Source organism: Haliotis asinina, chromosome 1 (assembly GCF_037392515.1).
Source record: "Haliotis asinina isolate JCU_RB_2024 chromosome 1, JCU_Hal_asi_v2, whole genome shotgun sequence".
Classification (NCBI taxonomy): domain Eukaryota; kingdom Metazoa; phylum Mollusca; class Gastropoda; order Lepetellida; family Haliotidae; genus Haliotis; species Haliotis asinina.
In genome coordinates this window covers 28,548,532-28,620,620 of record NC_090280.1, presented here as the reverse complement: position 1 = coordinate 28,620,620, position 72,089 = coordinate 28,548,532, and the positions used below count along the sequence as shown (strand labels likewise).

The following is a 72,089-nucleotide window of genomic DNA, read 5'->3' as shown; positions in this document are numbered from 1 at the left end:
GGGTCGTTATTTGTGGATGAGTTTAATATTTCTTGTCGTGGTAAAAATATGCATACTAATGAACGGCAACTACAGTTGTGTTTAACCCCCTGGATGCCGAGTTTTTTTCAGGCGCACATTTTCGAAAGGTTTGAAAAGTGAACGTTGTGCGAGAATTGCGCTCGCGTGGTACTGGATCTGCGTACGGCTATACAATTGCACAGAAATGTAGAATATTTAATTTCCTATCCGTTGGTATAAATATAACTGCGGCTACCTCAGGGGTTTGGGAAATTGACAGTGCTAAAGTTGTCCAAAACTTTTGTGTGTGTTGAAAAACAGTAAATTTCTCCGTTTTTTATCGTGCACCCATAAAAGCACTCTGCTACGATTTTTTTTAATTTGGCATCTTAACGGAAAGTGTGAGCGAGGAAAATACAGCGTGATATCTGAACGACATAAGTGTATATGAAATGGATGCATGTACTAACGCATAACGTCATACTCACAAAATCAAAAATGACCTGCAATAAATGTCAAAAATCGATTTTCTTCTGTGACGTCAAACGTCGACAGAGAGGTCATGCACGTATAAAGATATGGGGGCATAACTCAGCTATGGTTTACATTAGGTCAATGTAACTCCGATCACATGGAGATAATTTGCTGTGGATACCGACAGTATATTTTCGTTATGTTTTATTCACAGTGAACCAAACTATTCCAATACAAATTTCCCCGATGTGAGATGATACCTTTTGGTAGTTTCACAATTTGTAAGAAAAGGTGCCAGTGTACTACATCAAAAAGCAGGTAATAGTGATTTGGATTTCCCTATCCGATACATATTTTAGTTCTTAGATTTCCATATTCTCCTGTTTGTGTAGATGTATTTTTATTAATTTTCCATCATTATTAACGGAGTAACAGCCACATTTTCAAATGTAATGAAATAACTGAAAATAATGCGACATTTTAGTTGACGTCACGGCATGTTTTGTGCATTTTGTGACGTCGGAAAAAGACGACTCTGGTTGCTGATTAGTATATATCTAACCTAATTTCCACTCAATGTGTAAAAGATCTCGGCTTCTGTGTCAGAATTCAACACTTTTTAGCCAAAATATATAATGAATGGTTTTATCACTGAAATGGTGTCCTGAATATATCAACAATTACACGGTTTTACTACATATCCTATTGTGAGCAACACGCACACCTGCCTAGCATCAATTTAGCGTAAATGAAGATTTCACAACACCTGAGTATTCATTCGGTATTCATTTAGGAAATAGACTTTTCTTCTTATGATTATGAAATTAGTTCCCTTCATAAGTATACAATGAAAGGTACAAAGAGATCGCTTTTCCAGTACAGAAGTATTAAAATATGGACGTAAGGCTTGTCCAAATTAAGACATGACCTGGTTTACATTTTTTTAACAATTTTCATACAAAAATATTGTTTGAGTTAGATATTCTGCCATCAGATATATTTTAATCAAATTTGAATTGACTTTATTATCGAAAAAAAATGATAATGAATCATTAAACGTTTTTGACAAGCTCGCACCTGGTCATTTAATATTCATAATTGTTTTGTCTATAAAAACGACACAAACCAATACAATGAACAAGACATTTCCTTTAAATACTAGTATGTGTGCCCCTACATTTCATAAAATAAAATCATTTTCATTAATAGTATCCGTTTTACTTATAAGTTGGAAATAAATCGCTGTTTTTCAACCTGTTCATATGAAAATGCAATATTTGTCAGAACGTATTGAACATTGCACATCACGGGACCTAAAGCACATGTTGCAGTAATGGCTACATGGGATCTTCCAACACTTGTGTAGAGGCTTAAAATGTGGTATAGTACACTTACTGAGTCAATTTCCCATGTAAATATTATTCAAACAATCAAAAGCTTTCAAAGAATAAAAACGCATACCTTATATCCACACATGATATGGTGTTGAACATGGATATATGTATATACTGAAATCAATTTCATGAAAAAATATACATCACAATACTAAAAGTGCAATCGGAATGGTATAGGTATTGTGTTTACTCTTGTTCAACCGACCTTCACCTCAAAGAAATTGCCTAATATGTGCAACAATGTTGTGTGACATCACTACCGAAGACCGATTTCTTTCAAAATGGCGGAAGGATACACAGGATTTTGCGAGGACTTTTTGGTTGATTCAGGGATCTTTTGTACATAAATGTGAGATGTAAGTAATCAGAATTATTCTGACTATCTGTGTATTGTTATATGTTATTATCGTTTTCATTGTAAATGACGGAAGAAGCCAGAAATGCCGATAATTACCGTTGTCATTCTGCATGATTTTGCGTCAGTCATGGCGTCACGCTGCACTAACAATTTTGACAGTTTCTTATGAATTACCAAGTGCTTTCATTGTATCTATTTTCAATTTGCTTTTTCTTGCTACGATACTCTTCCCCTGAATATACTAAGCGTGTTGAGCCATTGTTAGCAACGATTATGTTGGAAAATTTCCGAAAATGCTACGCAGTGTAAAATTGGAATTTTTCTTTGTTTACATTTCAGTCAAGCGCTGTCTTTCGAGCACAGCGTTCGTTTTCATACCAAGTATATTTTGTTTCGTTTTGTCTAGACACGTGGTATTACCACTTGTAATTTGATTCTAAGATGCTTGGGGAATTCAATGATGCATTTGTCGCAGCTAACTATGAAGTATACATGATGTAATAGGCGTCTCAATACCGGCCTTCTCGAAACGTGATTTTGTAAACACTATCCAATATGGCGGAAAGCGCACTTCGGCGTTTGTGTAAGTGTATTTTCGAAAACATCCCAACCGATTCTGGGTACATCGGTGACGTTTCAGAATTATCATTTCTGGTTACATGAAAACTTGATATCAGTGATCATTAATATGCAGTTTTTGAAATTCATTACTCCCAGTAATTATCCGATTTTCACATTTCAAAACATACTGCAAATAACGCTGTGAATCTCGATTTTGTACAGTTTGAAAGTTGACGACATTTACGATGAAGTCTATTTTTAAAGGCGATTTTAAGCACTTTAGCTTGGTCTGAGATAATAGTGGATGGTATCAAGAAACTGGGAATTCTCCGCAGAATTCACAACTGTGAAGTATTTTTATACGCGTGGTATATTTAGAATTTTATTGGACTTCCAAGTTGAGGTATGTAGAAGAAGGATATATATGTCCCTGTGGCATCCAGGGGGTTAAAGAAAATAGATAAATGGTGTCTTGAAAATGGCTTCAGATTTTCTAAATGAAAATCAAGTTGTATACACTTCTGTCGTACATACAAACCCCATAAGGACCCAGAACTATTTCTCAGTGGTACCCCTATCAAAACGGTCAATGAGGCCAAGTTTTTGGGACTTATTTTCGATTCACATTTGACAGTTTTGCCGCATATTAAATCCCTAAAAGCCAAATACTTAAAGGCACTCGATTTATTAAAGGTTCTTTCTAATTCAAAATGGGGAGGGGATCAGACTACCCTCCTTCCTTCGAAGTTGGTTAGGCCACAAATTGACCTAACATTAACTACATTTAAAAAATCAGAAACTAATGAATTACAATATAAACAAGAATATATTCAACTGAAACATGAACATAGCAATTATAAATCCTTATTTACAGATGGGTCCAAGGGCGGTGGCGCAGTGGCTTGTGCCACTGTTATTGGATCCAGAACAATATCGTCTAGATTACCAGATTACTAGATTACCATAGTTCTATCTTTACAGCTGAGGCTAACGCCATATTAACGGCTCTGAAATATATTCAAAGACACCCTAAACATAAACAGTATGTAATCTTTTCCGACTCTCTTTCTTGCCTTCGGGCTATTAAAAATTGCCTTATAAACATCCACTTTTAAAGAAATTATTGAATTATATAATATCCTTCTACTGGCCAATACGACATCGTCTTTTGTTGGTTACCCAGCCACGCAGACATTTCTGGTAACGCAACGGCCGATCTTGCTGCTAAGGCAGCACTCAACAAATCTGTGACACCACTTCTTATGCCATACTCTGATTATATAGCCCCGATTAGATCTTATAAATTACATGAAACAAAACCGTATAATGGTTACACTTACTTGGGATGTCAGTCCAGATTTGAACAGGGTATTTTACGACGATGTCGTATTGACCATACAAGATATACTCATGCATACCTTTTAAGAGGTGAGGATCCTCCGGTTTGTATCCCTTGTGATGAGAGAGTCACGGTCAAGCATAAAGGATATTTTTAACACAGTCAGTGCTCATTGAAATATTGGTTTTATAAAGGATATTGATTTCTTGGTTAAATTATGAAAAATATGTTCTGTAAATAGATGTATTTTAATGATTGGTAGTTTAGATTAGTAACTTGAATTGTTGGTGGCTGTACCCTTAAAGGGGGTTGAAGTATTGTACAGTTATTGTCCTCCTGAGAAGGTACAGAGGTCCCAAAACATTCGATGTAAATTTAAGTATACCACTTTTTTTAAGTATTCTTGTTTTAATTTTGGCTAGCATTCTGTACACTCGCCAGCGGTTGAAGGGATGGTGTAAATCTAGTTAGGGTCCATGCAGGTAGCAAAGGTACTGTAAGTTCCCATGGTCTCTAGTATGGTGATCTACCTTCAGTTGGTGGCGATCTATAGCCTGTTTTTATGTTGTATTGTCTAAATGGTAATATTAGTTTTAACTTTTCATGCTAGTTTTAGTTCAAATTGTCATATTCTAGTTGTTTTACTGTCCTTCGTTGACAGATTTTAACAATAAGCATATATTTCATTTTAATGTTCTCTTAAGTGTATTATTACGTATGAAATTAATTGTTCTTGTCACAGCATGGCTGAAATATTGTCGGTGTGACGATAAATTTTAACTCACTCACTCACTGTTGTACTTTTCTGCCTCGCGTTCAGTTTGCCCTATTGTTACGCGTTGCGGTTACTCCACTGTTACATGTTGCACTTCGTTCCATTTTGGATATTTCAGAGGTCGATGCACAGACGTGTCTGTCGGTGGCAATCTATGCGTACTTATATCCTTATACTTATGCAAACAACTATAATGACAATCTTTTGCAATTCCGTATTGCTTTACGCCGGATGCAACACGTTTCCACCAGAGTCAAGTCAGCTTGTAAACAATTACGAAAACATAAACCGCAAACGAGCGTTATATCTGATCCAACCTAGCCTCATATGAAGACAAGCAAAACTCTCGGAGGACGTGCCATAACGAGAATTTCTTATCAGAAACCTTTTCCCCCACCTATGTCTGTGTGTGTGCGTGCGAGTGTGTATATGTGTGTGTGAGAGAGAATGAGATAGAGAACACCCATAACTGCAATTAGATCAAGGTCCACGTCACCCAAACGTAACCCACACACACACACACACACAGAGAGAGAGAGAGAGAGAGAGAGAGAGAGAGTAACACTGTGTATGAACACTGCGTCAGTGTCATAAATATGTCTTGATGTGGATTTCTACTATCTAACGTCCTGCATAATCAAACATTTTGCAATTTAATAACCACACTTCATAATCCGAACCTTCAAAAGGATATATTAAGTACTACGTGGCAGATAGTATGTCCTAGGTATTAGATAGTTAGTCCTACGTAAGAGATATTAAGTCCTACGAAGGAGATAGTGACACCAAAAAACTTTTTCACCGTGACCCTAATACTATTCCGTAGCTTTCTGTATGATGTTTTATTATGTCATCGGGAACGCAATATGTGTTGGTTACAATATAGGTGGGTTACAAACAAAATAACCTTCATGACGCTGGCCTCAAAGATCGCAAATGATTCACTGAATATTTATCTAGTTAAACTGAAAAGCCATAATATTCATGAATACACATGTATAACCTTCATTTTCAAAGCATCAAAGCATTGCATTGTGCAACAAACATATCAACTTCTATTGAAAATAACTACAGAAGAATCTATATTTCTCATCATATGGCCTTTTTATCGTAAAATAGTTGAAATGCAAACACGTAAAAAGGAGACTGCCGGATAAGAAATCACAGTATCTCATGAATTTTTACTTTACACAGCCATTTATATCTCTAAAATAGCACCGATATGTATCTGATTTCCTTCCAAACTGATATCCAGTGCTGATGCGATTGAAAAACAAATGTGACAAAAAAGACGACAGTCGTAAAACTGATATTTAATCGTAGTTAGCTACGATCCTTTCCTGTTCAACCACATCGACTTGATTCTTTCATGTAGCTTTGTGACCAGCAGGATGATGAAGTGGTCTTCAGCTGATCATTTGAACATGTTTCTAACTTTAATAACGTGCCTAATGTTTCATGTAGCTACTTATCAACTGCCGACTTATAGTGGTTCGGTAGTCTTCAAGGACATAGGCATCAAATTGTGCCAAATCAAATGCGTTGAAAATGGCTTCTGTCGATCTATTGAATACACTATTTCGACACTCACGTGTCACCTATCAGAAACGGATCACGATACGATTACAAATGAGACACAATACTTCATTGGATCTAAAGACTTGGAAGACGTAAGTTTATGTGAGCTTGATCAACGTTGTATTTCCTCATGTGGCCCTTCGGGCGCATGATCTCTAAGCGTTTACAACATATGTACATCGCGTCAACAATGATATCTCGCCAGAATTTATTTTTCCTTTACATGAAGGGTAGGTATCAGGGAATACATGTCATCCTTCCAAAAGCTACTAAGCATGATATCATCGGATGCATGAAAACATTGACTGATTGCGAAATGAAGTTCAGAGATGCCAAAATTAAGATATCACAGTCCGTCAAAAAGTAGCCATTTAGAATTTGATCTGTTGACTTCATTACTTCTGCTGAGTCTTCAACTTGCATCTCCTTTCCATGTGCACCATCCGTCATCTCATCACATCAGACGGAACTTGTTTGGGCCCTTCTCTCACATCGGCTTTACATGTTTCCTGATGTGACCCATTGCATCTCCAAAGATTTCTTGTGAGAATTTATTATTCCTTTACGTAAAAGGTAGCCCACCAGAGAATGCATGCTATCCATTCAGCAGCCATTTACACATTGTATTATCGGATGTGACATATCCATGGAATAATGAGGCTGTCATACTTTCTTAATCTTCCCCAAATTAATATATTTGGAAGATTCGTTACCACTTCTTGGAGAACTGTGGTATTGTGCAGGTACAAGGTTAAACACATTGAAAGTCAAACTGCTTGAGCAACTTTTGCAGGTGGATTGGTATGCATCAGAAAGTATGCTCTTGAGAGTGGCTGGAAAAGCTTGCCATGCCAGGCTCAGAAATTACCAAGTTATAAGAACCACAATGCATGGTTTTAAGCTAAAGCTGTTGCAGAACGTAAACTTGTTACATCATGATATGATACAAGTTTCACTGCTGGCTGCTGCCAAAATCTATCATTTGGCTATCAAATCTGTTAGTTGAATAATCACAGGAGGCTTACCTGTTGTTGAAATCTATGCTAATGTTCTCACGTTTCACAGAATTGGAATATGCATATTCTTCCATTTCTCACGCAAAGTTAGGCAGTCCTACATATCAAGTGTACAGTTGTTCCAAAACCCTTAAAAGCGAACTTAATATGTTAAATCAGTTGTTGTGTCACAGAACTTACTACAATGGACATATTAAATCATGCCATCTCCGAGGCCTGGATGTCACCTGTGGTGAAGGTGTGCCCGCAAAATGCATCAGCATTATAATCCTTGATAATACCTCTGTTGTTTGAAATACAGGGTGGAGTTCTTCATTTGCGCTAACAACATCTCCCTAAATTAGCCCACAACGGACTTTTAGATTACACAGGAAAGAACAGATGTGCGTCGCACGTAGGAGATAATAAGTCCTACGATGGAGGTACCAACTCCTACGCAGATGATCATATGGTCTGCGTAGGCGATATTGACAGCCACCAAAAAAGTTTTTCATCGTGGCCCTACTACGTTCCATAGTTATGTCAGTACGCTGCGAGGAAATGTTCACTTTTTCTCAAAAAGACTTGAAAAAGATATAAAACTGCGTCCGTTTAGACGTTAATGGTTGGGCATGATGCAGTGGAATCGTCCATTATCATCATTCTCTGTATCTGCATAACGGGAGTTCGAGCATCTGAATTAGCAGGTGTAAACATGTTGTCTATACATACAAAGATGTGGATAGTACAATAAGATCAAGACGATCGAACATGCTTCTGTTTTAGGTCCGAGCTGGCTCCTGTCAATTGAAGACTTGCCAAAACATGAGGTGTCTGAAGACTCGAACTGGCAAAACTGAGTGTGTGAAAGGTATCCACATTAGTCCTGAAGATCAATTCACGGGTCACTAGTTAAAGTATAGAGCTACTCTGTTTTTAGTTTTGCGGTCAATTTTGTTTTCAATTTTTTCCGTAAAGAATCGCAAAATGGAAATCAGAATGGCTGTGTCTTCATTCTAGCACGACTGATAAGTGTAAAGTAGTATTACCCCCTCGAAATTGCTTGGAATCCCGTTCAGGTTCAGGGTTGTGATGAACAAAATAACACATTTTCAAAAACATAAATGTTATATTTCAAGAACCGGTATGCTTGTATCTGAAACAAGTATCATAAATATATCACAAAAATACAGTATATTCTGTGAACAAGTAGAATTATTTGATATTTCTCCAGGGACTTGCTAATCTCCACTAATGTATGACAATTCAAAGAGTGAAATCGCGAAGCTTCGTCGCCGCTAACACTATTCATGGAAGTAATTGTTGGTAACCACACTACTCTTCCCAATATGGAAAAGACCTGACAATTATGTGGATAGCGTGGACAGTAGAAGAGAAAGTACTGGGGATTACGGGCGAAACGGAAGTGGACAAGCTAGGACGTGTATTGTTGATGCTATGTCCGCTAGATTTAACTTGGTTTGAAGCATCCACCCCTACAGTTGGGATGAATGGTTGTCCTTGATATGAGTCAAAACGAAATTCTTAAATTGGAAATAGATAATGCTTCAAAGGTTTTGGAATCTACCCCCTTTATGACAGTGAACATCAGCTGACATGATCACATATGGTGAAAGTGTAACGATGCTTAGTGTAGTCGTTAAATGCATATGAGCTTATGGTCGTTTCTTTTTCGCAAGTGAGTGGGTTTCGTTTTCCGATGTTTTCAGCAACACACCACCAATATCAGGACAGGGGACACAAGAAATGGGCTTCACGCATTGTATCCAAGTGGGGAATCGAACGCTCTAACCACTGGACTACCTCACCACTCCTCATTTCGGTATACATTTGGACTTGGGGGTAGACTGGTGATAAAAGTGCTCGTTCGTTACGCCAAAGACCATATATGGATAGAATGTGTGAAGGCAATTTTTGATGTTCCCCAACGTGATGTTCCTGAAATTTTGCTAGTACTGGTGTATAACTAAACTCACTCACTCATTCTAAATTTCATTCATGTTTCTTTGGAACTATAATCGAGTCGTTGAAGATGGAAATGTATGTTTTAACACATACGCTACACATTTTCCAGGATATTCATTTTTAGATCCTATCTAATGAGCGTATGTCTTTCTTCAGAGAAACCTTCCAGGAATCAGACACCAATGTATACCGAATTAAACACCACTCTCATCCATGCCTGCATGGTTGGAGATTTGGCCCGAGTCAAGTCCATTTTATCTGATGACAGGACAAATATCAACACAAGGGGGAAGGACAACATGACGCCGGTAATGCATGCAGCAAAGGGGGGACACACAGAAGTGTTTGACCTACTTGTCCGTGAAGGTGCAAACCTGTCTTTCGTGGATGATGACGATGGGAACATTCTTCATTTAGCTTCTATTGGGGGAAGTGTTGAAATAGTACAGTATGTCCTCGCACAGAATATCGTGGGCATCAACAGTCGAGACACGGACAGTCAAACGCCAGTAATGAAAGCAGCTATATACACAGGAAAAGCCGTGTTTGATTTACTTCTGAAAGCAAAAGCAGATCTGTCTCTGATTAATGCCTATCATGAAACAATCCTTCACATGGCATGTGAAGGGGGCAATATTGAAATAATCAAGTACATCCTGAATCAGGACATTGTGGACATTGACAGTCAAGACATCAACGGTCAGACACCAGCAATGATCCCAGCCAGTAATGGAAATATGGATGTTCTGGAAATTCTCGTAGAAGCAGGAGCAGATCTGTCCCTTGAACGTGAAGACGGAGAAACCATCCTTCACGTGGCTTGTGAATGGGAACATATTGAAATAATAGAGTACCTCCTGACACACAGTCATGTGGATATCAACAGCCGCGATGGGGACGACTGCACACCAGCAATGATGGCAGCACGTGAGGGAAATGAGGACATTTTTTTCTTACTTGTTGCGCATGGGGCTGATTTAACAGTTAGGAACGATGCTGGTGATAACATTCTAAATCTGGCTTGTGATGGAGACAATATACATATCGTGAAGTATGTGTCCAAACAACACATTGTTGCCAGGCCGTACAGGGAGGACGATCCATGCTGAATGCAGTTTTTGTTACACGTAAAGAAATCTTTGATAATGGGGAAAGGAGCTGATCTCTCACCAACGGATGCCAAAGGTGTCAAATGGGTTCTTATTATACCTGCTCAGACAATCTGGAAGTTTCCCCATAAATTGTCGTAATTTAATCGCTTTCATTAAAGTCAAATTTAACATATATACTAAAGGATGTCCATTCTGTTTTTAATTATTCTACTTCAGTACATTCGTGTTACAGACTTTTACAATCTACATACGATAACGCGGGTCGTTCTACCTGTCATGTCGGCAAAACAGTGAGTGAGTGAGTTAATACCTAACGTCACATCGGCAATATTTCAGCCATATCGTGACGAGAACATGTAACACTGAAATGGATGATATATATTTCTTAAATAAACCTGTCAGCAAAGGACAGTAAAACAACCAGAATATCACAGTTACGATTTAAAACTAGTCTTGAAAGTTAAAACTAAGATCACTATTAGGACAACACAATATAAAACACGGGCTATATATCACCAACGACAGAAGGTAGATCACCATGCTAGGGACCATGGGGACTTACAGTACATTTGCTTCCTGCATGGACACTAGCTGGATTTACATCATCCCTTCAGCCGTTAGCAATTCAGAAAATCTAGCCATAAATTAAAAGGACACGCATTCTACGATTAGAAACAGTGGAATATTTTGATGTACTTTAAATGTTTTTGGACTTACGTACCCTCTCAGGAGGACAATAATTTTACAGTGCTTTAACCTCCCTCGAGGATACAGCCACTAACACTTTAAGTTACTAATTCAAACTTCCAAGAATAAAATATTTATCTATTTACAATTCATTTAGCAAATCTAAGTCTTTTAAAAATGCAAGAATTAAATGGGAGCTAACATTATTAAAAAGATCCTTCAAAGTTTGTGAATTAAAATATTTATCCCTTGTGATGGAATATTCAACACAGTCAAGCAGGACATGCTTGACTGTGATTCTTTCATCACAAGGGATACAAAACGGAGGATCTTCACCTTTTAATAGATAACCGTGAGTATACCTCGTATGGCCAATGCGACATCGTCGCATAATGACCTCCTCAAATCTTGACTGACAACCCAAGTAAGTATAACCGATATAAGGTTTTATTTCATGTAATTTATTTATACCTACTTGAGTGTCCCACTTCTTCTGCATCAGATCACGGATATAAGATCTTATTGTAGCTTTATAATCTGAGTATGGAATAAGAAGTGGTGTCACAGATTTGTTGAGTGCTGCCTTGACAGCAAGATCAGCCATTGTGTTACCAGAAATGCCAACGTGACTAGGCAACCAACAAAAGACGATGTCGCACTGGCCAGTAGCAAGATTATTGTACAGTTCAATAATTTCTATTAAAAGTGGATGTTTACAAGAAATATTTTTAATAGCCTGAAGGCAAGAAAGAGAGTCGGAATAGATTATATACTGTTTATGTTTAGGGTGTCTTTGTATGTATTTGAGAGCCGTTAGTATGGCGTTAGCTTCTGCTGTAAAAATAGAGCTATTATTTGGTAATCTAAAAGATATTGTTCTGCATCCAATGACAGTAGCGCAGGCCACTGCTCCACCATCCTTGGACCCATCTGTAAATATGGGTTTATAATTGCTATATTTATGTTTCAATTGATTATATTCTTGTTTATACTGTAATTCATTAGTTTCTGATTTTTTAAATGTAGTTAATGTTAGGTCAACTTGTGGCCTAACCATCTGCCAAGGAGGAGAAGAAAGAAGACGGGAGGGAGCTATATTTTCCAGCTCAATGCCGGCTGAAGAAAGAAAGGGTTTAATTCTGAGCCCAAGAGGTGGAGCAAGAGAAGACTTCTTGTCGTACAAATCCTCATACAGTGGATTGAACACACAGTTATATGCAGGGTTAGATTCATTAGAGTGTAATTTAGTAATGTATTGTAAGGACAATTTAATACGGCGTTGTGTAAGAGAAAGTTCATCAGCCTCAACGTAGAGACTGTCAACAGGTGAGGTTCTGAAGGACCCAAGACAAAGTCTTAGACCTTGGTGGTGGATAGAATCAAGAAGTTTCAGGTTGCTTTTACAGGCTCCACCATATACGATGGAGCCATAATCAAGTTTAGACCGTACTAATGATCTGTATAAGTGGAGGAGGGTAGCTTGATCCCCTCCCCACTTTGAATTTGAAACAACTTTTAACAAATCTAGTGCCTTCAGGCATTTAGCTTTAAGGGATTTAATATGCGGTAAGAATGTTAAATGAGAGTCGAAAATTAAACCCAGGAACTTGGCCTCCTTTACAACTTTGATAGGGGTGCCATTTAAAGATAATTCTGGGTCCTTATGCGGCTTATATTTTCTACAAAAATGTATACAATTAGTTTTTGATTTAGAAAATTTAAAGCCGTTTTCAAGACACCATTTCTTTATTTTATTTAAACACAACTGTAATTGCCGTTCAATAGTATGCATATTTTTACCACGACAAGAAATATTAAAATCATCCACAAAAAGTGATCCGTCAATCGAATCGTTTAAAACCTTGGATAAACTGTTGATCTTAATACTAAATAAAGTGACAGACAAAATACTGCCTTGTGGAACACCCTGATCCTGATTATAATGGTCAGACAGGGTAGAACCCACTCGGACTTGAAATTGTCTGTCATTTAAAAACTGTGATATAAAAAGAGGCAAACGGCCTCTCAACCCAAAGTCATGTAAATCCTTCAAAATACCATGCTTCCATGTCGTGTCATAAGCTTTCTCGAGATCAAAGAAAATCGACATAGCATGTTGTTTATTGACTATAGCATTTTTAACGAAGGATTCTAAACGTACCAGATGATCAATAGTACTTCTATTCTTCCGAAAACCACATTGAATATTTGTAATGAGGTTATTGGTTTCCAGATACCAAATTAATCTGTTATTTACCATTCGCCCCATGGTTTTACAGACACAGCTGGTTAAAGATATCGGTCTGTAATTGGAAGGATCAGTAGGATCCTTACCAGGTTTGGGTATTGGGACCACAATGGCATTACGCCATGAAGGAGGAAAGTTTCCAGATGTCCATATTTTGTCAAATGTATCCAAAAGTGTAACCAGACATGGTTCAGGTAAGTGTTTCAGCAGCTGATAATGAATATTGTCATCACCCGCTGCTGTGTCATGAGCTTGCTCAAGAGCAGTATATAGCTCATGTAATGAATACACTTCATTATAGTCTTCACCGTTATCTGATTCAAATTTAAGTTTTATCTTCTCCTGTTGTTTCTGGTATCTCTGAAACTCAGGGACGTAATTTTCTGATGAAGAATTTTTGGCAAGAGTTTCGCCAATTTTATTTGCAATTTGACATTTGTCAGTAATTAGATTATCACCATCTTTGAGATGGTGAACGGCAGATTTTGAACCTTTGCCTTTAATTCTTTGAACCATGTTCCATACTTTGGACATTGGCGTGCGCGAATTAATTTTGGAGATATAGTTCCTCCAAGATTGTCGCTTACTTTGTTTAAAGGTACGACGCGCCTTTGCATTCAGTATTTTAAATCTGTTTAAATTATGGACAGTTGGGTGATGGCGGAAATATTTCTCTGCCTTTTTCCTTGCTTTTCTAGCACTTTTACTGTCGTAAACCATGGCTTTCGTACATGTGGAGTTGTAGAGGATCTTGGTATGCAGTCATCAGCAATTACGTTTAAAACGTCAGAAAATACCTGAATAGGATCAGCAATATCACTGAAACATTCAGGTCTTAGTTGAGATGTGCATTGAGTTTGAAATGAGGACCAATCCGCTTTGGAAAAATTCCATCTTGTATAAGATGAAGAATCAGTCGGAGAAGATGCAGATAATATCGTTGGAAAATGATCACTTCCACAGAGATCGTTGTGAACGGACCAATCAAATTCATTAAGTAGATTAGAGTCTGCTAGAGACAAATCTAGGGAAGAGTAGGTGCCTGTTGCAGGATGTAGATAAGTGCTTGAATCATCATTAAAAATGCACAGGTCATTATTTGAGATGAAATCTTCCAGTATTTTACCTTTAGTGTTAGTATTTGTACCACCCCAGAGTGGATTGTGACCATTAAGATCACCCATTATAATGCAAGGTTTCGGAAGTTGATCATAGAGAGCTTGCAGATCAGTCAGGTGAAGTGTTGAAGAAGGCGGAATATAGAGTGAGCATAATGTAAGGACAACATGAAGTGTGAGTCTCACTGCAACTGCTTGGAGATTAGTTGTAAGTGGTATATGGCTGTGGATAACATTCTGCTTAACAAGGATTGAGGACCCACCAGTGGCCCTTTCACCCGAAGGTGAGAAATAATGATAGGCATCGTACTGACGTAAATGGAAAGTATCTGTCTGTTTCAGATGAGTTTCCTGCAGACAGAACGATGATGGTGCCAGATCTTGGACTAATAGATGTAACTCATTATAATTAGTCTTCAGTCCTCTACAGTTCCACTGTACTATATGTTTGGAATACATTATCTTTTTGGTGGATTGATTGGGGATCTACCCCTCACTTTCTTGGAGGGAGACAAGCTCTGTGCCCTGTGGTGGATGTTTTCTGACACATCCATGTCCTCGAGTGAACCATATATATTGAAGAATTTTATGCGATTATCTGAACCCTTGGGTGGTCTACCAGTCTTTTTCCCATTATCTGTTCTCGGTTTGACAGTACTTTTAGACTTTGAATTTGTTTCAGAAGGAGTCTGTTCTGTAGATTGTGACAATCGTTGTTCTTCAGACTGAACTGTAGAAAGCACACGGGCGTTCACATTTGTTTCTGAAGTCTGAGTAGATTGTTCAGGCGTGGAAAGTTTCGGGTAATCGGTTTTAACCCAAGTCAGGTCTGTTTGACACACAATCGATGAAGTTGAAACTTTAGGCATGGTTTCAGAAGGTACTCTGACCACTGATGCATACGTTGCATTAGGTATGGTTGATTCCACAATCTTTTTAGCATCAGCAAAGCTAACGTTTTGAGTGAATTTTACTTTGTTTATTTCCATTTGCTTTTGCCATATTTTACATTCTTTGGAAAACGATGAATGATTGCCTGAACAATTCGTGCATTTTTTGAAAGTGCTAGTGCAGTCTTCCGTTACATGAGATGTCTCGCTACAATGAGCGCATGTCACTGGCTGTGTGCAGGTGTTAACTCCATGACCATATTTTTGGCATCGAAAACACCTCAACGGATTTGGGATGTAGACTGCAACTGCAATATTACAGTATCCCACTTTAACAGACTTGGGGAGAGTTGGAGATGAGAATGAGAAGAGGTAAGTGTTTGTGTTCATCAATTCGTTGTTTTTCCGGGTAGTAAATCGTCGGACATATGTCACACCTTGATCTTTCATTTCAGACGCAATGTCCAGCTCCGACATGTCAGCTAACAAATGGTCTCTGTCTCTTATGATGCCTTTAGAAGTCTTCAAGGTTCTATGGGCAGTGACTGAAACAGGAATGCTAGCCAAAGTTTGCAGTGTCAATAGGTTGGAGGCCTGCTGTTTTCGATGACATTCAATCAGTAGGGAGCCTGAACGCAAGCGCTTGATGTTCTTAACGTCACCCGCAACGCCATATATCCCCTTAGAAATAATGAAAGGATTCAACTTGAGTGGAGTCTTGTAAACAGTGTCAAGAACAAGGAAACGTGGCCAATTGTCTGGTACAGTGGATTCATTCTCTTCATTGTCGTTGTCAAGTTGTCGCTTGGTCTTTTTGGAGGGAGTTTGGTAAGCCATAGTGAGCTTATAATTGTTTCATCATCCGAGCTCCCCACCCACCACGGAGTATCACAAGGACAATGCTAAAAACAAACGGATCTCCAGTTTGCAGCACCAAGGATACCCGGATGATATACTCCAGCAGAAAAATTAAAAGTGTAATCATTCCACCAGATTGACCCATGAGCCACCGCCTTCTGGGCATACGACTCTAGGCAAAAACATGAAAGTGTATAGTTGAAATGAAGAAGATCCAAAAATTCGCCAAGACTTAAAAAGATACAATTTCCAATTTTTTAACATTTCATATTGTAATGCTCAGGGCTTGGCGTGACCAGCCGATTGGTTGAACCGGGCCCATTCAACCACCCGTCTAGGTGAAGTCAGGGCCAAAGTGGTGTGTTAGGCAATAGGAACACGGTTGCAGGCCCCTATTGACCTCAACCACCAGGATCCCCTCCTCCACCGACACAGGGCCGCAACCCACGGCAAACGGGTTGGTGGACCAAATATCCCCCCGGGTCCACAACGGGGGTGTCGGCGAGCTCTTAGCGTTACCCAGCACCCACCACGAGGAGGTGGCTCGCCACGGGTGCCTCGGCAAAACAGCAAGATACTACTAGATGATCACATGTATATGTAAACTATCTCGTAAGTATTAAAATGTGACTATCCTTGACAAAACAAGCAAAAACTACGAATGATGCTGGTGATAATATTTTAGATATGGCTTGTGGAGGAGGAAATTTACTCATACTGAAGAATGTTTCCACGCGACGATGGAGGGGGATGGACGATGTTGAGGGGACGTACAGGGAGGACGATCTATGTTGAATGCATTGTTGAGGGGCCGTACAGAGAGGACGATCTATGTTGAATGCAGTGTTGAGGGGCCGTACAGAGAGGACGATCTATGTTGAATGCATTGTTGAGGGGACGTACAGGGAGGACGATCTATGTTGAATGCATTGTTGAGGGGCCGTACAGGGAGGACGATCCATGTTGAATGCAGTGTTGAGGGGCCGTACAGAGAGGACGATCTATGTTGAATGCATTGTTGAGGGGCCGTACAGGGAGGACGATCCATGTTGAATGCAGTGTTGAGGGGCCGTGCAGAGAGGACGATCTATGTTGATTGCAGTGTTGAGGGGCCGTACAGGGAGGACGATCCATGTTGAATGCAGTGTTGAGGGGCCGTACAGGGAGGACGATCCATGTTGAATGCATTGTTGAGGGGCCGTACAGGGAGGACGATCCATGTTGAATGCACTCTGTGTCATATGTGAACAAATGCTTAAGACAAAAACATTTTTAAACATTTGTTCTGATCAGGCTATTTTGAACTTAATGACCTTCAAATAAAATAGGAAGCACTTCAGGATTTATCCCAGAAACAGACATCTCAGAATGGTCCCAACTGTGCTAACAGCATGGATGTTCGGCATTTATTACCTACGTAACAAGAGTTGTATGGCCCAGCTGTATTAGCGTCAGGGAATTGTAAATTCTAGATATTCCATGATGATTGTGATTCTTCATCAAAGGTTGGGTGAGTGAGTGCGTGAGTGAGTGAGTGAGTGAGTGAGTGCGTGAGTAAGACATAGGCACCGTGTTAGCCATATCGTGACTAAATCAAGTCGAGTGATTTAAAGTAAACTATTAATACCTGTCAACGAAGGACAGAAAACAACTAGACTATCACAGATATAAATTCAAAACTAGTGATTAAATCTAAAGTGACTTAACTATTGAAAACGAAGCAATATAAAACCATGCTATGGGTCGATGTATTCCCGGTGTGGCCCTCGAACACTTAGGTGTTCCCACACTGACCCCTTTTAATCTAATCAGCTTAATTAGCAAGTGTGTTAGGCTAATTAAAGGGCGGGTGGGGGGGGGGATGCTTTGAAAGGGCTCTGATGAAAAAAAAACAAACGGTACGTTTACACTATTCATGGCTTCACATTTACATATTAGTACACATCAATACATCCTCACCACAAGAAGGACACAACAAGTCATATCCATTCAGAGCCATGGAAGTCTACTAGCAAAATACAGAAAGGATAAACACACGCAACTAACTAACAAGTTGTCCCAGAGTGGTCCCTACATTCACATCTTCTCAACGACTTGTCACGTAGTGGCCCCAGAATGTGATTGTTACGTAATAGACAGAGGGGACACTCTGGCAATATACCTATGAGTCGTCACTGACCAAATGAGCATTGTCGCACTAGGGACCAATGGGACATACAGTGTATTTACACAATATCGTCAGTCGCTGGTGATTAGCCATAATTCAAATCACAAAATACCAGATTTTAATACTGCAGCCACTAACAAGTTTGGAAGGCAAAACTGTACGAACATGCGAGCAGTGTGTTTTGGATTCAGGATACTCCAAAATGACAGAATTCTTTACAAAAAAAGACAATTAAAAAAGGAAAAAATAAGTAATAAATGTTAACCTAAATGTTTGTCATTTTCTTTGCACAAATATGAGTGACTTAGTTTCCATTTTTTCTGACTACGTTAACATCACGTCACTGTGCAACGTAATCTCAACACGTGACAACAACGTTGCAAATGCACGGTGTGGAAAAGTTATACTTTGGGCGCCTCAACGTTTCTTATCGCTCGGCTTCAGAAAACACGACTAAATTAGCCTGGATTTCTGCTTTGTCTCTTCTGTAATGTTCACTAGTGAGAAACTATTAACGGTAAAAAATGAGTTAAGCCCCCCAATTTGTTAGTCTCATTACAGTTTTATTTATTGAAATTGCAAATCATGGAATGGTACAATAGGAAGGTGAAACATTTGTGCATACGGTTAACTGAATGAAAGGAAATGGTTTTGAGCAATAATTGACTTACAAATCATCAAAAGCATTTACCCATGAAACAGTAATGCAACATGCTAACATTGAAGTTAAACCCAGTTTTGGACAGTGAAGAAGTGCATTGACTAAACAAGCCTTTAGATATGCTGTTGTAGAATGTTCTGTCATTCTCTCTGTAACGTGTTCACCCAGAGTCTCAGGATGAAGATCTAGACGTAAACATGACTTAAGTAATATGCCAAGAATGTTGAATGGGATTACGTGACCTTGCATGCCAGTCCGTATGTGTGATGTTCTTGATCATTACCAACTCTTTTCGGGCATTATCATGCAAAGATGGGCATGATCATCCCTAAGATATGAAGGTAGGACCCGCTTGTTGTATTAGAGCAGTGATTACAGGTAGGTTTTAACCGATCAGACAGCATGTGTGAAATGTAGAGCACATTCATGTCACATACTTTTCATGTTGTTCCTGAAGGTGGTTGTGTTTGGGTGAGTTTATCAATGTTATCAGACAGAGTGAGTGAGTTAATATTTAACGTCACATCGGCAATATCTCAGCCATGTCGTGACGAGGACATTTAATACTGAAATGTAATATAGGTCTACTATAAAAACCTGTCAACGAAGGACAATAAAACAACTAGAATATCACAAATTGAATTAATACTAGCGTGGAAAGTTGAAACTAATAACACTATTCGGACAATACAATATAAAATCAGGCTATAGATTGCCAACAACTGAAGACAGATCACCATACTAGGGACCATGGGCATTTACAGTACCTTTGCTACCTGCATGGACCCAAAGTGGATTTACATCATGCCCTCAGTTTAGACACATCTAGCCAAAAATTAAAAATACACATATACTGCGACTAAGAACAGTGGGAAGTTTTAATTTACATCGAATGTTGTGGGACTTACGCTACAGGAGGACAATGATTTTATAATACTTCAACCCCCTTTGAGGGTACAGCCACTAAAAATTCAAGCTACTAATCTAAACTACCAATCATTAACATACTTCTATTTACAGAACATATTATTCAAAATTCAACCAAAAAATCAATATCATTTTTTTAAAAACAATAATTAAATGAGAACTAAAGTTGGTAAAACGATCCTTAATTGTTTTAACAGTAAATTACTTATCCCTTGTGATGCAGAATTCAACACAGTCAAGCAAAAACAGCAGCAAGATCGGACATTGCGTTACCAGATGCCTACATGACTGGGTAACCAACAGAAGACGATGTCGTACTGGTCAGTAGCAAGATCATTATACAATTCAATAATTTCAATTAAAAGTGGATCTTTACAAGATATACTTTCAATAGGCTGAAGGCAAGAAAGAGAGTCGGAACAGATTATATACTGTTTATGTTTAGGGTGTCTTTGAATGTATTTAAGAGCTGTTAATATGGCGTTAGCTTCAGCTGTGAAAATAGAGCTGCTATCCGGTAGCTTAGAAGATATTGTTATGGATCCGATGACAGCGGCACAAGCCACTGCGCCACCATCCTTGGATCCATCTGTAAAGAAAGGTTTGTAATTGCTATATTTATGTTTTAATTGATGATATTCTTGTTTATATTGTAAGTCATTTGTTTCTGATTTTATAAATGATGTTAATGTTAGCTCAACTTGTGGCCTAACCAACTGCCAAGGAGGAGAAGAAAGAACACGGGAAGGCGATATACGTTCAGCTCAAGGCCGGCAGAAGAAATAAATGGTTTAATCTAGTGTCTTCGGGGATTTAGCTTTAAGGGTTTAATGTGTGGTAAGAATGTTAAATGAGAGAGGAAAATTAAATTTGGCCTCCTTTACAACTTTCATAGGGTGCCATTTACAGATAACTTTGGGTCCTTATGAGTGTTACCAGTATGTAATTTCTGTATATTTTTGTTATTAATTAAGTAATAATTATCATTTGTTCACAACACTAAGTGTTTTGAATAATAATTATGATGGGTCACATTTCGTTTTAATAGCTAGTCAACACTTTTAGGATTCTTGTTTTCTGGAATTTATCTGTTTTAGTTTTCTATGTGTTTACTTCCGGGAGACTTATATGAATGCATCCGTCAACGCCTGAATCTACATTATCTGCTGTCACACCGATCGCTGTGGTTACATTCTGCATTGCTTTTCTCTCTCACACCAAGACTTTGGTGAGTTTGTTATTATATATATATCTTATGACCCAGTGACTTAGATTTTGTCTCTTTTGAATTGTATTTGTAATCAGCATTATGAAATTGACTTGCGACTTTGTATACCTTGCTCTCGTTGCATAATAATACAGTTTGAACGTTTATGACTTGTCTTTGTTCTGTTTTGCTGGTTCACAAGGGGATTTCTTACATCGTTTGTCATGGTAAATTCTTAACTGTAACACATTTGGGGGCTCGCCTGGGATAGAATTCATTTGACATTTGAGACCATTTGTGAAAATATATTCCAAATTTCTGCAATTTTGCAACAAGTTAAATTGTGGAACCAGCAAAATGGTCTTTGAACTTGAGAAGTTTACATTGTCCCCTGACTCTGAGACAAATAGTCAGTTGAGGAAATCAGATTTATTGCAAATTTCTTCACATCTCAAACTTGATGCCAAACCTGCAATGAGTGAGTGAGTGAGTTAATATTTATCGTCACATCGGCAGTATCTCAGCCATATCGTGACGAGAACAATTCAAAAAGACATGATATATGTCAATAATACTTGAAACAATCTAAAATCTGTTGACAAAGAACAGCAAAATCACTAGTATATCACAGACATTCATTTAAATCTAGTAATGATATCTAAAACAGTTTAATTACTGAGAACACTACAATATAAAAACGGGCTATAGATTGCCAACAACCGAAGGTAGATCACCATACTAGGGACCATGGGGACTTACAGTACTTTTGCTACCTGCATGGACCCTAGCTGGATTTACATCATCCCTTCAGCCGTTAGCAATTTCGTCATATCTAGCCATATATTAAAACTACACGTATGCTACGAGTAAAACAGTGGAGAGCTTTAATTTACTTCGAATGTTATGGGGCTTACGTACCCTCTCGGGAGGACAATAATTTTACTGTACTTTAACCCCCCTTGAGGATACTGCCACTAACAATGTCAGTTACTAATTGAAACTTCCAGTCGTAAAATATTTATCTATTTACAGCTCAGACAACAAATCTAACTCTTTTAAAAAAGCAATAATTAAATGAGAACTATGATTCATAAAAAGATCCTGCAAAGTTCGTGATGTAAAATATTTATCCCTTGTGATGGAATACTCAACACAGTCAAGCAAGAGATGCTTGACTGTGATTCGTTCATCACAAGGGATACAAAACGGAGGATCTTCACCTTTCAATAGGTATTGATGTGTATACCTGGTGTGGCCAATACGGCATCGTCGGATGATGACCTCCTCAAATCTGGACTGACAACCCAAATAGGTGTAACCAACATAGGGTTTTACCGCATGTAATTTATTGATACCTACGTGAGTGTCCCACCTCTTCTGCATGATATCCCGGATATAAGATCTGATAACAGCTTTATAATCAGAGTGTAGGGGATAAGAAGTGGTGTCACAGATTTGTTGAGTGCTACCTTCGCAGCACGATCGGCCATTGTGTTCCCATTAATACCAACGTGGCTGGGTAACCAACAAAAGACGATGTCGCATTGGCCAGTAGCAAGTTCATTATGCAATTCAATAATTTCTATTAAAAGTGGATGTTTACATGATACGTTTTTAATCGCCTCAAGGCAAGAAAGAGAGAATAGATTATATATTGTTGATGTTTAGGGTGTCTTTGAATATATTTAAGAGCCGTCAATATGGCGTTTGCTTCAGCCGTGAAAATTGAACTGCTATCGGGTAATCTAGAAGATATTGTTTTAGATCCAATGACAGTAGCACAAGCCACTGCGCCACCGTCCTTGGATCCGTCTGTAAATAAGGATTTGTAATTGCAATATTTGTTTTTTAGTTGTTTATATTCTTGTTTATATTGTAATTCATTAGTTTCTGATTTTTTAAATGTAGTCAGTGTAAGGTCTACTTGTGGCCTAACCAACTGCCAAGGAGGAGAGGAAATCAGACGGGAGGGAGCTATGTTGTCTAGCGCTATGCCAGCAGCAGAAAGGAAAGGTTTCACTCTTAGTCCAAGAGGCGGAACAAGGCAAGACTTCTTGTTATACAAATCCTCATACAGAGGTTTAAAGACACAGTTAAATGCAGGGTTTGACTCGTTGGAATATAATTTGGTTATATACTGTAAAGATAATTTTATACGGCGTTGTTTAAGAGATGGTTCATCAGCCTCAACGTACAGGCTGTCGACGGGTGAAGTTCGAAATGAGCCAAGACAAAGTCTTAGACCTTGATTGTGAACAGAATCTAAAAGTTTTAGGTTGCTTTTGCAGGCTCCGCCATAGACGATGCAGCCGTAATCAAGTTTTGAACGTATCAATGATCGATAAAGTTGCAGGAGAGTAGCTTGATCCCCTCCCCACTTAGAATTAGAAATGACTTTCAACAAGTCAAGGGCCTTCAGGCATTTAGTTTTAAGGGACTTAATATGCGGTAAAAAGGTTAAATGCGAGTCAAAAACTATACCAAAGAACTTAGCTTCCTTTACCACTTTGATGGGAGTGCCATTGAGAAATAGTTCAGGGTCCTTATGCAGTTTATATCTTCTACAAAAATGTATACAATTAGTTTTCGATTTAGAAAGTTTAAAACCGTTTTCAAGACACCACTTGTTAATTTTGTTTAAACACAACTGCAGTTGTCTTTCAATAGTACGCATATTTTTACCGCGACAAGAAATATTAAAATCATCAACAAAAAGTGATCCATCAATCGAATCATTTAAAACCTTAGATAAACTGTTGATTTTAATGCTAAATAAAGTGACAGATAAAATACTGCCTTGTGGGACACCCTGATCCTGATTATAATGATCAGACAGGGTAGAGCCCACTCGGACTTGAAATTGTCTGTCATTTAAAAAGTTGGAAATAAATTGAGGCAATCGGCCTCGCAGTCCAAAGTCATGCAAATCTTTCAAAATGCCATATTTCCATGTAGTGTCATAGGCTTTTTCTAAATCAAAAAATATAGAGACTGCATGTTGTTTATTAATTATAGCGTTTTTGACAAATGATTCTAAACGCACTAAGTGATCAATGGTACTTCTGTTTTTACGAAAACCACACTGAATATCTGTTATGAGGTTATTGGTCTCTAAGTACCAAACTAGTCTATTGTTTATCATTCGTTCCATGGTTTTGCAAACACAGCTTGTGAGAGAAATTGGTCGATAATTTGAAGGATCAGTATGATCACGTCCAGGTTTAGGGATTGGGACTACAATAGCATCTCGCCACGAAGACGGAAATTTTCCCGAAGTCCAAATGTCATCAAATATATTTAAAAGGGTTTCTAAGCAAGATTCTGGTAAGTGTTTCAGGAGTTGATAATGTATATGATCAGCTCCTGTAGCAGTATCATGAGCTTGTTCAAGAGCAGTATGAAGCTCATGAATAGAGAATATTTCATTATAATCTGCACCATTATTTGAACTGAAATTTATAGCTTTCTTTTCTTGCTGACTTTTATATTTCTGAAATTCAGGCACATAATTTGAAGAAGAGGAGTGTTTGGCGAGGGTTTCACCTAGTTTATTTGCGATATCGGATTTGTTTGTCAGTAGCTGATCACCATCTTGAAGGTGTTGAATGCTGGATTTAGTGCCCTTACCCTTGATTTTCTGAATCATGTTCCATACTTTTGATATCGGCGTACGTGCATTGATCTTTGATACATACGTTCGCCAAGAATGGCGTTTACTTTGCTTAAAAGTACGTCGAGCTTTAGCATTAAGAATTTTATATTTGTTCAAATTGTGGACCATAGGATGGCGGCGGAAATAATGTTCAGCTTTTTTCCGTGCCTTCCGAGCCTGTTTGCAATCATCGTTGAACCACGGTTTTCTAATATGTGGAGTTGCGGAGGACTTGGCTATACACTCATTGGCTATGATGTTCACCTCATCAGTAAAACACTTTATAGCGTCAGCAACATCAGTGAAAACTTCAGGTTTAAGTTTGTCAGCACAGAGAGCTTCATATAAAGGCCAGTTAGCCTTCTTAAAATTCCATCTGGATGACGGAGGAACATCAGAAGGGGTTACAGATGTTAGAACTGTAGGAAAGTGATCACTTCCACAAAGGTCGTCATGGACGGACCATTCAAATTCATTCAGGAGGATTGAGTCAGTGACAGATAAATCAAGACTAGAATAAGTACCATTCCCAGGATGTAGATAAGTGTGAGAGCCATCGTTATAGATGCATAAATCATTATTTGAAATGAACTCTTCAAGTAACCTTCCTTTATTGCTTGTATGCACACTACCCCATAGTGGGTTATGACCATTGAGATCACCCATAATGATGCAGGGCTTTGGAAGTTGGTCGTAAAGTGCTTGAAGATCAGTTAATTGAAGCAACGATGTTGGGGGAATGTAAAGAGAGCACAAAGTAAAAACAATGTGCAACGTTATTCTAACTGCTACAGCCTGAAGATTGGTATGAAGTAAAACAGGGCTATGAATCACACCCTGTCGAACTAAAATTGAAGATCCACCAGTAGCTTTAGTCCCTGGTGGGGAGAAGGAATTGTAGGTACTGTACTGACGTAAATCAAAGTTATCAGTTTCTTTAAGGTAAGTCTCCTGCAGACATATTGCTGATGGCTTATAATCTTGTATCAATAAATGCAAATCATTGAGATTGGTCCTAAAACCTCTGCAATTCCACTGAATAATTGAACTAGAAACGCTCATGTTAAAGGTGGTTGTACAGGGGATCTGTGTTTCCCTTTATAGGCGACTTACTGGTGGTGCGCCGATGAGGGAGAGGAGATACATCCATGTCCTCTAAGGTTTGAAAACGATTCTGTATCCGTACAGGGTCACGCTGACCCTTTGGAATACGATCAGAACGATTAGAATGGTCAGATTTTTTGGTTGTCGTTTTCAAATCAGACGATGGTTTCGGTACCGACTGCAGGTTCACTGTTGAAGTCATCGGCGAGTGTGAGACAACTGTAGATGGATCATCCGTTTGAGATGAAGCACTAGATGACTGTCGAGGAGATGTAGTGAGGATCGGAGCAGAGGATTCCATCCATGTATAATCAGTTTGACAACATACGGACTGATATGAAACCGATCTAGAAGTTGGAATTGAGACTGACGCAGCAGCTGCATAAGATGGGCCTGGTTTTTCAAGAGCTAGTACAAGTTTCCTTGCTTCTAGGAAAGAGACATTTCGTTCATGTTTTATTTTCGAAATTTTTGACTGGAGTTCCCATGTAGGGCATGTTCTGGACGACGAAGGATGATTTCCAGAGCAGTTTACACACGCTGGAGGTTTATCACAGAGTTTGCCATCTTCACAGGTGCCTCCACATCGATGACAAGCAGCCGAACTACGGCATGATTTAGAACCATGGCCATATTTCTGACATCTGTAGCACCTCAGGGGATTTGGGATGTAAGTATTAACCCTTAAGTGGCAATAACCAGCCTTCAATGATTCCGGACGTGTTGGAAGACCAAATGTAAATAGGTAGGTATTGGTCTTTACGATGTCATTTTCTCTTTTGTAAGTGAACCGCTTAACAGCAGTTACACCTTGTGAGCGTAATTCTGAAATGATGTCACTCTCATCCATATCTGAAAGGCAACGTCCCACATCACGGACAATGCCTTTACAACTATTGAGTGTTCTGTGAGGGGACACCTCCACAGGAACTTTAGCCAGTGATTTGGTTGAAAGAAGTATTTGTGACTGGCTTTTCTTTTTACACTCGATCAGAAGAGATCCAGAACGTAGCTTCTTGATTTCTTTGACATCGCCAGCTAAACCTTCTATACCTTTAGAAATGGCAAAAGGATTCAATTTTAGTGGACCATCATTTGGTGCTGACATGACCAAAAAGCGTGACCAATGATCAGGATTTGGGAGAACGTCTTGAATTTCATCCTCAGAAGATACTGAATCATCAGATTCATACGAACGTTTTTTCAGTGGGGGTGCCATGGTGGTATTGAATATGATTCACCCTCCTAGCTCCCCACCCACCACGGAGTGTCAACGAGGACAATGCCTACTGTATGCGGGTCTCCAGCACACGGCACCAAGGATACTAGGAGAGTATACTCAAGCAGGAAAATATCCCAAAAAGATAAATCCTACCAGATTGGCCCATGAGCCATCGCCTTCTGGGCATGTAAGACTCTAGGCAAATTTATTTGTGACATATTTCTACTCAAGTAAAGTTTGACAAATAAAAAGAGTCGAAGCCTAAAAGTAACAATACAGTTCATTCAGAATATAAGTTTTTTTGTGCAATTACAAGTAATGCACAGGGCTCGACATGACCAGCCGATTGGTTGAACCGGGCCCATTCAACCACCCGTCTAGGCGAAGTCAGGGCCAAAGTGGTGTATTGAGCAACAGGAACACGGTTGCAGGTCCCTATTGCCCTCAACCACCAGGATCCCCTCCTCCGCCGACACAGGGCCGCAACCCACGGCAAACGGGTTGGTGGACCAAATATCCCCCCGGGTCCACAACGGGGGTGTCGACGAGCTCTTAGCGTTACTCAGCACCCACCACGAGGAGGTGGCTCGCCACGGGTGCCAAACCTGCAATGAGGAAATTTCACATTTTGAAAATTGTTTTGAACCACTATATTGATGAAGGAATTTTTGAAGATGATGTTTTGGAAATGGTGCCAGAGGAATGTTACAGACCAGTTAGAAATGAAAAAATTAGAAATGGAAATGAAAAAGTTTGAGATGGAGAAGGAAATAGAAAGGGAAAGGGTAAGGGACAGAAAGGAATTAGAATAGGAGAAATTAGAAATTGACCAAGAAATTGCTTTTAAAAAACTTGAAAACCCTTCTCAGACCTCAGATTCTTCCACTTTTGACATTGCAAGGCATGCTAGACTTGGACTCTCTTTTAATGAGAAAGAAGTTGACAAATATTTTCTACATTTTGTGAAAGTTGCTGCAAATCTAAGTGGTCTAGGGAGTCATGGACTATGCTATTGCAAACTGTTCTGAAATTCTTATCCCCTCCCCACTTTGAGTTGGAAAAAACTTTCAATAAGTCAAGAGCCTTCAGGCATTTAGTTTTAAGGAACTTATATGGAATATGAGGCAGAAATGTTAAGTGGGAATCAAAGATTAGGCCCAAGAACTTGGCCTCCTTAACAACTCTTACTGATAAGTCTAAAATTGCAAATAAAAACGATGAAACTCTTGCCAACTCCTGATTTTCCGAGATATCAGAAACAACATGAAAAGACAAAACTTAATTTCAAATCAAATAACGGTGAAGATCACAATGAAGTGTTGTCATTACATGAGCTACATGCTGCTCTTGAGCAAACTCATGACACTGCAACTGGTGATGATAATATCAATTACCAGTTTCTGAAACACTTACCTGAACCATGTCTGATGACACTTTTAGATATATTTGATCAAATATGGACACCTGGGGAATTTCTTCCTTCATGGCGTAATGTCATTGTAATCCCAATACCAAAACCAAATCCCAATACCAAAGATCATACAGATCCATCAAACTACAGACCGATATCTCTAACTAGTTGTGTCTGTAAAACCATGGAACGTATGGTGAATAATAGTTTAACTTGGTATCTTGAAACCAATAACCTAATAACCAATATTCAGTGTGGTTTAAGGAAACATCGTAGTACCATTGATCATTTAGTACGTTTAGAATCCTTCGTTAAAAATGCTATAGTAAATAAACAACATATCAATTTTCTTTGACCTTGAGAAAGCTTATGATACGACCTGGAAGCATGACATTTTGAAGGATTTGCATGACTTTGGTTTCAGAGGCTGTTTCCCTCGTTTTATATCAGAGTTTTTAAAAGACAGGCAATTTCAAGTTCGAGTGGGTTCTACCCTGTCTGATCATTACAATCAGGATCAAGGTGTCCCTCAAGACAGTATTTTGTCTGTCACACATTTTAGAATCAAGATAAATAGTTTATCAAAGGTTTTAAATGATTCAATTGATGGATAATTACTTGTGGATGATTTCATTATATCCTGTCGTGGTAAAAATATGCATACTATTGAACGGCAACTGCAGTTGTGTTTAAACAAAATAAATAAATGGTGTCTTGAAAACGGCTTTATATTTTCTAAATCCAAAACTAATTGTATACATTTTTGTAGAAAATATAAGCCTCATGTTACGGTTAAGAATTTCAGAACAGTTTGCAATAGCATAGTCCATGACTCCCTAGGCCACTTAGATTTGCAGCAACTTTCACAAAATGTAGAAAATATATATATATATGTATGTATAAGGACCCAGAACTGTCCTTAGATAGTACTCCCATCAGAGTTGTTAAGGAGGCCAAGTTCTTGGGCCTAATCTTTGATTCCCACTTAACATTTCTGCCTCATATTAAGTTCCTTAAAACTAAATGCCTGAAGGCTCTTGACTTATTGAAAGTTTTTTCCAACTCAAAGTGGGGAGGGGATCAAGCGACCCTCTTACACCTATATCAATCACTCGTCCGTTCAAAACTGGATTATGGCTCCATCGTATATGGCGGAGCCTGCAAAAGCAACCTTAAACTTCTTCATTCTGTCCACCACCAAGGCTTAAGACTTTGTCTTGGGTCCTTCAGAACTTCACCTATTGACAATCTCTACGTTGAGGCTGATGAACCATCTCTTGAGCAGCGCCATATAAAGTTAGCTTTACAAGTACATTACTAAGTTATACTTATAACTGCGTTTTCAATCCCCTTCACGAGGATTTATGCAAGAAATCCTCGCTTGTCCCGCCTCTAGGACACAGAATTAAACCCTTTCTTTCTTCGGCCGGCATTGAGCTGGAAAACATAGCTCCCTCCCGTCTTCTTTCTTCTCCTCCTTGGGAGTTGGTCAGGCCCCAAGTGGACCTAACATTGACCACATATAAAAAAATCAGAAACAAATGAATTACAATACAAACAAGAATATCATCAATTAAAACATAAATATAGCAATTATAAATCCTTATTTACAGATGTGTCCAAGGACGGTGGCGCAGTGGCTTGTGCCACTGTCATTGGATCCAGAACAATATCTTCTAGATTACCAGACAACAGTTCTAGTTTTACAGCTGAAGCTAACGCAATAGTAACTGCTCTTAAATATATTCAAAGACACCCTAAACATAAACAGTATCTAATCTATTCTGACTTTCTTTCTTGCCTTCAGGCTATTACAAATATTTATTGAAAACAATCCACTCTTAATAGAAATTGTTGAATTGTATAATAATCTTCTGTTGGTTACCAAGCCATGTAGGAATCTCTGGTAACACATTGGCTGACCTTACTGCTAAAGCAGCACTCAACAAATCTGTGACACCACTTCTTATTCCCTACAGTGATTACAAAGCCACCATTAGACCTTATATCCGTGATCTGATACAAAAGAGGTGGGACACCCAGTTGGGTGTAAGTAAATTACATGAGATAAAACCCTACATTGGTTATACCCAGTCAGTCCAGATTTGAAGAGGTCATACTACGACGATGTCGTATTGGTCATACAAGGTATACACATGCATACCTGTTGAAAGGTGGAGATCCTCCGTTTTGCATCCCTTGTGATGAGAGAACCACGGTCAAGCATATCCTGCTTGATTGTGTTGAATTCTCCATCATAAGGGTTAAATATTTTAATGTATAAACACTTACGGATCTATTTAACACAGTAAATACTCATTTAATTATTGGATTTTTAAAAGAAAGTGATTTCCTTGTTGAATTATAATTGATATGTTCTGTAGATAGTATTTTAAGGGATGGTAGTATAGATTAGGAACATTGATCAGTGGTGGCTGTACCCTCAAAGGGGTTGAAGTATTGTAAAATTATTGTCCCCCTGAGAGGGTACGTAAGTCCAAAAAGTTTCAAAGTAAATTTATACTCTCCAGGATTTTTAAGCATAGTATATGTGTTCTTTTAATTTTGGCTAAAAATTTTTACACTCGCCAGCAGCTGAGGGGATGGTGTAAATCCAGCTAGGGCCATGCAGGTAGCAAAGGTACTGTAAGTCCCCATGGTCCCTAGTATGGTGATCTACCTTCAGTTGATGGCGATCTATAGCCCGTATTTTATATTGTGTATTGTCCAAATAGTGGTATTTGTTTTAACTCTCCACACTAGTTTTAATTATAACTGTGATATTCTAGTTGTTTTACTGTCCTTTGACGACAGGTGTTTATAATGTATGCATGTTTGATTTCAGTATCAAAATGTTCTCGTCACGATATGGCTGAAATATTGCCGATGTGACGTTAGATATTAACTCACTCACTCACTCATGCCATAATAAATGTTGCCTTGCGAAATTGAAGCATTTAATGGTTGTATTAATCAAGGCAGGTGTTATAACAGTTATAATAGTGACTATAATTGTGAAATAAAAGCTGAATAGATCTCAATGCTTCCACCAATTTTACGTCCATGTCAGGCTGAAGGGATGAGATGGAGCAAGCTTTATGGTCGACATCTAAAAATCAATAACAGATACAAAGTTCTTTATATTGATCTGATATATCAACATTCGTTTTGGAAAAGTTCATCCTGAAATCTGATCTAAGATTGAACTTATGTTTAAAAATGACTGTATGTCCTACAAAATAATACTACATAAACTTATTTCTTAAATAGATTCATAGCAAAAACAGTTCAGATATCACAAGTAACTATTTTATCTTTGACGGTTTCATCTGCATATTCCAAGATAAAGTGAAGGTATTCATTCACAAGTTCAGTGGTACTTCTAACTACTGCTGATTTAAACACGCAAAGGTGTACGCCAGTATATGCAAACTAAACTGATAAAGCATGGTTATCCCTTTATCGTTGCACTTGTTGACAGCAAGCTTGACTTTTTAAAAGTCAGTGTGCTGTTTTTGTCAAGAGAATGTCTTTGTGGGAAACTACGTTGTAGGGCAGGGGAACTATTGTGAAGCGTCAAGTAAGAAAAGTGTGTTGTTTTATCCTGATTGTGTGGGTGATGTGTTAAAAAGACATGCTGAACCACTTGCTGTCATCAGTTGTATCTAGTAGTGCTTTGACCAAAGTGAGAAGGAGACAAATTTTAGAGGTTTCCGCAAAGAATATGTGTTCCTTATCGGTTCAGCAAGTATACAGGAACATTTATCAAAAAACATAATTGTGAATAATAACAAATAGCAAACAATCATGGTGCTGATGTTAAAATACGAAACTGTTCATACTTATTCAGATCCCAAACACCTCTTAGAATTATAGAAACATTCGAAACATTCCCCCAAGCAATAAAATTTGCCCCAGTTCCTGTCTAGCTAACTAGCGTTAGCCAGCTCCTCCTTAAGCGCCGGTCCCAGTCCACCTAACTATATAGTTAGCCATCTCCGTCTGCAGCGGCTGTCCTAGTCTGACTAACTAGATTTAGCCAATTCCTCGCGCAGAGGTCGCGGTATGACATTACATTTTCAAACATTCAATTCGTGCTGTCATTTGGCTATCAGCCATGAAACCTGCATCGGATTCACAAACTCTAACGTCATTAAGATCAAACGAGGCCCACCATGGTATGTGTAAACTATTGTTGTTGCAGTAGTTTTGGTCTTATTGTCTAAGTGACATACAATCTCTTATTATTGCTTGAATATTTGGCACGCTGAATGTATGACAGTGTACAACCATGACACGATGTACAAAGCCAATGGAACCGCTGACAGGTATCAACAGTAATATCGTCCTACTGATGCTCTTAGTTCCGTATGATGTCTTGTCATAACATGTTTAATGGCTAAATCTACTACTCTATCGAGAAAACCAATAGTATGTCTTGTATGTTTCGACACATGCTCTGTTGTTTCAGAGACCGTGACCGGAATGCCCACGAAAGATTTGATGTTAAGCAAATTGGTTGCTTGTTGCTTTTTCTCACACTCTACTAGTAGGCCACCTGGACGTAAGCGTGTTATGTTCTTCACGTCCCCTGCAATACCCTGAATACCCTTGGATACAGCAAAGGGGCTCAACTTCAACGATGTCTTGTCTGGAGTCTCAATCACGATGAAACGCGGCCAATACTCGATCGATGCAGACGGTCTATGGTCACTATCAACAGGGTCAATATCAAGTGGCCGTTTTGGATTTTTTTGTTGGATTTTCATAAGCCATGGTTAGTTTATTTTGGTTCATCATCCGAGCTCCCCACCCACCACGGAGTATCACAAGGACAATGCTAAAAACAAGCGGGCCTCCAGCTTGCAGCACCAAGGATACCCGGATGATATACTCCATCAGAAGAATTAAAAGATTAATAATTCCACCAGATTGGCCCATGAGCCACCGCCTTCTGGCATAGGACTCTAGGCAAATTACAGAACAACATATTTCAAAATCAAAAATGTTTTAGATAATAAAACCAAGTCCAAAGTTACAACAATTCCAAATGACATGTGTGCATTGATAAATATAAAAAGTACTCCATGCACAGGGCTTGGCGTGACCAGCCGATTGGTCGAACCGGGCCCATTCGACCACCCGTCTAGGCGAAGTCAGGGCCAAAGTGGTGTATTGAGCAACAGGAACACGGTTACAGGTCCCTATTGCCCTCAACCACCAGGATCCCCTCCTCCGCCGACACAGGGATGCAACCCACGGCAAACGGGTTAATCCCACGGCATATCCCCCGGGTCCTCTACGGGGGTATAGGCGAGCTCTTAGCATTACCCAGCACCCACCACGAGGAGGTGGCTCGCCACGGGTGCCGTGTGCAGAAGAATTTACTGCCCCTGCCCAGATTTAACCAGATGGCGTCAGCCTTTACTTGACTTCACTTGAGTTTAATACTTCTGGTTGACCTCGATAACGTTGGACTGAGTACTGGTTTGCATGTTGTCCCATATTCACTCTCTGAGCACTGAGGGACCATTAGCAACATGCTGTCAGTTTATTATCGCGTATGTCACAAGTTGCTTTCATGTTACGTCGCTGCAACATTATCTTTCTGATATTTGGGCGTCGGGAAAGCACATATTGGTAATTTGTCTGAGTAATAAAAAATAGCCTACTGCATGACGTTGGCCTCAAAGAACGTTTTTCTTTCACTAAATAGTTTATCTATCTAAACCGAAAAGCCTCAATGTTCATCGATACACATGTATAAACTTCATTTTCGGAGCACTGTATCGTACAACAGATCCGTTTGTATAGAAAATAATCACAGAAGAATCTATATTTCTTACCTTGTGACCTTTTATCGTAAAATTGTTGAAATATAAACAAGTGAAAAAGGAGACATCACAACATCTCATGAATTCTTACTTTACACAGCCAGATATAGCTCTAGAATAACATCGATATGAATCTGATTTCCTTCCAAACTGATATGCTGTACTGATGCGACTGATAAACAAACGCAACAAAGACGACAGTCGTAAAAATAATGGACATTTAATCGTAGTCAGCGACGATCCTTTCTTAATTCGTTCATGTAGCTCTGTGGACGGCAGAATGATGACGTGGTCTTTAGTTGATCATGTGAACATGCTCGTAACTATAATAACGTGCCCCAGGTTTGATGTACCGTCTTATCAACTGCCGACTAATAGTAGCTCGGTACTCTTCAGGAACATAGGCGTCAAGGTGTCAACTTTAAATGTGTTGAGAATTGTCTCTGTCGATCTATTGAATACACTATTTCGACACTTACTTGTCACTTATCAGAAATGGATAACGGTACGATTACGAATGAGACACATTTCATTGGGTGTTAGGACTTGTCAGACGTAAGTTTATATGAGGTTGATCAACGTTGTATTTCCTCATGCGGCCCTTCGGGCGCATGATCTCTAAGCGTTTACAACATATGTACATCGCGTCAACAAAGATATCTCGCCAGAATTTATTTTTCCCTTACATGAAGGGTAGGTATCAGGGAATACATGTCATCCTTCCAAAAGTCACTAAGCATGATATTATCGGATGCATGAAAACAGTGACTGATTGCGAAACGAAGTTCAGAGTAGCCATTTAGAACCTGATATGTTGGCTTCGTTACTTCTGCTGAGTCTTCAACTTGCATCTCCTTACCATGTGCACCATCCGTCATCTCATCACATCAGACGGAGCTTGTGTGGACCCTTCTCTCACATCGGCTTTACATGGACTCCATCACGCTATACAGTCAATCCAGAAGTTGTTGATCAATGAATCATCGCATTTGACTGCGCCTAAGTCTTTCATAACATAAGATTCACTTCTGTAACATTTACATTTCCGACTTCCCACCCGACCAAAATCAACATCATCAATGTCTCACTTCCCGACATCTAACCTTCTTTAATAAGCATATTTGTCCTTAATAAGAATGTATTGAAAATGCTTCATATTGTAAACATGCTCACCAAATCTGTCCCGATCTGGCAGGCGTTTTGATGTTTCAGTTTGACGATATCATTTAAGTGTGAGATGCTTGTTGGACTTCAAGGACAGCTGAATAGCCACGAAAGAATGATGGCTATTTCGTGGCCAGTTAGTCAGTGTTGGACATCATTCTGTATTTTGAAATCTAGTTCCCAAACAAAAACACCTGGCAAAATTGACCCCAACATTTATCATTGTCTTCTCAGAAAGCTTTGATGAGTGTCTTTTGTCCATTACATTTACACTACATTACAATGTTACCTGATATGTTCTCTGTGTTCGTTGATACGCAGAAACAACCAGCGTTCTATGTCTCTGAGCAGTGGGATTTCCACGAAATTCCGATGTATTGTCAGTGGTTAGTACGGTAGATACCCAGTATAGTTACATTTTCTGATTAGATGTTAAAAATACTGACTGGGGTTCTTCATTTGCGCGACCCGTGAAGGTCCCGGGGTAGAATAGGCCTTCAGCAACTCAGGCGTGCCATAGAAGGCGACTCAGCTTGTCGTAAGAGGCGACTAACGGGATCGGGTGGTCGGACTTGGTTGACACATGTCATCGGTTCCCAATTACGCAGATCGATGCTCATGTTGTTGATCACTGGATTGTCTGGTCCAGACTCGATTATTTACAGACCGCCGCCATATAGCTGGAATATTGCTGAATGCGGCGTAAAACTAAAACTCACTCACTCACTCTTCATTTGCCCGAACATCTCCCTAAATTAGCCTACAACATACTGTCAGTATGGCAGTACCTTGGGTGGAAGTAGAGACTTCTTTCCCAAAGGAATTTAAAAATTTTAAAATCGGTCTTTAAGTTTACTGGGCAAAATAATTTAGGGATGGTGATTGATATTTCATCAGACTGTCAATGAGTAAACAGATTATTATTCATAATTAAAAATGTAGATATATCCCTAACTATTTTTGTCCACTATATGTTCTTCCAAGAATGGCACTCTACTTCAAAAGTTAGATAACGGTATCAGTGTTAAGAAAAATAACAATCCTACCCTAACCATTTGCTGAACGTTTTGTGAAATCTGTGATATTCTTGCGACTAAATGATTAACCCTCCTGGAAGAAAGCTACTTAATTTGTGCGCTTCTCTAAATGTATCTACATACTGAATGGTCGTTGTGGCAAGGACACTAGTGTTGGGGATTTTACATTGTTAAGCCATTTGGGCAAAAGTGTAATTGACTGTTATTGATTCACCCGCAGTCTTTTCTATGTGTAAACAATTCGACATTGTATCTAGGTCAGATTCGACCATCTACTGTTGTCGTGTCAATTTCAGTTACGTCACCTCCACGTTATGCCCCTGCAGTATCCAAACGTCTCTCCTCGGGCCGAACACCGCTTTGTTTGAGATGAAACCAAAGTCGACATATTTAGAGAACGGTTACTGTCCAATGATAGTATAAACGGTTTTGATGTTTTCCTTGATGCTGTGACTGAAAATATTACTGAAGCTGTTGACATATTTGTAAATTTGATGTAAAACTGCCAACTGTATGAAGCGAAGTATTTATGTATTCAATACCCAAGATCAGCCGTGGTTTGATACTGAATGCCGCGCTGAGAGGGAGAGGGTGTTAAAGGTATTCAGAGAGATTAGACTTGAGGAGGATTTAAAAAGATTTTTGGCGGCTAGAAACACATTTTCTTCGGTCGTGAGAGAAAAAAGGACAAGATAGTGAGATTGCTAACTGACAATCTGTTTAATAGTAAATCTTTTTGGAATATATTTCAAAGCTTTTCTGTATCGGTAGTACTCCATCCTAATATATCTTTGCAAGAGTGTTATGAGTATTTCAGTAATATGTACAAGGATCTAAATATAAGTTACATGCATATGGGTAATTATCAGCCTACACATAATAATGTTACAATTCTGGAATTTCCCATGACATCAGATGAGTTTACCAAAGCAATAGATACTCTTAAATGTTCTAAATCTGCAGGTGATGATAAATTAATCGCTGAATTCTTTAAATATTCTTCTGATATTCTTGTTCCGTATTTAACAGTTTTATTCAACATGATTTTTTAGAACGGGGTGTTTCCTGGTCAGTGGTCGGTCGGTCGGTCTTATTGTCCCTATTCATAAAAAGGGAGATCGAGATTCATTTTCAAATTATAGAGGAATTACTGTCCTCAGTGTATTTAGTAAATTGTACATATCAGTTATTAACAGACTCAAATTTTGGAGTGAAGCTTATGTTAAACTATCTGAAGCACAGGCAGGGTTTAGAAGAGGATACTCAACTGTCGACAACATTTTCATCGTCCACTCTATTAAAAAGAGGATTCTAGCAAAAAGGGTAAACTGTATGCTTTCTTCGTCGACTTCTCAAAAGCATTTGATTTGGTTAAAAGATCGAAATTATGGTTAGCTTTGCAACAGAAAAGATTATCACCCAAGATGTTAGGCTGCATTAAATCCATCTAATAGCTGTATTAAATCTTGTGTTAAAGCTAATAATTCTTTTTCACAACTGTTTGACTGTAAATTTGGAATGGCACCCGTGGCGATCCACCTCCTCGTGGTGGTTGCTGGGTAATGCCAAGAGCTCACCAACACCCCCGTAGTGGGTTGCGACCCTGTGTCGGCAGAGGAAAGGATCCTGGTGGTTGAGGGCAATAGGGGCCTGTGACCGTGTTCCTGTTGCTCAATACACCACTTTGGCCCTGACGTCGCCTAGACAGGTGGTTGAATGGGCCCGGTTCAACCAAGCGGCTGGTCACGCCAAGCCCTGTGCGTGGATTATTCATGTAATTGCACAGATTTGATTTTGTATTGTTTCAATTTTGGTCTTGGCGTTTTTATTCACATAAGACTTTTAGATTTGAAAACTGATATGAACTTTGCCTAGAGTCTTATGCCCAGAAGGCGGTGGCTCATGGGCCAATCTGGTGGATCGAGTGATTTTCAGTTAATCTTCTGCTGGAGTATACCATTTAAGTATCCTTGGTGTTGCGAGTCGGAGTGCCACTGGTATATAGCATTGTCCATGTGATCCTCGGTGGAGGGTTGGGATCTGGGATGGTGAACTTTCTATTATTAACCATGGTTCAACCCGAAAAACATACATGAGTGTTTGTCCTCTGGTGAGGACAGTGCTATAAACAGATTACCGGATACATGGAGTAGATTTTTGTTTGTATCTTCTACTGACAGTGAACCTCTAAAACTCAATCCATTTGCCACATAAAAAGCAATTTATGGACTTGTTGGTGATGTCCAGGCTGTTACAAAAATTAAATCTGGGTTTATAGTCAGAGAGTGTAAAACAGTAAAAATATCATCTGCCCTCGTAGCTACAAAACAGCTTGCAAATACTGCAGTTTCTGTTTCTCCACACAAGTCTCTGAACAGCAGCAAAGGCATCTTGAGAGACAGAGACGGGTGGCTTGCCCACATGTGTGAAACAGAAATCGCTACTGAACTACAAAATCAAGGAGTCACTCATGTCAAACGATTCACGTTTAAGAAAAATGGAGAAACTTTAAATGCAAATACTTATTTGATTTCTTTTTCACAACCGAAACACCCAAAGTATATCAAAGCTTGATACTGTAATATCGAAGTGGAGCAATATATTCCAAATCCACTTCGTTGCTACAAGTGTCAAAAGTTTGGTCACGTGCCCCATCTTGCAGGAATCGTGCAACATGCTACAGATGTGGTGAAGAAGATCATGAAGATTCTGGCTGTTTGTCTTCTCCAAAATGTGTCAGTTGTCTTGGAGACCATATGTCTTCATCAAAGTCATGTGAAATCTGGAAACGTGAATATGAAATTATCAAAATCAAAACTCAAAAGAATGTCACCTATCACGAGGCAAAACGTTTAGTAAATGCAGCCTCGCCTCAGTCATCAAGTATAACATACTCTGCTGTTGTTGCTCGCCCCCAGGCTAAATCTGTTCTGTCTGTTTCATGTCAGACAAATATCTCCTGGATTAAGGCTGACAAACACACTTTAAGTACATTAGATTCTGCTGTTGATACAAATCATGCAACATCAGCTTGCCAGACTGACTCACAAACAGTATCTCCTGCAGGGAAAAATCCTTGCCATAAAGAAGATAATAGTTAAAATCTGATAGAGTACAAAAGGTATCACGTGACCCTGTACAAATCTATAATAAATTTAATCTCTTGGAAGGCATTGACGTCTCTCCTCATCCCCGTACACGAAATAGAAGCAATTCGCCTCGGAATGGGAAAAGTTGGTCCCCAGTACTACCACCTGCTATAACATGAACAATAACTCCTTAATCAAATGGAACTGCAGAGGACCTAGGACTAATTTTAATTAAGTACAGTTACTAGCACAGGACTTCAAACCATCAGCATTTTGTTTTCATGAGACCTATTTGAAACAAAGTGATAAGTTCGAATTGCGTAAATACTATTCTTATCATTCATTTTCACCTCCAGGTGACAAAGCCACTGGTGGATCTTCCATATTGGTGAGACATGGCATTATCCATAGCCCTGTTCCTCTTAAGCCCAATCTTCAGGCTGTTGCTGTTCGTCTTACTTTATATATAAACCTTACTCTTTGTTCCCTGTATATCTCGCCATCTTCCATTCTTCACCAGACTGACCTTCAAGATTTATTTGAGCAATTGCCAAAGCCCTGTATCATCATGGGTGATCTAAATGGCCACAACCCATTATGGGAAAGTCATGATACCAACGGTAAAGGGAAATTTCCCCTGAAGAGTTTATATCTGATAATAATTTATGTATATTCAATGCTCTGACACATATTTACATCCTGCAACGGGAACATATTCTTCCTTAGACCTGTCACTCACTGATTCAAACATTTATAATGAATTTGAATGGTTAGTCCATAATGATCTTTGTGGTAGTGACCATTTTCCAACAGTACTTACAGCAATTAACCCTTCCGATGATCCGCCTGTAACAATTGGCCCTTCAGGAACTTGAATCATCTTTAATGATCCTTTTCATGGATTTACCTGATCCAATTAAAATGTTCTCTGACAAACTAAAACATACAGCTGATGAAACTATTCCTAAGTCCTCTGTAAACCCGCACATCCGTAAACCATGGTTTAATGATGAACGCGAAAAGGCTAGGGAAAAGAGGAAGAAAGCAGAGAATTGTTTTCGCCTTGATCCCACTGTACATAACTTAAATAATGAAAAAACAGTTATGCTAAAGCACGACGAACGTTTAAGCACATTAAACGTCATACTTGGAAAAATTACTTTTCCAAAATAAATGCCCGTACTCCTATGTCAAGGGTGTGGAATATGATCCCAAAAATTAAAGGCAAAGGTTCCAAATCCAGTAGTATTCAGCATCTCAAAAATGATAATAATATACTAACTGAAAAATCTGATATAGCAAACACGTTTGGTGAAACTTTGGCTAAACATTCGTCCTCCTCAAATTATCATCCTAAATTCCAGACTTATCAAACACACCAAGAGAAGAAAACAGTGAATTTTAAATCTGATAATGGTGAAGATTATAATCAGGTATTTTCATTACATGAACTTCATATTGCGCTATCACAGGCTCACGATACTGCAACGGGACCTCATGATATCCATTACCAACTCTTAAAACACTTGCCTGAATCACGTCTCGAAACGTTACATGCCATTTGGATAACACAACATTTTCCCCCTTCGTGGCGGAAAACCATAGTTGTTCCTATTCCAAAGCCTGGCAGGAATCATAAAGGTCCATCAAATTACCGACCTATTTCCTTAGCTAACTGCGTTTGCAAGGAGGTCAAGTTCTTGGGTCTTATTTTCGGCTCACATCTAACTTTTCTACCCCACATTAAATCCCTTAAGACTAAATGCCTGAAGGCACTAGATCTGTTAAAAGTTGTTTCCAATTCTAAGTGGGGAGGAGACCAAACTACCCTTCTCCACTTATACAGATCTCTCATCCGTTCGAAACTTGATTACGGCTCCATCGTTTATGGTAGAGCCTGTAAAAGCAACCCCAAAGTACTTGTTTCTATCCACCTTCAAAGTCTGAGAATTTGTGTTGGGTCATTTAGAACTTCTCCTATTGACAGTCTTTACGTCGAGGCCGATGAGCCATCTCTTACTCAACAAAGCTTAAAACTCTCCCTACAGTATATAACAAAACTATATTCTAATGAGGCCAATCCTGCATTTAACTGTGTTTTTAACCCTCTGTATGAGAATCTATACAATAAAAAGTCTTGTTTTGTTCCGCCTCTGGGATTTAGAGTGAAACCTTTTCTTTCTGCTGGCGGCATTGAGCTAGCCAATATTCTTCCCATCTACTTTTGTCTCCTCCTTGGCAGTTAGTTAGACCCGAAGTTGACCTAACACTGACGAGATTTAATAAATCAGAAACAAATGAATTACAGTATAAACAAGAATATAATCAATTAAAAAGTAACTATAATACATACAAATCTTTATTTACAGATGGTCCCAAGGATGGTGGTGCAGTTGCTTGTGTCACTGTTATTGGATCCAGAACAGTATCTTTCAGATTACCGGATAACAGTTCTATTTTCACAGCGGACGCAAACGCTATATTAACGGCTCTTAAAGGTCACATGCAACTAAAAATATCAAACATAATTAAAATATAATTATCAATTATTCATGACGTATAATAAACATTGCTGCTTGTAAAAAATAAATAAACAAAATTATAAGTGTACAATCGCGATTCAAAAGTGCAATATTTTGTACTTTACTTCCCTCGAAACAAGCCTTTGGGATACCGAACCCATAGCGAGTGGGGCTGCACTCAAGTGTAAAGACGGCTTCCGATTGGCCGGTTCATTTCCTGATACGCTGAGGGCTCATTGTGTGTACAGAAAAATTGTCTGTTTGTTGAGCATTTTAGAAGTTCAAAGCAGGACTTGAAACTGACAAGTCTTTACGTCAGATTCAGTCATCCGTGAAAAATGGATGTGCACGTACTTTATTTGCAACACACACACATAAACGCATGTAATGTGTACAAGTACATTTATCACACCTGTCTATTTACATAATGTGGCAGAGACAGGACTCTGGTGCACGAGTCAGAAATCAATATATTCTGTTTATGGCGTATAGCCTAGGCGTGATTTTTGTTAAGTTCAAATTGTCTGTGGTCAATGGTTGAAGCTGTGTATTGCATAATGTCGTTAGCAGACAGGCAGGCAGACATATAGGTGCCAATAAACCGGACTGTTTACCACAATCAACAAGGTTTTTTTATATAAAGAGTAGATTATTTACTTGTTTGTGTACATAACCAAGACTAGACAACTGCTCCCGACCTCACATGTTCTCTGAATTTGAGCTCGATCCAATCAAAACTCATGTCATTAGAGATGGTAAACTACTGAGTGGCTGGAATCTGTCATTCGTCCAAGTACAAAACAGGACTTGAAATTGACAAGAGTTTGCACCAGTTTCCGTCAGATCCAGTCATCCGAAAAAAGTGAATGTAGTTTGTTTGAAACCCACAGACATAAAAACATGTCATGTGTATCACACGTGCCTAATTACATCATTTGGCAGAGACTGGGCTCGGGTGCATGAGTCATAAATCAATTTATTTTGTTTATGGCGTATAGCCAGGTAGATGTTAAGTTCAAATTGCATTGTGGTCAATGATTGAAGCTGTTTATGTAACGAGTAGATTATTTACTTGTTTGTACACAACAAAGGTTAGACTACTGCTCACGACCTCAGACGCTGGGCAGGCATACTGTTTCAAGCTCCGCGAACCTATTCACTGCGCATGCGTTATGGGCGCAGCGCAGCACATCTGTTGAAACCAGTTTTCCCCCACCGCTGGGGGAAATTTAGTGAATCGTTTGAACTCCGATTTCGCGGGGTTTTTGTCATCGCGGGGTATTTTTCAACTTTATACGTTGAATTGGCATTTTTGATAATTTGTTTCGGTAAGTGCATACCGAAACGTATCAGAATCTGCAAAGTTGTATTTTACGTTGCATGTGACCTTTAAATATATTGAAAAACATCCTAGACATAAACAGTATATTATCTATTCCGACTCTCTTTCTTGCCTCCAGGCAATTAAAAACCTTTCATGTAAACATCCACTTTTAATGGAAATAATTGAATTATATAATGATCTTGCTACTGGCCAAAGCAACATCGTCTTTTGTTGGTTACCCAGCCATATAGTCATTTCTGGTAACACAATGGCTGATCTTCCTGCCAAGGCAGCACTCAACAAGTCTGTGACACCACTTCTTATTCCCTACACTGATTATATAACTACCATTAGATCGTACATCAATGATCTGATGCAAAAGAAGTGGGACACCCAAGTGGGTGTAAATAAATTACTTGCAATAAAACCCTATACTGGTTATACCCACTTGGGTTGTCAGTCCAGATTTGAGGAGGTCTTTTTGCGGCGATGTCGTATCGGTCATACGAGATATACTCATGAATACCTTTTGAAAGGTGAGGATGAAAGAATCACAATCACGCGTATCTTGCTTGACTGTGTTGAGTTTCCCATCACAAGGGATCAGTATTTTAATTCACGAACTGTCAAGGATCTTTTAACAATATTAGTCCTCATTTAATTATTGCATTTTTAAAGAAATTAGATTTGTTAACTGAATTGTAAATAGATCATTATTTTATAACTGTAAGATTAAATTAGTAACTCAAATCGTTATTGGCTGTACCCTCAAAGGGGGTTGAACTACTGTAAAATAATTGTCCTCCTGAGAGGGTATTGAAGTCCAACAACATTTGAAGTAAATTTAAGTTTTCCAGTTTTTTAATTGTAGAATAAGTGTTCTTTTACTTTATGGCTAGATTTGTCTAAATTGCTAACAGCTGAAGGGATGATGTAAATCCAGCTAGGGTCAACGCAGGAAGCAAATGTATTGTAAGTCCCCATGGTCCTTAGTATGGTGATCTACCTTCAGTTGTTGGCAACCTATTGCTCATTTTTATATTGTACTGTCCTCTATAGATACATTGTTTTAGGTCTAATCAATAGTTTTACATTCTACTCTGTGATATTCTAGTTAGTTTTACTGTCCTTCGTTGACAGGGTTTTACAATGTACGTGTTTATTCATTTGTATTTTATAATTAATCGTTCTCGTCACAATATGGCTGAGATATTGCCAATGTGACATTAAATATTAACTAACTCACTAATATTGGAGTTCGCCAAGGCTGTGTCTTGAGCCCTTTCTTGTTTTCTATTTTTATAAATGATCTAGTCGATATTATTGAAACGTTGTGCTACCCGGGTATCCAGCTTCACCCAGAATTAACCCAGTTGTTTTTACTTCTATATGCGGATGATGTTATTCTGTTCTCTGACACCATTCATGGGCTACAAATACGCATCAGTGTCGTGGAACAGCATTGCAAGGAATATCAGCTACGTGTCAACTTACTAAGCACGAAAAATGATATTTAGGAGGTAAGTTAATTGACTTTTCACAAACATTGTCATGGCACATGCACTTTGAGAGCTCTATTTTACAATCCAAAAAGACTTTGTTTGGTATTTGGTAAAAGTGTATCAAAGTTTGAACATATGAAATGTGATGTATTCTTCAGAAACTTTGACACTATAGTAATGCCTATTTTGCTTTATGGTGCAGACGTATGGGGTCTAGACTGTGACAGTAATTCAACTATTGAAACAGTTCATACCCCAGCCTGTAAACATTATCTCGGTGTTAAACTGTGTACTGCTAATCACGTTGTACGCGGTGAAAAGGAGATATCCCATGTATATGTTTGCATAGAAACGCTGTATTATGTATAGGTACAAACTGTTAAACATGCTTTCTACACGTTTTCCTAAGAAATGTTACAATGTACTACTGTCAGATGATTCAAATGGTAAATTTAACTGGACATCAAAACTGAAAATCTTATTGTATACAATGGGTTTTGGGTACGTATTGGAAAATCAATTCATACCCAATGCAAACCTTTTCATTTCTGAGTCCACAGCTAGAGCCCCAAAACATATATTCACAGGAATGGCGTTTTTCGCTGTCTACAGGCCTAAAACCCTTTTATATTCTCAATTTAAACCTCTTTTTGGTATTGAGCCATATCTCCATTACATAGCTATCAAGAAATCCGTATTGCTTTAGCTAAATTCAGGTGTAGTTCACATCAATTGAATATAGAAATGGGTAGATATACAAAAACACCAAAAAGCATAAGATTGTGTGAATGTGTTCCTGTAACTATGTGGAAAATGAGTATCATTTCTTGTTCATATGCTTACGATGACCTACGTAACCGTTTTATTCCCGCTGATGTTTTCACTCATCCAACCGTTTGTAAATTCAACCGACTAATGTGTAATGTTACTCCCATGGTCTTACGAAACCTTGCCGTGTTCATATTTTACGCTAATCATCGGCGTCACCGCAGCTTGAAGGCTGCAAATGTATCTGTATCATGGGCTAATGGCCTACATTCACATGAATAAAGTAAGAAAGAAATATATTTATTGGTGCTAAAAAAACATGAGGAAACTTGTATATGTCCAAAAGTATATTCCTGTGTGTAAAAATCATAAAGCGATCTATGTACAACTGTCCCAAGTATTCATGGCTGAGGCCCTTTTTGAAATAAATCACTTTGACCACTTTCAAAGCCCGTCTCTTCTACATTTCTAATTCCCACCGTTTCTTAACCTCTAGCCATGCTTCCATATTTTGTAAGAGACAGAAGTCAAGGACATTGAAAGTGCCTTGCCACGTATTTGTGTATACATTAATTCATGCCATGTAGCATTCTACTTCAAAAGTTAATGGGTGGACATGCTGCTCTGGAATCGTCCATTATCATCATTCTCTGTGTCTGGAGACTCGAACTGGCAAAACTGAGAGTGTGAACGGTAAATGTTCAGTATCGGCATTATTCCTCTCCCTCTGATAAATCTTTAACGGGCCATTTTAACGTGCTTGTTTAGCCTATGTTGTCTCGTTGTTTGGTTGAACTCTTGATTTGCTTTTGGATGTGTTTGTGACAGATCAATTCACGTAGCATCTTAGCAGTTTACTTTTAGGTTCTGATTCATAAATAATGCATGGCTATTACTGAAATAGGAAGCCGTCTGTTCTTTCCATTGAGGGCAATCGTACCTTTGCCAATGAAACATCAACACCAGTTAACTGTTGTCTTCCAGTACATACGTGTATCCCCGTCTTTGGTGTTATTGCTTTGTAGCTCAAATTGTACTAGTATTTTAGAATGTGTTAAGTCCATTTCTAGTGCTCCCAAAAGTGATACTCCCGGAATACGCGAGACTTGCTAGTACTAACGTAAAACTACACTCACTTACATATAATTCATGGGTTTTTTTTAGTTGGAATTGAGATGGCAAGGATGTCAATCAATGCTGTTTATTTAACACACACGCCAAGGTCTTTCCGGGATATGTATTTTTATCTAATGATTCTGTCTAGTGATTTTATCTTCCTTCAGAGAAACGGATTCTGACGCAGGTGTATACTGAACTTAACACTACACTCTTCGATGCCTGCATGGTTGGAGATTTGGCCCGAGTCAAGTATTTTTTATCGGATGATCGGACAAATGTCAACTCAAAGGGGAAGAATGACATGACATCAATGATGTATCCAGAAAAGGAGGGACATAGAGAAGTGTTTGACGAACTTGCCAGGGAAGGTGCCAACCTGTCCTTAGTAGATGATGGAGACAGACACATTCTGCATTTAGCTTGTATTAGAGGCAATGTTGAGATTGTCAAGTAGGTCCTTGCAAAGAATATTGTAGGCATCAACAGCTGAGATGAGGATAGGCAGACCGCAGCATTTAATGCTACTTTGTACAGAAGAAAAGCCGTCTTCGATTTACTTGTGGAAGCAAAGGCAGATCTGTCACTGGTGAATGTGCATGCTGAAACCATCCTCCACGTGGCATGTGAAGGGGGTAATGTTGAGATAATTAAGTTCATCCTGAAGCATGACACTGTCGACATTGGCACTTTGGACATAAACGGTCGGACATCTGCAATAATCACAGCCAGTGAAGGATGTAAGAATACACTTGATGTTCTTATGGAGGCAGGAGCAGATCTGTCCGTTGTATATAATGAAAGAAATACCGTCCTTCATTTGGCCTGTGGAGGGGGCAATGTTGAGATAGTCAAAGACCTCCTTTCACATATCATTGTGGACATCGACAGTCGAGATGCGGACGGTTGGACATTACTATTGCATGCAGTTCGCGCTGTGGAGAAGGATGTGTTTAACTTACGTGTTGAAAAAGGGGCTCATCTGTCACTTGTCTATAATGAGAGTGAAACCCTCCTTCATGTGGCATGTAAAGTTGGAACCGTTGCGATAATGAAGTGCCTCCTGGCACATGACATTATGGACACTGACAGCCGAGATAGTGCCGGTTGGACACCAGAAATGCGTGCACCCAGTGTTGGACATAAACATGTGGTTGACGTTTTTGTGGAGGCAGAAGCAGATCTGTCGATGGTGAATAATAACAATGAAACGATCCTTCATGTGGGGTGTAAAGTGAGACATGTTGCGATAATTAAGTACCTCGTGACACGTGACATTATGGACATTGACCGCCGAGATAGGGAGTGTTTGACCCCAGTAATGGGTGCAGCCATAGCGGGACATGAGGATGTGTTTGACGTTTTTGTGGAGGCCGGAGCAAATCTGTTACCAGTGAATGATGCCAAAGAAACTATCCTTCATTTGTCTTGTGAAGGTGAAAACGTTAAGATAATCAAGTACCTCCTAACACATAACATTGCTGACATCGACAGTCAAGGTGAGAATGGCTACACATCAGTTATGTACACAGCATTATACAACAGCAAATACGCGTTTGACGTACTTGTAACATGGGGAGCTGATCTGTCATTACTTGATGATGACGATTATAGCATCCTTCATTAGGCCTGTAATGAAAACAGTGCTGATACAGTAAAGTACCTTCTTTCACACAATACTGTGGATATCAACAGTAGGGATGGGGCGGACTGCACACCAGCAATGATTGCAGCACGTAGAGGAAATGAAACTATTTTTTTTCAGCTTGTTGAGAATGATGGTGCTAACCTAACAATAACGAATGATGTTGGTGATAACATCCTAAATATGGCTTGTGAAGGAAGAAATGAGCACATCCTGGAGTATTTTTCCTCACAACGCATCGTTGAGGGGCGTTATACAGAGGACGTTCCGTGTTGAATGCGCCTCTTCGATTTTCTGTTAGGTCTATTCTGGACTTGCGTCTTGATAACATTCAAATGAAATTTGGGAATAATCATTTATGCCATAAACGTAGGCATCTAAATAGGCTCCAACTGCACTCCAAGGATACTACGCAAATGTGACCACCTCGGGACTCGAAAAGATCAGGGTCATGTTTTGGCGACTGCAAATAGAAATATGATGTCATTTTCTAACAGTACATTTCTGGTCTTTCATATTTCTTGTTTTGTTTTATTATTTGTGCATTGCTCATCTGTCTACCATTACGATTCCGTTACCAAACAAACGTACTATAGCCCAGGAAAGTATGTTCCTAGAGTTCAAAGGTGAAACCCGTTAAAGTTCAGCTTTACGACACATTTAGTTGTCAATCAAGGACAAAGGCAAGATATAGGCCAAATAGTCATTTTGAAGCTGTGCTCGAGTATATGCGGGAGGAGAGGCAAGGCACGAAAACCTCAAGATTTACTCTTTCAACAAAACCCGCAGTAGATCGTTTGTAAGATTTGATAAGTGGCTTTACATTAATTCATGAACAAGGTTATAACCTGAGGTTGCATCAGGTGCATGTATGTACCTATGTACATGTGCTGTTAACTTAAATTGAGCACTGCAATAAATTAGCACCCATGTTTGTGGGTATGTGTAATAGGACATCCATCCATCCACACACACACACACACACACACACACACACACACACACACACACACACACACATACATACATACATACATACATAGAGCCTCGATATCCAGCTTAGCTGCGCAAAGGAACTTTGTTTTTCCCTGGATCGCTGGATGTCAATCTCAAGGGTGTGTCGAATTAGCAATCTCAACTAATGCTGCTACTAGGCGCATCGATTTCATATGGCTTTCTCATCCTAATGAAGTACCCATTCACAGCTGGGTGGGCTGGGACAGTTAGTCACAGTACTTTGTCCATGTTCACTGCACGTTGCTCAACCCGCATCTAAGTGTTGTTCATGTGACCACCTTCCGATCGATCACGGAAACAGTGTTCACACAAAGTTGACACAAAGGGTTTTACACCCTGTATCGTAATGGGAAATCAGTACCTACCACCAACTCATCACCAAGCACTCTTTATTCCTTTGTTCTCCTGTCTGTCATATCACTACTTTCCTTCCAATAATCCAGCCCCATAGCCTCTTTTGTTGTGTAGCAATTGCCTTCTTGTGTAAACACCCTCAAATCTTGTACATGAACCTCAATGGCTGTGCAAACATCAATTACTTACGGGTGCGCGAGAATGGAGATGGGGCCTAAGCAGGTACGACTGGGACGTTTATGCGCGCTTTGGTCGATAATGACGTACGTACAAGGATAAACAGGTTCGGAGATAATGTTGGGACACCTCTTAATTATTCAAGGGTGATGGGGGATCTGGAGTAGAATTAGTTGTAACGTTGGGCGTGTGTGCGTGCGAGCGCGCGTGCGGTTATGTATGTGTATGTGTATGTGAGTATGTGAATAAATGGGTATGCTTTGGCCTGTGTTCTTTTCGGGGTTGTTTTTTTGTTTGTTTGTTTGGTTTGGTTTGGTTTGGTTTGGTTTAAGGGAGTGGAGGGGGAGAGGGGGCTGTTTTTTTTGTTTTGTTTTGTTTTGTTTTGTTTTGGTTTTTGTTGTTTTTTTTTTTGTTTTTTTTTTGGGGGGGAGGGGAAGGGGGATTGTATGTTTGTTGTTTTGCTTGTTTGTTTCTGTTTGTTTTCCTGTTGCATTCATGGTGTTTGGATTTGTTTCTGTGAGTGATGGCCTTTATCCGTTGACGGAATACATGTTTTCTCGGGGAATATAAATATGTTTGTATATTCTCTCAGTTACGTTAAATTCGTGTTATCTCAATCTAAATCACAGTTCTGTCAAAATTGGTCTTCGGTAACCCATGCGACTAACGGGATCGGGTGGTCAGACACGCTGACGTGGCTGACACATGTCATTATATCCCGATTGCGTAGATCGATGCTCATGATGTTGATCATTAGATTGTCTGAACAAGACTTCATTATTTACAGACCACCGTCACATAGCTTTAATATTCCTGAGTGCGGCGTAAACCCGAACTCTCTCTTTCCCCCATTTGAAATGTATTGATGATGTGTTATCTTCACATTCTGAGATTAATTATTCATTCAATACCCATTTCATCAACTCAATACAGATGAATCTTCAAACCCATTTTCGACCCATATGTTCCAATGAACGGACGTTTGATATAAAAGAAGTAAGCATACTTTTGTTTCAGTCAAATTGTACTGTGAACAAGTACCAACCACGCACCGACATATAGCTGGAGTATTGTTGAATGCGGTTTTAAACAACTACCAACTGATTTTGCATCAATGTTTACTGATCATTTGAAGAACAGAATATAGGTATATATCTATATCTATCTATATGTGTATGTCGGTCTGTCCGTCTGTAAACAGTATGTGTAGGTTCCTGATGTGAGTGTTGATCCAGCGTATTAGCTCATCAAACTGGAGAACTGTGAGCTTGCCAAGTAACAGTCAGTTCGCTTCTGCTCTGTTATAACTTGACGTTTGTGTACAGACAGTGACTTTACCGACATCTAGAAACAGATCACACAGAATCTGCCTTCTCACTCATTACCTGGTGTTTTGTGACCTAGATCTTTTATGTATGTCTTAAGTGGGATGTCGTCCAGTAATGTGATCGTGGGCAATAAAGAGTTATCGAAAACGATCTTGGAGCTAATATTCTTCACCAAACTAAATGTCAGTCCTTGTTGTGAGCGATACTATCAGATAATCACCCTCTAAGGTATAACTTGCACACTTTTTATAAACACTTTAATTATTTAATCAACACAACTAACTACATCAAATATGGCTCGTTCGCTTCCAGTTTTTGTCAAGAGAACTAAATGAGATAAAATTAATCTTACACGCAAAATCGGCCAAACACTGAATATACCTTGAAACAGTCTTTACAATTTATTGTTTTATAGTCATGACACCAGTTCGGCATCACCTGGATGATATTTCTATATTGATATTCCTAAATTGACTCTAATTTAGAAACGTTATTTTTAAGAGAAGACTCTAGAGAAGCCTAAAGGTTTAAGACTGTTCTTGTAAACTGAAGGGGTAAAGTCTGGTATGAAATGTTTACTACAACGAACTTGCCCTTACTTAAAACAAACACAACGTTGTTTTCCATGATTTTTCACCATCGCCCCAAAATGTGGTTATCCGTCTTATTAGACCATAAACATGAGCTCTGATACAGATCCAGTAAAGGTGCAAGCACATGGAATATAATATCACTGAGTCCCATATCTGCATCACATAAGCAGGTCAAACTACAGGAGCTACGCTAATATAATCAATAAGGATCAAAGAGGTTATCAATATTTAACACCACAAATTATCAATGCACAGTGACTTGTTTATCTGAATACAAAATCAATGAATGGTTTGCTTCCCAATCATATGGGATTTTTTTGTGGTGCAATAGCTGAAATCCACACAGGAGAAAAAAGGATAAGTATAAGAAAACACTGCATCCCTTTTATTGCCACTTAACATTGCCAGATGTATTCTCATTAGACAAACTGAGAAAAAAGTATAAAGATGATGATTGGGAAGAGACTGCATATTTAATTCTTGTCAGTGACATTTCGTTTCTGTCCAAACACATCCATGTGACTAGTTTCAGTCGTAAGCTAATGTAGGTCTGTGATCAACAAGATGACAACTGCGCATTCAGTCATTCATGAAATCATGTTCCTGACTTTAATAACATGCTTCACATTTGATGTGGTTATTTGCCAACTGCCAAATACACTAACCTATAGGTCGTTAATCTTCAAGAACATAGGCATCAAGTTATGCCAACTCAAATGTGTCGAGAATGGCTTCTGTCGTTCTATTGAATATAATATTTCGACACTTACTTGTCGTCTATTAGAAATGGATCATGATACAATTACGGATGAGGCACAACACTTCGTTGGGTCTAAGGACTTGGCAGATGTAAGTATGCATGGGTTGTTTGTGATCAATGTTGTGTATCCTCAAATGGTAATTTGGCTATCATGGTATCTATATATGTGTTTGCGAAATATGAAGATTGTGTCCACAAACATTTTTAGCCAGAATAACCCATTCATATGCATGAAGGGTGGATCATTAGAGAATGCATACCATTATCTAGTAGAAATAAATATAGCTGACATTTTCAGATCTGGATGCCAATGTTTTTTTAGATCTATAAAATATCTATGTCCAAAAGTATGTTTTCGGTCATTCTAAAATGTAAAATCCGACTGTCTTGAGTCCGTTTGTCATTCTGAAGCGCCACCTCAGACAAAGATACAAGAACGAAAGAACTCTAAATGATTTAGTTGCCTTGTTTGTTTGCGAGTCGCCATTTCATCGCAGGGGTGTTGTTGTGCGGCGTCAGACTGTGAATCATTCATGACCGACTGGGCACAAAACCGAATACCAAGTCGTGCCGCTCTTGAAAGATTTGACTTTTAACAAGAACAGCAATCCCGTTTAACTCCAGCAATTACTAGATATTACTGGAGCACTCGAACGTTTCTACTTTTTATGTTTCTAATCCTATTTTAACCAATTATAATGATGATTTTTGAAAACATATTCTAAGACAATTATTAAAAGCTGTTCACCACACACCGATCCCTAAGCGCTTTCAGACTGGTTTGTCGTATGTACGGGGGACGAGTCTTCTTGGAGGGCATAGAAAGGGGCGAATGGTGGTCAATGTCTGTAAATTAGAGTTTAGGCCATATTGCCAAAGACGGTTGCTCCCAGTAGGCAGGGCATGTTTCAGGGCACTTTTCATGAACATCTGGTGTGATCACTTATTTTCTGTGGTCAATATAATCGATTTCAAAAACTCCATACGAACAGGTTGAAAGAAGTCAACCTACTTTACAAACCTTTTCCCTTTGTATCTGCAATAGGGTTTAATGGGGATTCGAAATGCATTCCAAAAAAAGAATCAGACACCACCATGTCGGAAAATGAGACTTTGAATTTTTTATGTAGGTATTTTTGTTTGGGCGTCCTTAATGTAACATTCACGGACAAAATGTAGTTAATAAATATGCAAAATATATTCATAAATACACTTTGAATAGAACATATGGTCATGGTATAATACATGCCTTCTTTCCTCACACGGTATATTTATGACATTGCTTGAGATGGAAATGTTTCTTACAACAACAGACATCGGTCTATACTTAGGTTCTACCAAACATTGCAGTCTATTTCAGAAGATAGTTGACGATATGAATACTGCAAAGCATTTCAAGACCCTATTCCAGGAATGTAATTACCAGTACTCAAGTGCCTCAAGTAAACTTATAGCTATATATCGACTTGGTTTATCTATGAGTAAAAGCCCATTGAAAAATCAACTATATCAATATGTAATATGAAAATGAAACGAAGATGCAGTTCACGTTGGTTTCGTCTGTCAGCTTCCAGTGACCTACAGAAAAAAGGAACATCATTTGAACAAATGACCTCCTCAGAACAAAGTAGTAAGCACTTACAGACCGTCTCTATCACGTGGTAATAATGATTTCTACAAGGGATTTGCCAATCTGGGCTCGGTTGTTCAAAACTCAGTTATTTTAACCGCCGGTTAACTCCTACCAGCCGGTTAAGTCCTTAACCTTAGCTAACCGAGCGTTACATAAGCGTTGTTCAAAACATGATTAGTCATGCCGTTAGCTAACGTGGCCAGTGTGGTTAACGTCACTGGCTAGCATCCATATATCCCATTACCTATTCTGTTTACTTCCGGTTTACGAAAAAAATGGAAACACAAAGTGTCGCCTGCACCCCAAGGAAAAAGAAAAGTTGAAGCTACTCTGCTGACCAAGAGGATGTTTTCCAGTCAATGTTTGAGGCCAACAGGGCCCCGTTTCACAAAGCTCTTGTAAGTCTAAGATCTACCTTTCTCGTAGCATCCGGAGATGCTTAGGTTTACGAGAGTTTTGTGAAATGGGGCCAAGGTCTCTTTTATCGGATAAACATTCGACCGAGATTACAAAGACACGTAAAAGCACATTGTGGTCAGAGATTGTTAGGGGATAAATGCTTAAAGGGTAGCTCCGGGTCCTTGGCTACGGTGAATAATTCAAATAATTCATCAATATTGCCGATAAATCGTCCCGTTTAGATCAATACCGCTCTACCATGGTATTTTGTAGACAGCTCAAGAAAATGCATACATGTGTTGAATTAAATGCTACTGACTTTAATCATGGGGTGGTTGTCTTCAACAAAACTATAAATAATCCAAGCACATAGTTTTACTGTGATATGTGCAATATGGCATTGAGTAACCACTCATGGAGAGTACATTACAAGAGGGATGAATCTTATGCCATACAGAGTGCTGTTCCTTGCACACAATATTTAACGCTTTAATCAAGTAACAAGTATTCTAGAATGACATAAAGTAAAATATTACCCCTTGTACCTTAAGTTCAGTTAAGGTATAATTGTAAATTTCAAAATATCACATTATACTATTGCCATTCTGTAAATTATAGCTTTACATCTTAAATTGACTTTCTTCATGGTGACAAAAAGTCATAAAATAACAGCCACTACGTGCATGACCATCAGTGATGTATCTCTCCTCCACCGACCAAACGTCCTCTCAATAGTGACCCTTGCAGAACACAGAGAGAAGTTGTAACGTTGTAGCTGCCCTCCTTGTGGGTTGAGGTTGGGGGGTCAGCAGGAATGGACTGCAATCGTAGCCATTGTCTCCTAAAATAAAACCATCAGAGATAGACGTGTGAGTCACGAGGTTCTGAAGATGTGGCTGTCACGGACGACCCCGCTCAGTCTAGCACAAACGTTTGTGAATTTCCCTGTAAGATTACATAAAAATTATTAATGTTTTCTTGTTTCATTTAGCAAAAATATTTCAAGGATGAATATTCAGAGAAGGGGACATCAGTCGAAATTATTAGATATTTATGGGCATGTCAGACACTATACGTGTGCCTTAACATAATTCATGACCGGATTTTTGCATTAATATTGTCCCATCAAATATATGTAGATAATATATCATAAATAGTTTTAGTTTGTAGTCATCAGATTAGATTGGGCAAATTGTTTTATGGTTGTCATTCATACATAAAGATGCAATTTTAAACTTTCAGCTGCATGAGCACAAACAAACAAATTAAAATTATTTAAATATATTTTATGAGCACTTCAAGTACAATTACTAAAAATATTACGCTTTGCAAACATGTGTCAATGAATTCTCTCGGCGAAATCAGTTAACTTGTGTTACTGACCACTCTCCTGATAAAAATGAAACCTGCATACCAGTTTGGACAAACTGATAAAAATTCTACAATGAAGTTGAAGTAGGATTTGAATAATTTTACATAGAAAGTTTGATTTTTAAATCATCAAAGGAAGCCATTCTAATTGTTGTAAGAAGGTGATTACCTGCGTGATCGCACACAGCCTGAAGCTGTGATTGCCTTCCCTGTTTACGTATCCGGGTTCATCCAGGGAAGGTGCCTGTATGCGAATATGTGTTCCATCGACACATCTATTTACTTTGTTTGCGCGAAGAAGTCATGTTCACTGTGGCGAAGGCGATTGTCAGTCGGCCATGAAATGTAAACGTTACGTCTTGCCACTAGGGCATCGGTCACACTGAGCACAATCTTAGACACAATACCCAGGGTGTCCCCAACAACTTGTAAGAAGCTCCCACTTGCACAGAAGTGAAGGGCTACTAGCACCTGTTGTTCAACAGTCAGTCCGTGGCCACATTTTGTCGGACACTGCAAATCACATTGCAAAATATTACAAAGGTAAGCTACTGATACTCTCCCAAATCGGTACTATGTTCGTAACACTTCGTCAGAATAATTTCCAATGTCGAAATCAAGTCGAGGATACACCATATCCTTTCTTTTGAACAACAAGATAACTCGCTGTTATTAGATAACAGTCGGATAAATATACTCAACGGCTGTTAAAAGATAACCGAGTTTTGAACGACCGGGCCCTGCTCAGCATCCTCGACAGGACACGGGATCATACAGTCATATTAGATGATTTCAATATTTACCATGACAATGCCGAACACATCGTAACCAAAAAGGTATTAGAACTCCTTTACATTCATGGATACCATCAGCATCAGCATGTCTCATCTGCCACGCACAGATTCGAGACCATGTCTGTGAACAATGCTGTTCAGGATGTAGAAGTAGCCACTGGAGGAAGTCTCGACTGAAGGCAAATCTGCAACACGAGCAGGCAAACTGAACAATCTCGTTCAGTCGATTACAGCCCCTCATCAAAGAGAAGATGCTCATCTTGCACCAGAATGTAACAGCTACTTTGTGGACAAGATCAGGAATATCCGCCAACATTTCGATTGTAATATGGACAACGAACAATCTCCCCTATACACGGGAGCCTGTGTAGGCCATTTGGAGTTGTAACAGAATATGAAGTCCGTAAAACCATCCTGGAGTCCAAACCGACATCTTGCGGCCTCGATCCGCTACCCACTAAGCTCATGCTTAGGATCCTGGAGTGAGTCAGTGAGTGAGTTAAACTTTAATTGTCACATCAGGAAGATTTTCGTGACTAAAACACATTATAAATTTACCATAAATACTTGTCAATTATAAAATAATAATAAATATGCCAGCTAAGGGCTGTCAATCCAACTATAATGACATAGTAGTAGTATCAAAAGCGTAGTATTTTAGAAGTAAAAGTAGCATCTATCTCTAAAATTGGATTTCAAATTCGAACAAAACAGTATAAGAAATGGGCTATAGATAGCCTACAGCTGAGGGTAGATCACCACACTTGGGACCATGGGAACGTCCAGTACAATTGCTTCCTGCATGGGCCCTAGCTGGATTTACTCCCTCCATGCAGCTGTTGGCAATTTAGACTCATCTAGCCATTCCTTAAACATATGCTACGATTAAACACAGTGGAAGGTTTTCATGTACTTTGAATGTTTTGGGACTTATGTAGTTAAGATCCTGGATGTTCTATCACTCATATCTAAAATCCCAGAGAAGATGGTAAAGAGACTGCATCACCTGACCTCAAATGATCTACTTCTCAAGTATCAGTCAGCATACAGACAGGCCAACAGTGTGGAAATAGCACTGAACTGCTTGACGAATAATCTGCACAGAAGAAATATTGCTATGCTGGTATTGTAAGACTTTCATACCATAGCTCACATCATGATGTTGTCAAGAACTTTGGTGTGTACCTTGACTCCTAGCTATTGATGGAAGATCATGTAAGCCACTGCTACAAGATCAGTTATTGCCACCTGAGGAACATCAGTGCCATCAGGCATTTGCTGACGAGAGAGTCAGCAGCCTTGTGAGGTATCTTTCATTCCATCGATTGGACTATTGCCACCGTTTGCTCTGTGGAGTCAACAGATGAGACGTCTGCAGCACATCCAGAACTATGATCCAGAACCTTCAGCGTCTCAGACGCTACTTTATGTAACTCTCTGTTTGAATCACTAAAGTCGCTTCCATCTCTCGAAACTTTTGAATCTAGTCTTAAACCCCACCTTTTCAACCATTAAATCTAAAAACATCATACCCTTGTGAAGAACTCAGCTGCCTCTGTTACGAAATTTTGAGGCATACCTTTGGGCATACCTTCATGGTGTGAGTAGCGCAATATAAGTACTATTATTATTATGTTTTACAGATGATGATAAATATACAACAGAGAGAGTTCGGGTGATCCTGGCACAATCAGACTGGTAAGGTTCATCGTCAGCTCAGGGCCCTTGCCCCCTCTACTCGCAGCCCGGACAGCATCTGGGACATCTCCCAGGAAACGCTGCCCAGTCGAACTCGCCCAGAACTTTCCGGAGAATATGTGGGCTCGCCGACATTTCAGCCTTCTGCATTACCAGAAGATCAGGAGGTACCAATCCAAGGACACTGACAACAATGGGGAGCCTGGCGACTGTGTACTTGAGAATCAAGCGAGATTTTTCAAAGACGGGCATGTTTTTCCTGAAACTTGCCGACCACATTGCTGTCAAAAGGGACAGGAATGTCAATCATATAAATAAAATCATTGGTTTTCGGTATCGATTGCTTAACGTCAACTGGGTTCAGCTCTATACACAGGATCACACCATTGTATTTTTGCCACATTTGATATACAAATATTAGTGAAGCATCTATAGCAGATATTGGTTACAGATAAGAAGAAATGAACTGCATAAAATCAATCCATGTGTTTTGCTCCCGTAGGTCCGATCTGGCTTCTGTCAGTTGAAGACTTGCCCAAACACGAGGTGTCTGGAGACTCGAACTGGCAAAGCTGAATGTGTTAAAGGTAAATGTGCAGCATTTAAAACTATAAGCAGTATCGGCATTATTCCTCCTCAGTGTACAGATACTTAATGAGCCATTCAATACTTATTTAGTTTATGTTGCCTCGTTGTTCAGTTGAACACTTGACTTTCTGGCGGACATGTGCACGTGGTATCATGACAGTCCACTATATAATAGTGGTTTATAAATAGTGCACTATCACTTGTTGGAACAAGACAAGGGAGTAGCAAGTGGAGTCATCCTCCAGTTGACAGCCTCACCTTGTTTGCTGGGATTAACCTCTTTGGCCATGTATACAGCCCGTTCGCACAGGCGCTCGTGTCGTTGCGAGGATTAAAGATTTTTCTTTTTTAAAGATATTTTTTTTAAATGACCCCCGACTTGAAACGCTTCACAGTGCAATATATCTAGACAAGGCCGGACACTTCGTTGTACCCCACCCCCTGACACAAATGGCGGACGATACCAAGGACGTAAGGCTGCATAATAGGGGTGTGGTCAAACCAAGTCCTCTCGTTGTCGACGCTTGCTATTGTCTGCCATTTGTGTCAAGATTGTTTAGTTGAGGGTCACAATCGGCTTTCAGTCGACTTGTAGAACTGGCATGTGTCATTAGTGATGATCGATAGGCCAATCACATATGATTACGTTCGGATTTAGAGTTTTAATTGATTGCATGCGATGGTAGAGTAGCAGGTGTGTGGGGGAAACCGAAGTGTCCGGCCTTGTCTACATATACACCTGGAAATTAATCAAGCAACACCCCAATTTTTTCTATTGGAGCAACTTTGAAGTGTTCTGACAATCAAAATATGCCGGGTTGATATAGTTTGACACTTTTTTATTCAACAGACGATCTCTGACAAACAACTTAAAGGGAAAAAGTATCAAGACTTTGCTTTATTGCAACGAAATCCAAATTCTTAAAACTGTCTTAAATTCATGAAAAAATGGACACAATTTACTATTCATCCACAGACGTTGTTGTCAGGTGTATTAACACAAATGTCACATGGAAAGAAAGAACAGTCATCTGAGAGTCTGCACACCGACTTTCATCAATATCTAGTGTGTCCTCCCTGCGCACGCACCACCGATTCCAGACGCCTCCTCATTCCTTGGATGAGTCTCCGGATCTGATTCTGGGGGATCCTGTTCCACTCCTCATGCAGGGCAGCCGTCAATTCGTTGAGATTATGGACTGGTGGGTCTCTCTGCCTCACACGACGGCCAATAAAGTCCCACAAATGTTCAATGGGGTTGAGGTCAGGGCTCATGGCAGGCCATGGAATTCTGTCAATTGCATTTTGCCGCAAAAAATCATTTACAGCATGCGCCCTGTGAGGTCTAGCATTGTCGTCCATAAATATGGGTCTCGTTGCCAGAGGATGGTTCTCAAAATGAGGTACCACAGCCCTGTCAAGAACCTCCTGTTGGTAACGAACACCGTTAAGGTTGCCACGGATGGTAATGATATCCAACTTGCAGTTCATGGAAATGCACCCCCATACCATAACGGAACCTCCCCCAAAGGCCACAGTCTCCTGGATGTTCCGTGGAGCCATTGCTGTGTTCCTCTGCCTCCAGACCCGAGTACGACCGTCCACCATGTGCAGCAAGAACCGGCTCTCATCTGAGAAATGGACCTTCCTCCAAGAGGCAATGTTCCAGTGCAAACGGTCATTACACCAGGCCAGTCGGGCTGCCTTATGGGCTGGAGACAGTCTGGGTCGCTTGATTGGCCTCCTTGCCCGGTATCCTGCAGCTTTCAGACGATTCCGAACAGTCCTGTTCGAGATGGGTCTCCCTGGAAGCCACTCCTGTCTCAACCGAGAGTTCGAGTCGAAGGACCTGCGCCGTACAAGTCTCAGTAAAGCTCTGTCCTCCCGGACTGTGGTCTTCCTGGGTCTTCCTGGTCTAGGCAGGTCTTTAACTTCATTAGTGGCCCGGTATTTTTTCAAAAGTTTTGAAATTATGGAATGATGTCGTCCGATTTGAGTCCCGATTTGTCTTAGAGACATACCAGCATTCCTCATGCCGATTATTTGCCAACGAGTGGCCTCTGATAATTTCCTACGTGCCATGACATTGAAATGAATGAAAAACCGAATGCAATCGACAACCTGCGCTTGTAAACACCCCAGGGAAAAAGTGCATTTTTCGAAAGTTGAGGTTAAAGCAATGCACGTGCGCTGTGCAAGCTTCACGCGCGTCATATCAACCCATGAAAAGCTCATGCTGTATGTCAATACATCAAAATTGAATAATCAATCATCAAAATTACTTCGTTAAACTTTGTTAACTTTTTATGTGTCTTTGAATTTGGTGTTGCTTAATTAATTTCCATATGTATATATTGTACAGTGAAGAGTTCCAAGTCGGAGGTTATCTCAAAATTTTCATAGTTTTGAAAGAATATTTAGTAATTGCAAAGACACGAGCGGCTGTACGCGTTCGGCATCCGTGTCTCAAATCCAATTAAATACATTTTATATCCGTTACATAATATCATAGAAAAAGTGTAGTTGCATTAACACTGTAGTGTGTTTTCGATCACTGTTTTCATCTTTTGTGTGCTGACCAACAATCATGAGAGTTGATGCTAGCTGAGTCTGTATTGGGGTAGTTTTTACAACGTGGCTTGAACGATCGCCCCGTGATGCCTGTACAATCATTGTCCACGGGTAACCATAAAATTCATTTGGTAACTCGGAAAATATTTACTCGAGTTTTGCAACTCTCTTATATCTGTACATTTTGTGATTTTCTTTGTTTTTCTTAATTGTTTCATTCCTTTTTAAATCCTCGTTTGTAAGTTTGAATTTGAATATAAATCCATTTTATGTATGCACATGTATTTATGTTTATTGGGAAAAATGAAGATAATTCTTCACTGTATTTAGAATCTTCTGAAGGCAACGCCAACCGTGAAGAAACTATGTGTTCAAAATTTACGATGAAATAGCGATGGAGATGACGGTATCCTATCCCACCGACCATATCCATAACAAGCGCATCCAAGCAAGTAGCACAATATTAGAACATTTGTTGCCTATATGTATAGATGCGTGTGGGTACACTATGAATGTTTTAGTTCTAACGAATGGTTACATGTCTTACTTCAGAAAAATGGAATCATACTGAAATGAACACTACTCTCCTCGATGCCTGCATAGTTGGAGATTTGGCCCGAGTCAAGTACATTTTATCTGATAACAGGTCAAATATCAACTCAAGGGGGGAGAACAACGTGACCCCAGTGTTGCATGCAGCAATGAACGGACACAGAGAAGTGTTTGACCTACTTGTCAGGGAAGGAGCCAACCTGTCTTTATTAGATGATACAGGCCTGAACATTCTTCATTCAGCTAGTATTGGGGGAAATGTTGAAATCGTCAAGTATGTCCTCACACAGAATATTATGGGCATCAACAGTCGACAAAAGTATGGGTTCACACCAGCAATGAATGCAGCTTTATACAAAAGAAAGGAAGCGTTTGATTTACTTGTGAAGGCAGGGGCAGATCTGTTACTGATGAATGATTTGGAACAAACCATTCTTCATGTGGCCTGTCAAGGGGGTAATATTGTGATTATCAAGTATCTCATCAAACGTGAAATTGTAGACATTGACAGTCGAGATGTGGACGGATGGACAGCAGTAATGCATGCAGCCAGTGATGGGCGTAAGGATGTGTTTGACGTTCTCGTGAAGGCAGGTGCCAATCTGTCGCTAGTGAACAGTAACAATGAATCAATTCTTCATTTGGCCTGTGTAGAGGAAAATGTTGAAATCGTCAAGTACCTTATGAAGCGAGACATTGTGGACATCAACAGTCAAGACATCAACGGTTGGACGCCAATAATGCATGCAGTCAGTGGTGGACATAAGGATGTGTTTGACGTTTTTTTGGAGGCAGGAGCGGATCTGTCGCACGTGTCCCATAAGAAAGAAAACATCCTCCATTTAGCATGTGATGGGGGAAATACAGAAATAGTCAAGTACCTCGTCAAACAAGACATTGTGGACCTCAACAGTCAAGACGTGAACGGTTGGACACCATTAATGTTTGCAGCCTATGCTGGAGATGCGGAAGTGTTTGGTGTTCTTGTGGAGGCAGGAGGAGATATGTCACAAGTGTGTAATGACAAAGAAAACATCCTTCATATGGCATGTAGAGGGGGTAATGTTAAGATAGTAAAGTACCTCCTGACACATGACATTGTCGACATTGACAGTCAAGATGAGGCCGGCTGGACGCCGGTAATGCACACAGCAGAAGAGAAAAGAAAAGACGCGTTTGACTTACTTGTGAAATGGGGAGCTGATCTTTCACTAGTGGATGGAAATAGTGACAACATTCTTCATTTTGGCTGTGACGCAGGCAGTGTTGAGATAGTAAAGTACCTGCTGACACACAACGTTATGGATATCAACAGTCGGAATGGGGATGACTGCACACCAGCAATGATTGCAGCACGCAAAGGACATGAGGCTGTCTTCTTCTTACTTGTTGATCATCAGGCTGATCTTTCAGCTGTCAATGATGCTGGTGATAACATCCTAAATATGGCTTGTGAAGGAGAAAATGCACAAATAGTGAAGTACGTTTCCACACGACACATTGTTGAGGCATACAGAGAGGACGATCCATGTTGAATGAGTCTCTATCAGATATAAAGACATATATTTTAGAGAAAAAAAGATTCTTTAGTCGTTCTCCTGGTAAATCAATACTAGACCTTTTGTTTTGATGACTTTCAAACGAAATTGGGGCATTTATCTTGTATGCCTGACGTGACTTGCTTAGTACGTGTTATCACATCCTAATTACGTAGATCAGTACTCATTCTGTTTACCACTTGGTCCAGACTCGATTATGTACAGACCGCCACCATATAGCTGGAATATTCGTCAGCAAATAATGAAGATGCGTATTTCAGTCTGGACTTCCCATATAAGATATTGCAATGAAGCACTTGCACAACTGTACCAACACACCATTTCTGCAATAAATCAAGACAGTCTATTACAACATACCGATATTAAACCGTTGTCGGTGACGCGAAACAGCTAAAATGAACGTCTTGTGTTAGTGCAAGTCCACCATCCCGTTTTTAACAAGTAGGCGGTGGGGTAGCCCTGTGGTTAAAGCGTTCTCTGTTTTGCCTAATATGACTTTTTCGTCTGTGGACAGCGATATATTTTGCTATGTTTTCATAGAAATGTCCTTACAAAATAGTTTACATAACGTCCGGTCTCGAGGATCGTTTGCCGTTCACTAATTAATTAAATATTTAAACTGACTAACCAGAATATTCATTAATAAAAAATGTTTGTTTGATAGGCATTCTAGAAGTTGGTGAGTCAAAAACGAAACATGCAGCACCGCCGCCACAAACCTATGATCAACAGAGACAAAGGATACTACATGCCATCGGCCTATGAAGAGCTAATCAAGCCATAGACTATCTAAGCATTGTGTCTGTTTTTTGTTACTACTTAATCCCACCAGTCTTGGCTGCATCACAGGTGCTCTTTGTTCCCTACTGGCCTCTTCCTATTATGTACCACTTGTTTACTCTATCATACACTGTTGTTAATGTTAATCCACTGTTAGTCACAACATTCCATGTATATAAGCTTCTCACCATTTGCTTGTATTGTGTGTAAGAATCTACATCGAAACGTCGCTCAACGTAATACACAAAAGGTTATAATCCGAAAAATGTTTATAATTAATTGTTCAATATGATAGAATTATACTACAGATACGTCAGTTTCCATAGAGAATAATCAGAGCAGAATACTTTGCTTCATAAGCAACGTGAGTGAAATGTATATATGTAATTTATCAGTAAAAGAGACCCGTAAAAGTCTTCAGACTATGCTTGTCGTAAGAGGAGACTAACGGCATCGGCTATCATCCGTCCCCATTTGCGCAGATCGATGCTCATGCTGAAGTTGATTACTGGATTGTCTGGCCCAGGCTCGGTTATTTACAGACCGCCGCCAAATAGCTGGAATATTGCTGAGTGTTGCGTAAAACTAAACTCACTCGCTCACTGAATGAAATGAAAGAAGAAGACCGGTAGTGCATCAACCTGTTACTACAGGGAAACATTGTTTAGAACGTGTTGTATATCCATTGGACATTTTGCAATGCTCTCAACAGTGAATTATCGAAAAGGTTTATCGTCATTATGTCAGGGCTTTACTGACATGGATACTACGGGACTACTAACCTAACTCACTTAATACTGATACAACTGATACCCAGACTCTTGCATGATAATACAGTATGTATAAAATGAGGAATAGGTATGTCTGATATATACATAAAGAGTGATGTGACTAAACGTGTATGGGGATAACTTTGCAACATTCGTAAATCAACCGCCAGCAAGTTTGAATTCCTACCTGAATTCAAGTTACCGAGACCGTTTTATACATCATGCTTATATGAACCATGAAAAAATCAAACAAGTACTAGTGATGTAGAAACATATTCCATTCTGATTCCAATCTACATTCTCACCCATTACATGGTGGTATGTGAATTTGATCCTTTATTTATTTCTTAAGTAGTATGACTTCAAATAACTAATCCCGTATGGGGTCAACAAAATAAAAGCACTAGAATCTTTACTGAAGTGTAAAGTGTAAAGCAAATATAACATATGACATGTAGCTATAAGCCCTTTCTAAATGTGTATGGATAGATTGATTATAATTTGTGATGTCTAAATGTCCATCACGATTAGTGAGTGCCTTAAAAATTAACGTCACATCGGCAATACCTCAGCCATATTGTGACGAGAACATCTAATATCAAAATTAAATATATGTCTGCTATAAAACCTGTCAACGAAGGACAGTAAAACAACTAGAATATCACAAATGAAATTAAAACTAGCGTGGAAAGTTAAAAACAACATCACCATTTGGACAATACACTATAAAATCAGGCCATGGATTGAAAACAACTGAAGGTAGATCACCATACTAGGAACCATGGGGACTTACAGTACCTTTGCTTCCTGCATTGACCCCAGTTGGATTTACACCATCCCATAAGATGTTATCAATTTAGTCACATCTAGCCACAAATTAAAAACACACATATACTACGATTAAAACCAGCGGACAGTTTAAACCTACATGAAATGTTTTTGGACTTACGCACCCTCTCAGGAGGACAATAATTTTACGGTACTTCAACCCCATGTGAGGGTACAGCCACTAGCAATTTAAGGTACTAATCTAAACTACCATTAATTAAAATGCAACTATCTACAGCACATAATCATCAAAATTCAGTCATGAAATCAATTTCTTTTTTTAAAAAATGGTTAAGTGAGAACTGACGCTGTTAACAAGATCTTTAACAGTTTTTACAGTAAAATACTTATCCCTTGTGATGGAGAATTCAACACAGTCAAGCAGGATATGCTTGAGGATATGCTTGACCGTGACTCTCTCATCACAAGGGATACAAAATGTATCCGTTTAATGTTCTACACTTCCCCGGCAATACCTTGAATACCTTTGGCAACTACGAACGGGTCCAATTTTAGAGGTGTTTTGTCAACAGTTTCAATCACAAGAAAGAGTGGCCAAAAGTCAGTTGATCTGGACGGTCGAAGGTCATCATCATCAACATCATTTTCAAGAGGACGTTTGTTTCTTTTAGGGGGGGGGGTGGATTTCATAAGCCATATTTAAGGTTGGGATTTCATCATCCGAGTTCCCCACCCACCACGGAGTGTCACAAGGACAATGCTAAAAGCAAGCAGATCTCCAGCTAGCAGCACCGCGGAAATAGTTCCACCAGATTGGTCCATGAGCCACCGCCTGTGGGCTTATGACTCTACTCAAAAACATACATAACATGATACATTTGAAATTATACTCTCAAAATATAGCCAAGAATGAAAAATTAAATTAACAATTCCATAAATGGTGAGCATTACACAGTTGCAGCTCAGGGCTTGGTGTGACCAGCCGATTGATAGAATTGGGCCAGTTCTACCACCCGTCTAGGTGAAGCAAGGGCCGAAGTGGTGTGTTGAGCAAAAGGAGCAAAATGGTCCCGTCTCCTACTGCCCTCAACCACTAGACTACCGTCCTCCACAGACACAACCCACGGCAAACAGGTTGCCCGATTCGGTCGCTCCTTGCGACCAGCAGTGGGGTGCTATGGGCCTAGTTGACCCCATTCTCTTCCCACAGAGGTTACTTGTCATATCTTCCTACGAACCACTGTCGTAATTCGCGGTTCTCATAAAATCTCCTAGCGGCAAAACATGGCAGCAGATTTATTTCCGTTTTTTTTCTGTCCAATCAGAACACGTGTTACATCGACCTAGATTCAACTTGACAAATGCAAGCAATGTGAAGAAACAAATATGACATGACTGAGTTCTGTCTAGAAGAAACATTTGAGTATCGCGGGAAGAGGTTCTAGTTTTCATCCGGAAATTACCGAGATCTTGCGAACGATCACTTTTGAAACAAGGTCGCTGATTGGACTACTAAATCTGATTGCCTCCAATCACAAGTCTTGAACACTCGCACCACGAACGGGTCGTATTAGAACAGAGGTTACGTAGGAAGATATGACAAGTAACCTCTGTGGGAAGAGAACGAGTTGACCCGGGTCCACACGAGGGTTGGCGAGCTCTTAGCGTTATCCAGCATCCACCACAAGGAGGTGGCTCGCCACGGGTACCATCGGAGAATGGACAGTAGAGGTTTGCAAAATATCTTGCCCATCCAAGGGCTACGTCTTTCGCATTTTCATATTTTTTTCCATCACCAAACTCCAATTCTGACAGTGTTCCAAACGAATGGGATTTTTTTCTTTGAATTAATCAGGCATCAGAAGGATGTTTGATCAATTTCTGCGGCAGTGTCGATCTCCTAAGACATTTTCCTGTGCTTTCCCTGGGAACGTCTGAACTGTAGCTTGAGGTCCTTGTAGTGAACATAACTGGTATGTTCATCCCCTCGAGGTTTGCCATCAGTTACCCGTCTCATCTGGTCGTGTAATAGTTTTAGTACTTTGCTCCAGTACGGCTTCAGGTGTTTTTTGGGGGGGGATTTTTTTTGGGTTTTTTTTGTTTGTTTTTTGGGTTTTTTTTGGTTTTTTTGAAGCAATGCGTTGGGATGTGAAGCTTGGAGGATGTAACCAGGCATCTGGTAAGATCGTTGTAGAATGCCTCTACGTCAGAGGTTTTGTGACAAAGTCTTCTGTTTGGAGGTCACGTGACAACTGGTTTGTGTAACGTTCTCTTACGGTCCCCTCATCCAGTTTCTTCCAGTTTAGTCCAATTCCGTAGAAGTCCTTTGGTATGGGTTCAGTAGTGATGTTGACCTTTACTTCATACATAACTGGGCGATGTCTACTAACATTAAGAGTGTGATCATCCAGTATTCTGCAATAACTCACCGAGCTGTGCAGGGAGGAACCAATCAACACATAATCAATGAACGATGCATCATCATAAGAGACATAGCGATAGTTGGCGCCAGTGGTTAGCTCTGAACGAGTTAACACAAGAAGGTCATTTTCGTGAGCAAGTTCAAGTGCTTCTGTTTCACGTCTACTCCGCGAGAGAATGTCAAACTGGCAATAAAATCCCCCATGAACATAACAGTCCTTTATTGTTCAGTTGTACTGCAGAACTAGATTCCACAGTTTCCCGATATATTCAACAAGACTGTCAAATTGTAGTTTCTGCAAGGTAAGTAGACTTGCAAACGTTTTATACCAACGATCCGGTCATCATGGACGTCAATAACACTGACAAATTGGTTCACAGTGCTGTGCCACAGAAGGGCCACGCCACCTTTACCTACCTTCCTGTACAGATCTTTGTCGCAGACACCGTGTATTGTTTACCTATTTCATTTAGAGAGCTGAGGCACCCGTGGCGAGTCACCTCCTCGTGGTGGGTGCTGGGTAACGCCAAGATCTCGCCGACACCCCAGTATTTGGTCCACCAACCCGTTTGCCGTGGGTTGCGGCCCTGTGTCGGTGGAGGAGGGGATCCTGGTGGTTGAGGGCAATGGGAGCAAGACCAGTGTTCCTATTGTTCAACACACCACTTCGGCCCTGACTTCACCTAGACGGGAGGTTGAATGGGCCCGGTTCAACCAATCGGCTGGTCACGCCAAGCCCTGAGCATTACTGTATGTAATGTTACACAAAATATTGAGAATCGTAAGATGTATACTATTAGGTCTTGGCCGATTTTTGGATCTTCTGAATTTCAAGTTTTACTAATTCATATTTTTGCCTAGAGTCGTATGCCCAGAAGGCGGTGACTTATGGGCCAATCTGGTGGAATAATTAATCTTTTAATTCTTCTGCTGGAGTATATCATCAGGGTATCCTTGATGCTGCAAGCTGGAGACCCGGTTGCTTTAGCATTGTCCTTGTGATACTCCGTGGTGGGTGGGGAGCTCGGATGATGAACCATTTAAACTAACCATGGCTTGTGAGAACCCAACAAAAAAAAAAACGTCCACTTGATATTCACCCTGTTGATACTGACCATAGACTGTCTGCATCGATTGAGTATTGGCCGCGTTTCATTGTCACTGAGACTCCTGACAAGACACCATTGAAGTTGAACCCCCTTGCTGTATCCAAGGGTATTCAAGGTATTGCATGGGTAGTGAAGAACATAAGATGCTTACGTTCAGGTGCCCTGTTAGTAGAGTGCGGAAAAAAGCAACAGGCAACTAATTTGCTGAACATCAAATCTTTCGTGGGCATTCCGGTCACGGTTTCTGAACACAAAACCTTGAATTCAAGCAAAGGTATCGTTAGAGATCGAGACCGATTGTTTGATGATATGTCGGAACTTGATATAGGATCTGAAATGAAGGATCAAGGTGTACTCTACGTCAAGCGCTTTTCAACTCGGAGAAACAGTGAAACCATTAAAACGAACACGTATCTGTTTACTTTTTCATGTCCTAATGCTCCCAAATCAGTGAAGGCAGGCTACTGTAACATTCCAAATGATACCTACATCCCCAACCCGCTCAACCCGTTTTAAATGCCAGAAATATGGACACGGCGTAAATACTTGCACTGTGGTGAGAAGACACACACAACAGAAGATTGTGACACTGATTATAAACAATGCACCAATTGCTTAGGCGACCATTCGTCATTTTCCAAACAGTGTCCAATTTGGAAAGAGCAAATGGAGATCAATAAAATAAAATTTACACAAATTATCTCTTTTTCTGAGGCCAAAAAACTGGTAAAGAGATCTGAACTTTCGGAAAGATATGTTACAGTAGCAAAAACATCATCGGGGTGTAGCTCTAAAACAACATCAACCACAGGCTGCCAAACTACCTTGACGTGGGTCAATTGTGATTCTCCACAGCCTTTGTGCACTGCTATATCTTCACAGACTGAGGAATCATTTCCTAGTGCCTCAAAGTCTTCTTCTGATCACAAATCATCATCTCAGTCACACTCAAAGTCTCAATCGACAGCTGATAATCAACAAACTGTGAAAAGTAAACCGAAGCCAAAGTCTGATGCTTCAAAACAGGCAGAGCTCCTAAAGGGTCACAGAACAAAATTCAGCTGTTTAATAAATATGGGTCCCTTGAAGACATGGACGTTTCTGAAAACGTTCATTCTAGGGCACATAGCTTGTCGCCCTCCAAAAGAGTGCGGGGTAGATCCCCAAGAAATCCACCCCAAAAGATGTTTATTCCAATAATATTATACAGTGGAACTGCAGAGGATTGAGGACTAATTTACATGAATTACAGCTATTAGTCCAAGATTTTACACCTTCAGCGATATGTCTCCAAGAGACATATTTAAAACAAACAGATACATTTGACCCTCGTCAATTCAATGCATTGTTTTGCACCTCCAGGTGATAGGGCCACTGGCGGATCATCCGTTCTAGTCAGACAAAACGTTATTCAAAGCCCTGTTTCACTTAATACTAATATGCAGGCTGTGGCAGTGAGAATTACTTTACATGTAGCGTTTACGCTATGCTCTCTTTATATTTCCCCGTCTTCGACGTTTGCCAAAACTGATCTTCAAGCTCTATATGACCAGCTCCCGAAGCCCTGTATTATAATGGGCCCTGTATTACCCACTCTGGGGTAGTGTAACTACAAACACTAAACTTAAGTTATTGGAGGATTTTTGTTCTGACAATGATTTATGTATTTGTAATGATGGTTCAAGCACATATTTACACCCTGGGACAGGGACCTATTCTGCTCTCGACTTATCACTGACAAATTCTGAACTACTAAATGAATTCGAATGGTCAGCCCACGATGACCTCTGTGGAAGTGACCATTTTCCTACTGTATTAAAAGCTGTAACTCCAAGGCGAAATTTTAAAAAGGCTAACTGGTCTTTATATGAAACACTGTGTGCTGAAAAACTTCAACCTGGGCGTTTTATTGACGTCCCTGATGCTATTAAATGCTTTTCTGATGAACTGAATTCCATAGCTGATGAGTGTATACTAAAGTCCTCTGTAGTTCCACACATAAGAAAACCATGGTTCAACGATGAGTGCAAACAAGCTAGGAAGGCAAGGAAAAAAGCAGAACATTATTTCCGTCGCCATCCTATGGTGCATAATTTAAAT

The 72,089-nt window shown here is 39.5% G+C and overlaps 4 protein-coding genes across 4 annotated transcripts; 3 read left to right on the top strand and 1 right to left on the bottom strand.

Annotated features, from left to right (window-relative positions):
- The first annotated feature begins 9,681 nt into the window (after positions 1-9,681).
- LOC137271610 (putative ankyrin repeat protein RF_0381) lies at positions 9,682-10,569 on the top strand. Its single transcript, XM_067804053.1, has one exon. It carries the CDS (start codon positions 9,682-9,684, stop codon positions 10,567-10,569), a length of 888 nt encoding a protein of 295 aa, XP_067660154.1.
- A 15,481-nt stretch (positions 10,570-26,050) lies between these two features.
- Positions 26,051-27,310, bottom strand: LOC137271599 (uncharacterized). The gene has a single exon (XM_067804044.1). The coding sequence runs from the start codon at positions 27,308-27,310 to the stop codon at positions 26,051-26,053; it is 1,260 nt and encodes a 419-aa protein (XP_067660145.1).
- Positions 27,311-47,306: 19,996 nt separating this feature from the next.
- On the top strand, positions 47,307-48,707 carry LOC137271588 (putative ankyrin repeat protein RF_0381). The gene is made up of 2 exons (XM_067804036.1): positions 47,307-47,533; positions 47,618-48,707. Exons 1-2 carry the CDS (start codon positions 47,307-47,309, stop codon positions 48,705-48,707), a joined length of 1,317 nt encoding a protein of 438 aa, XP_067660137.1.
- A 13,873-nt stretch (positions 48,708-62,580) lies between these two features.
- LOC137271578 (putative ankyrin repeat protein RF_0381) lies at positions 62,581-64,095 on the top strand. The gene has a single exon (XM_067804025.1). It carries the CDS (start codon positions 62,581-62,583, stop codon positions 64,093-64,095), a length of 1,515 nt encoding a protein of 504 aa, XP_067660126.1.
- The last annotated feature ends 7,994 nt before the right edge of the window (positions 64,096-72,089 follow it).

Coding starts and splice junctions, on each gene's coding strand:
- LOC137271588 (XM_067804036.1), top strand. CDS start 47,307: ATGGTTGGAGATTTGGCCCGAGTCAAGTATTTTTTATCGGATGATCGG. Junction 47,534..47,617: donor GGCAATGTTGAGATTGTCAA/GTAGGTCCTTGC, acceptor TACTTTGTACAG/AAGAAAAGCCGTCTTCGATT.
- LOC137271578 (XM_067804025.1), top strand. CDS start 62,581: ATGAACACTACTCTCCTCGATGCCTGCATAGTTGGAGATTTGGCCCGA.
- LOC137271599 (XM_067804044.1), bottom strand. CDS start 27,310: ATGGCACCCCCACTGAAAAAACGTTCGTATGAATCTGATGATTCAGTA.
- LOC137271610 (XM_067804053.1), top strand. CDS start 9,682: ATGGTTGGAGATTTGGCCCGAGTCAAGTCCATTTTATCTGATGACAGG.